Raw genomic sequence first — 72,089 nt, 5'->3', positions numbered from 1 at the left:
CCAATCTTTGGGATAGTGTGGAGACCATCCCCAGCTGCCCACTATGCAAGCCCCCCCCCCCAACCAGCAAATGTTTTTTATAGTCACTATCAGAAAAAAAAAGAAAAAAACAAAGACCCTTAAATATTGTCTCAAAAGTAGACTTAGGGATTACCCTCCCACCCGGCTCGTAAACCCAACTTTCACAAGCTTTCGTCCTGAACCAATAAACCAACAACTGGGGGGAAAGAAAGTTACTGCTTCCTGCAGGCAAACTGTTCAATCGAGGATAGTAAAAAAAGGGGGGATTGGAGAGGAACCATTTTCCTTGTCCCTGAGATTCACATGTGAACCTTCAGGACCGCACAAGTAATAGACATACGTTTTCAGCTTCTCCGTACCGAGAGGAAAAAAAACGAAAGTAACAGTAACAAGGATAACAGCTTCCATAGTCAGAAGAATATTCAGCATAGGAAATATAGTGCTAGCACACATAAAAGAAGGCATCAATAAAACATCACCAGGTCGCTTCAGGATCTGCCCAACGAATCCAGCCACTGGTCGGCTTTTGGCAGGCTAGCAAAGAATTGCACTCTGCCTTTATACACCACCCACACCCTAGCCGGGTACAGCATACTATATGGAAGATGCCTCTCCCACATACGCTTTTTGGTCACTCCATTTAAAGGAGGGTTATATGAAAAAAAAAAAAACAGACCACGCTAATTGGTTCAGAATAATACATTTGGTGAAGGCACAGTTCTAATACTATTAGAGCTAAATTTCTGTGACTTTTCAAGCGCTACAGTGATAAACTACACATGATCATGAAAACATCGAATTTATTAGTACATAAGTCTAAAAAAAAAAATCATACAAAACATCCATAAAACAAAAGAGTGCTTGGAACTTACTGCAGCAGGGAGCACCTTATCACTGCTACTACACATACAGTATATTATTCACAGATTATACTGCATAGGCATATAATACAATATATATATTCATTTACTATTTGTATAATATACATATATATATTTGTTTTAAGTTGTGTTTCTAATTGGGTAAGGTTTCCAAGCCCAGCCTTCAGTCTGGGGTGAAGGGTAATAAGGGATTTAAGATCAGAGGTCCAAGGCCAGCAGAGTTATTCAGCCCTTTCAATAAATCTGGCAACATTTCAGTTGTCAGGGATGTCCAGTAAATTACCAGATTCCATCCAGTTCAAGACATCTGGTTAAAATATTCTACTTCCCATTTATAACAGAATATATAATGTCAAAGGCAGAAATCAGACCAGGATAGACAGTGACATGGAGGGACCATGAAGGTTATTATGTAGCTTCCAGCCTAATGTACTTAATTCTTCTATACAGTATAAGCTGTGACAGTGGTGACTAGTGGGATATTGAGGGAACTATGTGTGATAGTAGCAATAGTTTAAAGTGGGGTTCCTATTTTAAAAAAATAAATAAATAAAAGTCAGCAGCTACAAATACTGCAGCTGCTGACTTTTAATCCAACACTTACCTGTCCCAGGGTCCAGCGATGCGGGGGTTCGAAGCCCCGCTCGTCCCCCCCTCCGCTCGGCGGTGCTGGCATTTTAATTGTGGGTGCCCGGCTGTGGCTTCACAGCTGGGCACCCACTGTGCATGCGCGAGCCGCGTGCCGTCACTGGCCCCGCAATCATCTGGGACCGGTCATGTGTCCCAGATGATTGACAAGAGGGAGGGTGGAGAGGCGATCTCCCTTCCTGCGCCGAGGGAAGTGACATCAGGAGCCCAGGCACCGAAGGAGGCAGACTACGAGGGACCCCCTAGTAACAGACATTTAGAGGTGAGTAAAAAAAAAAAAAAATTTCTCCAAATGTTTTTTTTTTTTTTTTTACACATTACTAATTTTTTTTTTTTGGGGTGGAACTCCACTTTAAGTGCTTAACCTTGTTCTATTGTATTTGCAACACATTCCAAGCCCTCTTGTGTATTATGGAGATATTGTAAGAATTTGATCATGTGTCAGATGACATTCAGGGTAGTGTACAGAGAGTGATGGTCTGTTAGTTTCAAGGAATGCAGGTAATGACCTATGTCAACAATAAAAATTTACGTAGCAAGGTTTCAGAGAATGCATGAAACAATACAAGTGTGGCATATGGATAATTGGAAAACCATTCAACAAAAATCTTCCCTTAAGATTATATGTGCATTTAATGTATTTTAGGCATGCTATTTACATGTATATATTCGCCAGGACACCAGGAATCTTCTGTTATCGTCCAAAGGTTTTTATTGCAGATAGATCACATCACAAAGACGCCTTGTGTCATTCTAGCAGGATGTAATGTTAGCAGACTCAGAGCTGTCACTCATGTGACAATCTATACTAATCTTCTTCGCTCCTCCTGTGGCAGTTACATACAAGTTTATGTAGCGAAGTCAGAGGAATAAAGAGGAGCTAGGCCAGAATAGAAAGTAACTAGACACTTGCAAGCAAGGGGAGGGCTATGATGTGCAAGAAGGAAGGGGCTATTCTAGGAAACTGCCTAGTATTTTTTTTTTTTTTTTTGATAGTCTGTTCTGTGCTTTTACCTGCATTTTTTAAGTTGGTGAAAGGGTCTCTTTAAAAATACTTAGTCTAGTATGTAAAAAAGCATAGGTTCACTTAATAAGGCCTTTTGATTTTTGGTCCACCAAATTAGGTCCAAAAAATATCTGTAGTACAGTCATCATTCAATAGTGTATTCATGTATTCTGGTGCCCATTCAAGCTACTAGAATGCTGTTTGTAGTATAACCATTGAGCGACTGAGCAAATTGCAGGGAGGGAAAGTGTAGCGTGACATGCAGTTTGATTTGCACCAACTCTATCCTCTATTTAAAGATGTAACAGAGTCAGAATACCCCAGTATGCTCTTGGGTACATTAAAGAGGTTCCTTAAACCAATGTTTTATTTTGTAATTTGTATTTAGGGTGGAGTTTTTTTTTTTTGTCAAAGCTTAATTGAGCAAGCTGAAGCTAGAAGTTGACTGGCTACCATGCACACCTACACTAGATGTTTCACTCTCCAGCTTCAGTAAATCAACTCCTATGTGTTTGTCTATTCCAAGACCCCTTTATCAATAGTCCATTGGCCCATTCAATGTTTTTGGTTTAAATGTGCACATCTGAGGTTGATTTTGTCACAGTGAGGATTAAGAACAGCCAGTGAAGCATCCAGTTTGCTGATGTAAAATAGATGAAGTATTGGCCCCAGACAGGAACTCCAATGAAGTAAGTTTATTCAACTAGCTAGGAACAAGCAATTCAGGCACGTTCAAAGACTATTGACTTGCAGGCCCTGTTTATAATAATTTGAGCAATAGAACCATATGGTTACTTCAAATCATCCCCAAAAGTGAGATAGTAATGCCACATTGTAACTATATTAGATTTGACTACAGTAGATCTTTCTTCTTTTCTTGATAAGAGTCCCTCACATTAAAGTTAGAAGACAATAGTCGTAGCATTAAACCTATTGCACCTCATGTGCATTTCTGAGGTTGAGCTTGTCACCAGGCATACCGAGGTTTAAAAACCAGCCAGCGAAGCATTCAGTCTGCTGATGTAGAATAGACAAAGGATTGGCACCAACAAGAACTCCAATAAATTAGGTTTATTTGGCTGGCTAGGAAAAAGTAAATCAGGCACGTTCAACTCATATAGGCTTGCAGAACCATTGCTCAAATTATTATTATTAATAATAATTTGAGTAATAGAACCATATGCGTTAACATGAATTATCTCCTCAAGTGAGATAGTCATACCACCATGTACCTGTATTAGATTTGGCAACAGTAGATCTTTCTTCTTGTCTTGATAAGACTACTTCCCATTGAAGTTAGAAGACATCTATCTTAGCATTAAGCCTATTTTACCCCATTCCAAGGTCAGAAAAGGTGTTTATGACTCTTTATCGTTGAACTGTTGTTACATCCCCCTACAAAGCTTAATGCCCTACATGCTACTCATTCATAAAACTCATTTTATATGCATGATCTGCGTTCCCACTATAAGGCCTCATACACACGGACGTTTTAAAAAAGAGCTGTAAAGCTAGTACCGACACCAGGAAAAAAGCAGTGTTAAAAACACGCTAGCTTTCAGCCGCATTTCTCTGTCTCTATTCAAAATCAATGGTTCCCTATGGGAGCCCATTGATTTGAATAGAAGTCTCACCAGAAGTCGGATCAAGATGATCCGACTTGCTCTGTACCCCCCCCCCCCCACCCCAAAGCATCTTGTCCCCATGTTGATGAGGACAAGGGCCTCTTCCCGACAACCCTTGCCATTGATTGTTGGGGTCTGCGGGCAGGGGCTTATCGTAATCTGGTAGCCCCCTTTAACAAGGGGGCCCACAGATCCCAGCCCCCCCACCCTAGGTGAAAGAGAATGGCATCACAAGGGGCGTGGCATCCAAATTACGTCATCGGGTGGCCCCGCCTCATACCAATATAAGTCATTGCACACGGCAGACCCAGCATTACACCGGGAGATCGTGTCGAGTCAACACCGGAAGAAGAGCAGTGGGAGAAGACCCGGCAAAAGAGCGAGAAGACAGCGGAGAGAGGAGACAGCGCAGAGGGGAGAAGAACCGGAGAGGGGAGAAGGACCGACAGAGGGAGAAGACATCGCCAGAAGAGGGAGAAGAGCTGGAGCTGCCTTAATAAAATACTTTAAAAACCTATGTAGTGTGTTTATTTTTTTTTTAGGTGAATGGGTAGGGGTACAATGTACCCCATACTCATTCACCTAGGGTGAGGGGCCGGGAGCGCTACAGTGATAAACTACACATGATCATGAAAACATCAAATTTATTAGTACATAAGACTAAAAAAAAAATCATACAAAACATCCATAAAACACAAGAGTGCTTGGAACTTACTGCAGCAGGGAGCACCTTATCACTTACACTATTGCTACTACACATACAGTATATTATTCACAGATTACACTGCATAGGCATATAATACAATAATAATATTATATATATATATATATATATTTATTATTTGAATAATATACATATATATATTTGTTTTAAGTTGTGTTTCTAATTGGGTAAGGTATCCAAGCCCAGCCTTCAGTCTGGGGTGAAGGGTAATAAGGGATTTAAGATCAGAGGTCCAAGGCCAGCAGAGTTATTCAGCCCTTTCAATAAATCTGGCAACATTTCAGTTGTCAGGAATGTCCAGTAAATTACCAGGATCCATCCAGTTCAAGACATCTGGCTAAAATATTCTACATCCCATTTATAACAGAATATATAATGTCAAAGGCAGAAATCAGTCCAGGGTAGACAGTGAAATGGAGGGACCATGAAGGTTATTATGTAGCTTCCAGCCTAATGTACTTAATTCTTCTATACAGTATAAGCTGTGACAGTGGTGACTGGTGGGATATTGAGGGAACTATGTGTGATAGTAGCCATAGTTTAAAGCGGGGTTCCCACAAAAAAAAAAAAAAAAAAAAAGTCAGCAGCTACAAATACTGCAGCTGCTGACTTTTAATCGGACACTTACCTGTCCCAGGGTCCAGCGATGCGGGAGATCGAAGCCCTGCTCATCCCACCCTCCGCTCGGCGGCGCCAGCATTTTAACTATGGGCGCCGACTGTGGCTTCACAGCCGGGCACCCACTGAGCATGCGCGAGCCGTCACTGGCCCCGCAATCATCTGGGACCGGTCACGTGTCTCAGATGATTGACAAGAGGGAGGGTGGAGAGGCAATATCCCTTCCTGCGCTGAGGGAAGTGATAGCCCAGGCACCGAAGGAGGCAGACTACAAGAGACCTCCTAGCAACAGGCATTTAGAGGTGTATAAAAAAAATTTTATCCAAATGTTTTTTTTTTTATTTTTTTAACACATTACTAATTTTTTTTTTTTTTTGGGGAGTGGAACTCCACTTTAAGTGCTTAACCTTTTTCTATTGTATTTGGAACACATTCCAAGCCCTCTTGTGTTTTATGAAGATTTTGTAAGAATTTGATCATGTGTCAGATGACATTCAGGGTGGTGTACAGAGAGTGATGGTCTGTTAGTTTCAAGGAATGCAGGTATGTCAACAATAAAAATTTACGTAGCAAAGTTTCAGAGAATGCATGAAACAATACAACTGTGGCATGTGGATAATTAGTAAATCATTCAACAAAAATCTTCCCTTAAGATTATATGTGCATTTAATGTATTTTAGGCATGTTATTTACTTGTATATATTTGCCAGTACACCAGGAATCTTCTGTTATCGTCCAAAGGTTTTTATTGCAGATAGATCACATCACAAAGACGCCTTTTTTTTTTTCCTCACTCTCTAGCCAGAGAGATCTGGGATAACAGCGCTCCTCCATACAGCAGATAACACAGGATCCTCTTAGATCAGACAGTACACGGCATGATTACCTGTCCCCTACTTCCTCCAAGGACTGCCCCACTCCCAGAAATTTTGGTAGGGGGCAGGTAATCAACTGTGCGATCTAAGAGCATTTTGGGGAATCCACTGACAGGAGCGGGGAGAGCACAGAAAGCCCACACCTCCCAGCTCTCTTCTTGTTGATAATTCTCTTGTCTGGACTTGCAGCGGATGTGGGTACAATGTTCCAGGGGGGGCAAAACTGAAATCAGCACCCCCCAATCCGGCCATGTACAAACAGCCGTCCCCCTAGGAAGGGCGCCTGTAGAAACATGCCTAGAGTGACTAATGATAATTTTGGCCCTAGACACAAAGGTGTTGCGTGGCACTTTTTATTTGTAATTATAATCCTAGTATCTCACTATATAAAAATGTGCATTTTTAATATTTAAACTGCACTTGCATATTATTATTATATATTATGTATTTTTATAGAGGAAACAGTTCTTTATTGGTTTTCATTATTCTACACAGAGAACACAAGCTTCATATACACTACATTACTCTTACTTGGCTACATAGTTTTGCATATTCAATAACTATAGTTATACTGTATATTGTATATCTTTATTATGCAGACTTCAGCCTCATACACAAGGACGTTTTTACAGCTGCGTTTTTTAGCTTTTTTTGCAGCTTAATAACGCCACCCCATGTTATTCTATGGCCTCATGCACACCATGGCGTTTTTGAGCTGTAACAGGCATTGACATTTTTAAGCTCCAAAAAAAAAAACCCAGGACCAGTGCGTTCTGAGGCTCCAGCGCTAGAGCTATAAAAACGCCAGACACCGGTAAAAGGTGTTAAACGCGGTTTAACGCTGTATACACATCGTTAAGCCTCGTCCGCGTTTCTCTCCCTCTATTCAAAATCAATGGTTCTCTACGGGAGCCCATTGATTTGAATAGAAGTCACACCAGAAGTGAGAAGTGCAACTCATGTGCTGGGAATCTTAAAGGGGAACCCCGCCAAAATGCAAAGAAAAATTTGCGTGAGGTTCCCCCAAGACAATACCGGACCCTTCTTGGGGTCCCCCCCCAAGATCCATACCAGACCCTGATGAGCGAGCGCCCCCCCCCCCCCCGAACCATACCAGGCCACATGCCCTCTCCTGTCCATACTTGCAGCCGGAGTGAGTACAATGTTCATGGAAGCCTGGGGGGGGGGGCACATCCTCACAACTCCTGTAAGTATGGAGGAGGGGGGCTGTTTGTGCTGGGAAGAGAAGGGTAATGGCGGGGGATTTGATTTGTGCTATGAGGTGGAATTGGGGGGCAACGTATGTATTAGGGGGCAAAGTTGGGGAAGATTTGTACTAGAAGGGGAGAATAGGGGGCGCAGCAGGGCTTTGTGCTGGGAAGGTTGTGGAGGGGGTTGTGCTAAGAGGATGGATTTGAGGGGGATTTGTGCTAAGAGCGGGGATTGGGGGGAGAGCATTTGTACTAGGTGTAGGGATTTGGGGGGAGGATTTATGCTAGGAGTGGGTATTTGGGGGGGGGGGTGCGCTAGCAGTGGGGATCTGTTAAAGAGGATTTGTGCTAGGATTGGGGATTTGGGGGGAGGGTTTAAGCTAGGAGGGGGAGATTTGTGTGAGGAGTGGGAATTTGGGGGGAGAATTTATGCTAGGAGGGGTGATTTGTGGGGAAATGGGGGGGGGAGGTAATTTCAGCTGAAAGGTGGGATGGAGGGGGGGGGGGGGGGAGATATGTGCCAGGGGGGATTTGGACTGTGAGGATTTATGCTTAGAAGTAAGGGTGTCGATTAGTGTTTTTTTTTTTTTTTTTTTTTTAAGGTGGGCTCCTCAGAATTCTCTGCTTATAGGCTCCTGAGATGTACAGTAAATCTAGCCCTGACTGTGTCTGTATTTTTACCATATGTTATATAGCCTCTATCCTCTGTGTACAGTATTATTACCTGTGAATCTTTGTTGCAGAGACTATGCGCAAGGTCAGTTGTTGCGCATATGTGCGTTTAGGGAAGGTTTTTATGTGCCACATCGCACTAAGCGCATAGAGCAGAACATTAATTGAAATGCTGACCTATGCATGACAATTGCTGCAAAGTAGCTCATGCACCTTTTTGAGTTTCATGCTTCACACATTTTATAACTGAGCCTTTTGATATGCTTGCCACAGGTTTTTTTTTTCCACGTGAAAAAAAAAAAAAAAAAAAAAAAAAGCATGTGCCTACTTGTCGCATTTGTTGTGCTGGTAACACCGTGGGTTGCCCTGCTGGCACCCTCCTATCCAACATCCTGATTGAAAAATCAAAGGAGCAGGGCAGAAAATTGTTGGCTGAACAGTACCTGCATCCAATCAGAAGCAAGCACTGTTCAGGTATTTTGACAGCCAGTGCCGCCAGCTGTCAGAGCAGAATAGCTGATGCAGGAGATTCATCCATCTGCACTGTTTAGAATGGATAGAAGAAACTTTTTTTTTTTCTTTTCGTGTTTGGCGCACCTAAATTTGGCCTCTCCGAAATATTACACTTCTACATGAATACATTCCTGCCATGTCAACATATTAAGCAAACACTATGATTGTTTCAAGAAAAATTGGTCATTAAAAGGAAAATTAAATCCTCCTGTCAGCTGAGGACGACGCCATCTTGACTTGACTTTAGATCTGCAACTGCCGTGGTGCTGCACATGTGATTATCTATGACACCAACCATTTGAGGGCTTGAAAGTTTGGTTGAGAGTTGACACATTGGTAATTGTGATAGTTATCACCAGAGGCATGCCCCTTTAATGTAGCATACACTGCACAATGCTAGAACAGTGGTCTCCAAACTGAGGCCGTGGGCCGAATGTGGCCATTTGCTTGCCTTTACCTGGCCCTTAGGGTGCTGTTTCTCCCACTGACACAAGGACATTGTACTTTATATACATTTTCCTGATTTGTTTGCTGTTGTATCACCAGATAATACAACTTTGTTCTAGATCAGCCCTTGAAGAAGGAATTGGCTATCTACCCATATATTACGAAACATGTTGGGACTTCTGTGTACATGCACTTCGTTTGGCCTCCCACAATGAGATCAATCGTGTGTTTCAGAACTTAGCTGTAATATACCATCCTATAGTATGACTATCAACTTTGGTTTTTAGGTTAATTCATTTTTGTGTATATTTATTCACATGTTCTTTTGCATAAATTATTTTACATACATCTGTTATTCCTTTATCTGGTTTTCATCCTCTGCCCATAAAATCCCAGAGGCAACCCCTCTGCTTTTCTCTTGTATTTTTGGGATGTGGCTTAGGTTTCCAGTCTATAATCTACAGGTGGCTCCCTACAATTTTTTCTTACCTGGGCCTTAGGGCACTGTTTCTCCCACTGATACAAGGACCATTCCTTCCACTGATGACAGTGGGGCACTATTCAGACCACTGACACCAACAATGGGGCACTATTCAGACCACTGACACCAACCATTGGGCACTATTCAGACCACTGACACCAACAATTGGGCACTATTCAGACCACTGACACCAACAATTGGGCACTATTCAGACCACTGACACCAACAATTGGGCACTATTCAGACCACTGACACCAACAATTGGGCACTATTCAGTCCACTGACAGTAAAGACGGGGCATAATTCTTCCCCTGATAAACAACTAGGCATTAATACTCCCACTAATACCAATTATGGGCATCTATTCCTACTGACCACAGGTGCCATTTTATTTTTTTACTCCCACTAACCACCAAGCCTGAGACATTGTCTATTTATAGTCCCCCTGGCCACAGTTTGGCCCCCTTAAAGTATGAAGGGCAGCAAACTGGCCCTTTGTTTAAAAAGTTTGGAGACCCCTGTGCTAGAAGGTAGAATGTAAATAAAAACACTGCATAAAACACTGGCATATTTGATTAAGCATTAACTTTATTGAACATTTCTAACAAGCTTTCTTTAGGGAAACAGTTAAATCCTTGGGTTTCTTTCAGCTTTAAGGTCCAGTCAAGTGACTTTGCCTAGGCTAAGATGCTGCCATCCCTCTGCTGCAGGCAGGAGTAAGCACTTCCTCACTCTTCTACAGTGAGCAGGTTGCAACAGTATAACTCTGCAGGGAGCTACAAGTGAAAGGTTGCAGCAGGGGCTGGTCTGTGTCAGACATTTGTGAATACAATCAAGAACACAACAGGAACCAGGATTTACATGATGGGTCATCTCTGAGCCAGCATTAGCGGTCCAGGATGCTGGCTAAAGCAATCTCAGCAGAATCGCACCAAGTTTGGGGTGCTTTTAAGAATAATGGCACCCAAATGTACATTGAAAGTTTTTGCCGCAATTCCAAATCATCTAACGTGAACAACAACTGTTAGGCGATATACACATTACTTTGCAAGCACGCGTTTACAGCGGAACTAAACCCTGCCATCATTTTGGTCAAGGAAGCTGCCATCTTGTCTTCTGTTTGACCTGCAGTTGCCATGGTGCTGCACATGTGATCAGTTATGACACCAGCCATTTGATGGTTTGACAGTTTGGTTGAGAACACAAGCACATGTGACAGCATTCCCAGAACTGTTAAATTGATGGTTTTAGTTCCACTTTACCATGAAAACATATCTGATGCTTGGTTTACATTTACAGCTCTTTTTATATTCTTATGGCTCTACTCCTGCTCTAGCGAGTAATTCCATGATTATCCCTCCTCTATACAGAGATCTATAACCTGTACATTGTTATCTTTCTTCTGTGTTTCAGTTTAAACTGGAAAAAGGCACAAAAACAATATGAAATGCACATAAAAACATATGACAATTTACCAATAATATATATTTACATGCCTTATTGCAATATGACTGTTAATCAAACACAGACTAACAGGAATAACTATTACATAGGAAAGACACCTTGTTGAATCTTGTAACAGAAAACTATTGTATAAGTGGGAATATAGGTGGGAATTTTTAAGACAAGATTATATGACAGTTCTAAAGATGTCCAAGAGGATTTTGAGATTCTTTTCTCTATATGCTTATCAGTACAGTTGTGAGGGAGGAGGAGGCCCATCCTCCTAGGACACTAGCAAAAAAAAAAAATGAGGCATGTTGGTGATATCCAGGGCTGGCCTTCAGTTTTTCTGTCATTATCCAGTCCTCCCGTAGGTGACAGTATAACGCACAGGTTTAGACTTCCCGAGTCCATCAATGGATGAGAAAAAAAAGGAGACAGTGCAGTTTCAATACAAGAGGTTTAGGAGGGCCCTGTTCGTGAAAGCTTACCATCTAAAGGGAAGGGCAAGAGATACAAAAAGGTAGTAACTGTGTGAAAAAACAATTGTTTAAGAATTAAAATTTCAGTTGTTAGGTGGAGGTGGGACAGACTTCCTTAAAGAGATGAGTTTTCAGGAATTGCCTAAAGTCAGGCAGAGTAAAAGATAAACAGGTTGGTGGTAATGGGGATTCCACGCTGACTTTTTTGGGGCGTAACCATTTTTTACATACATGATTAGGAGATAGCCATACAGGTTGAGGTAGAGAGTTCCAGAGGATGGGAGAGGCTCTGCAGATGTCCTGAATGTAAGCATAAGATAGGGAGACAAGGAAGCTAGAGAGCAAAAGATCTTCTTGTTTAAGAAATTTTAATTCCGTTGTAAGCCAAGGACAGGTTTCACCAGAAGAGAGGAGAGTCTTTAAGAATTGCCTAAAGGCAATCACCTCAAAAAAGTGGGGGTAACAAATGACAATGACAGGAAAAAGAGTTATGAAAATATCCTCTCCATTATACCACCTTGGTTTTACATGGTCACCTTTTGCATATTCAGGGGGAAGTAAGGGTGCCTTTGTAATGGGCCTCCTTGAACCCCTGATGCCCACTCTTCCAGGTATTTGTATAGTTATATGGAGAAAGAACCTAGATAACCCACCTCATCCAAAGTAGTATAACAATATCAAAATCTCAAGAAACCCGTGGTAATCACAGAAGATAATTTTAAAGGTGAGTGGGCCCTCAGGAAAAGGTCACTATAAAATCAAATATTTTAATTCCATAGAAATCTTAAAACAAATAGGGGATATACCTTCCCCTGTACCTAAAAATAAGACATACATTGAAGCATAATTCCATATAAGACATCAACCCATCAATATAAGGTAATATGTTAATTAACATTGCAACACGTTTTGCCTGAAAAAGGCTTTTTGTTCTGTAGAGTGAAGACAAATACTATATAAATTATATAACAGGGTGTGGGATAGAGAAAAAACACAGAAAGATTTAACCCTATTATATAATTTACATAGTATTTGCTTTGACTCTATTAGAACCAAAAAACCCTATCCCCGGAAGAAGCCCTCTTTGGGCGAGACACGTTACATTGTTGATTTAAATATTTCCTTATATTGATGGGTTGATGTCTTGTATGGAATTATGCTCTAATGTATGTCTTGTTTTTAAAGTACAGGGGGAGTTATATCTATACATTTTAAGATTTCTATGGAATATAAAGGATTGATTTAAGTTGTTTGTGACCTTTTTCTGACCACCCACCCGTGAATATCACAGGCTTCCTGAGACTTTAATGTTGGTCTTTTACATATCTCCTGCCTCCATTCCAGCAGATGGCAATATCCGGAGCTTCTGAGTATGGGGGAGCATTTGACCTCTTCCTATTGACTGTGTTCTAGTCTAGGAGCCAATAACTAGGCCTGAGTACTGTCACATGACCAGGGCAGTAACACCACCACTCCCCTTAGCAACCAACACAAACCAACAGTAGGAATTTTAGTGCTGGCTGCAACAGAGGCAGGAAAAGCAAGGATGCGCTGGAAGGTGAGTATCAAGGGTCAAGGGGGGGCCCTTTTACAAAGAAATTGCCATTTTGCTCTGCATGGGCATGATGGCAGTGTGTCTTTAAAGGAGAAGTCCGGCCTGAACATTTTAGGCTGGGCTTCTCCTATGGGTCTCGGGAGTGCAATTCTTTTTATACTCCTGTGACCCGTTTTCAACGGAGAGCGGTCTGAAGTCTGCTCTCCAATGACGTCACTGCAATCAGTCGAGGCAGCGAGTCATTCCGACTTAGGAAGTCTGGATCCACCAGCTGCCTGGACCGATGACAGTCTCAGAGTCTCAGCGAGAGAGGCTGAGACGGCCGCTCCCCACCACTCCACAGCTCAGCGCTCTAATGAGCATGGAGGAGCAGAGCAGGAGAGAAGCTGATTGACAGTCAGCAGCTCTCCGCTCGGGGAGGTGAGAGAACCGAGCCATCGGCGATGTTCGGTGGCTCGGTTCTCAGTGCAAAGGCGGCGGGGACAGATGTAGCATTGGCCCAATGCTGCATCCACCTAGGCAAGTATGAATCTAAAAAAAAAAAAACATACTTCTCTTTTAAACCTCTATTCTTCTAAAGCCCCCCCCACCCCCCAAAAAAATTGACTTGAATATTATTAAAGCCTCTTTATGTATAGTCAACTATAAAGCCTGTGTGTATTTATGGAGCAGTCAAAGGCCAGGAAACTGCACTAAACTTTGCAGATCATGGAAATAGGACACATCTCAAGGTTGTTGAGTACAGATATAAGATGGTGCACGCACTACAGAGCAACTGAAGCATGTGAATAAATATCTAGTGTTTGCCATCTGGATACTAGAGGGTCCACTAATATCAGTTTATCCAACGTCATCTAGTGCATGCGGTACGCTCAACCACAAATCCATAGTTGTACTGCAAGACAAAAGCAACAGATTGGATGTTAGAACTTCACTCGGTTATAAGGTATGTATGGATCATTTTGCAAACTTGGTTTTACAGGAGCATCAAAACACTGAATACATATCTAGTGTATTTGTACTGACTAGCTGTTGGCCTGGTCATTCCCAATTTGATTTGGTTATAAACAAACAGCATTAAAGTGGAACTAAATTCCAATGTCACAAACATTGAGCAGGCAGCCTTTTTATTGCAGAAGGGACATGCAATGATAAAATACACCTACCTGTGTGCCGGGATGACTGAACATGAGCAGGAGTGATATCTTACTGTGCTGGCCAATGAATTCAGCTGAAGATACTAATAAGGCACAAGTACTATTGAAGTAAAGGTAAGTTTAGCTCCGCTGGAGCAGTTTAGTGTGTGAGCAGTAGTACATTTTAGGCTGCAGTGACATTCAGCAGGGGGCGGTGTGTTGTGCGTTTTACAGCATCATACAGCTTACTTTTTTTTTCGGGAACCTTATTTGACATGTACAAAGTGACTCGGGGGAGATTTTATTGGGCGGCTGGGTGCCGCACATGATCACCTAGTTATAGGGTAAGCTAATCCCTTATTTACTTTTTTGGTCATTTTTTCTTTTTTTTTTCTTTCTTACATGCTGTATTATGATCATTATATTCATTATGCTTGTATTGTATTATCTGTCTCATAGATTGGTCCTCCTGAGGAAGCGGTAATACCGTGAAACTAGTCGAGAACCAGACCATTCTATACCTTGTAATAACAGATATGCCTTGGGGAATCCTGAGCCTCTGTTTTGCAATTTTAATAAGTATACTATGTATTGTCTTTGTTGTAATAAACCCTTTTATATAATTTGTTTATTATTGTTGTCTATCTGTACCGATATAGTCCAGCCACTTTTAGGGTGGGAAAGTTATGGGGCCAACATCAGCCACTGTCCCCTTGTTCCCACTCTCCTTTGTTTCTGTATATTAATTTGGATGATGGTACGTTTTAAGACTTGTTATCTTTGACTACATGAGGCTATACTCAAAACCTTTGCACTCTTCATACATGTCATCGCACAGCACATTACACTTGCTGTGCGGTGACATGTGGTGCCATTCAGTAAGATGCAAAATTAAGTATGTCCGCATTTTATCACCCCTCACTGCATTACACCTCCGGGCTGTGTTGTAGTGAGAACAGGACAAAAAAAAAAAAAAAACACAATTGTTTTCCATGTGCTCTAGCTGATCTAGTATGAACAGGCCCTAATTGGACATTTCCAAGGAATATAATGTGAATGGAAGGAGGGGAATGTGCTTAAGAACTGACTCTTCCTGGAGCAGTCAGTTCAAAAGGTACATTACAAGTGGATAAAATAATAATTAACGGAAAGAAAAAAACGCTCCAAAGCATTTCAAAAAGTCTAAATGTTTCTGCTTGTTTTCTGCTATGGATGGACAGTGCACAGGATGGCGCTAATATTTAGGATACTTTGAGCACAAGGACGAATCACTGTAATGCAGACTACCTAAATAAAAACATAAAAATGCACTCACATTAACTCCAGTTAAAATCAGCATTGAAAATCCACTTGGGAAAGTTTCCAACCTGACGCTGGCCCCGACGATGTCTTTCTTATGACAAAACTCGTAAAGTGGAGGCTGGCATGTGAGGTCATCGCGGCACAAGAACGAAGCGGAGTGCAGCCATCTTTAAGGTTGGAAACTTTCCAGAGTGGATTTTCAATGCTGATTTTAACCGGAGTTAATGTGAGTGGCTTTTTATACTTTAAATTGTGCTATAAAACTTATTACACTATGAGGAAGCCTTATTTGTTTTATTGAGAGATATAAATTGCAGACCTCGGGTGCTTGTTGGAGAGACATCTCTGCCGTGACCATTAGGATCTGGAAGGAACCATACTTGACGGGGTAGCAGAGGAAGGGGATCGTTTCTCAAGCTGCCTGGGGATCACGTGTGTGTTTGACTCTCAGTAATAGGGTGGTCAACATGTATTCGGTAAGAGGCTGTGTGTGCTGATGGTGGAGATTTCTAATCGGGATCTCTGTTTCTGCTCACCTTATCAAGCTGTGGCTTCTCCTAAGAGAAATGGACTTTATGTGCACTTTAGTTTATTAATGAAAGCGCTGCATTTGTTTTTATATTGTTGTATTGTTTGTGGCTAGCAGCTTTTGGGACTTATTAGCCAGCCTGAGCGCAGATATTCTTGCTTTTTACTTTCATTGCAGACTACCTGAATTCTGGGCATTTATCCCTGGGTACATACAACCCTAAACATTAGTACCACTCGGTGTACTGTCCAGTCCTGCACAGCTGCAGCAGGTTTCATAGAGTTCTTCAAGCTGCTGGCAGATGGGCTGGATGGTACATCTATGCCTTCTACCCAAACCTAAACACCTGGCTATCATACATCGTGCATGAGACCTAAGCAGTTTAAAAGAAAATAAAAAATCTCTCAGGTAACCGAGCCCTAATGCAAATTTTTAACTTATCTTACCTCATTTTCAATGTCAGCCAAGGTTTTGATTCGAAGGTCATGCAAGCTTGGTGAGATTATCTAGTATGGGAAGCAATAAGAACACATCCGTTAAACAGATACACTTTGAATATAATTTAAAGTGAATATCACATATCATATAGGTTTCCTACTTTTCAAAACTATAACTTTGAAAATCCAAAAGAAAGTGTTTAAAGTGGATATCACTCCCGCCTAGCAGCACTGGGGTCATCAGTTCAAATCCCAAACCACGGCACTACCTGCACAGAGTTTGCATGTTCTCCCTGTACCTGTGTGGGTTTCCTCCAGGTACTCCGATTTCCTCTCACACTCCGAAGAAATGCTGGTAGGTTAATTGGCCCCTTTCTAAATGGTCTTTGTATGTGTTTGCATGAATGTGAGTTAGGGAACTTAGATTGTAAGCTTCTTGAGGGCAGGGATGTTCCCAGCTGGATGTTATTGGTAGATGGTGGGCCTGAAAATTTTTTCCCACATTGGTGGAATTCCACTTGAATGTGACCACAACTATTTGCAAGATTTGGGATCCTCAGCTTTTCCATCATCCTGCGATGAGGAGTAACATGAATCTCAATTGATGATGTGACCAAGTCAGGATCTGAAGTAACTATATTTGCTTTCTATTGGAATACTAAATACCCGGGGAGGGGGTTGTAGAACCTCAATTTTGTCTTTAAAAACACCTTCTTGCTCCCAATTTAGGGCTGGCTTTAGAATTCTACATAAACCTGTTCATCCAATACTGGTTAAAAAGCAATGCCACCTGAGAAAGTAAGATTAGAAGATAGATCTAATGATTTGTGTCATTACAGTGCGAAAATCAATAGGCAATGCTCCCATTTTAATTAACATGCAGCTTTTTTGGATCAAATATTTCTGATTTCATCCACTGCATGTAATAAAAAAAAAACTTTAAATTTTAAGCTCTAGTGACCAGGAACATCACAACTTTTCTTACCCTTATTTTCTGTATTATTAAGGTCTAATGCTGCGTACACACGATCGGACTTCTCGTCGGAAAAAGATATGATACGAAAAAAAAAAAAAATATATCATAGATTTAAATGAATATGAATTTAATGTCACCCATTATCGGCACCTTTAGCGCATGAAAGCTCAAGAAAAATGCATCCCTTTAAATTCTATGTATGTCTTCACACTGGTCCCTTGCGCTTCAGTTGTAGTGTTAAAAAATCTTGCTTGCTGCATTCAGTAAAAAAAAAAAAAAAAAAAAAAAACGCACTGAAAGCACTTCTCCTTTGTAATGCATTGAAAATTCAGCAAGAATGTATCAATGATGCACCCATATTTTTAATTCAGTTTTTGAGTCAGTTGACGTATGAAAAAAAAAAAAAAAACACCGTAAGCACAGTAAAATTGTGGTCATTTTTTGGCCATTATTGTCACTTTTCTCTCTATCGGCAAAATGCCGAAAACACAATTTTCGCCGCCAAAAAATTACCACATGAAAAAAGTAAAAACTGCCCAAAGAATAATGGTGCACTGTTGAATCTGATTATTTGGAATTGAAGGGAAGATATGAAATAGTTAGTGGGGTATTTTACAGTGATTTACATAATACTCACAGAATGCGCTGCAATTCTGCTTTCAAACATTGGGTGAATTGTGAATGGAATTCCATCAACAGCTGGAAAAGAGCATTGTGATTAAAAAAAATAATAACCACTATATTCATAGTATTGTTTTTCCATGACCATAAAATAATATTTAATATGTATTTTTTGCCCTAGGCATTAAAGCGGGATTCCGTCCTAAAAAAAATTTAAAATCAGCAGCTACTAACACTGTAGCTGCTGACTTTAAATAAGTACTTACCTGTCATGGGTGCACGCGATGTCGGCCGCCCAAGGCTGACCCGTCCCTCGGCTGTCGGGTCCCGGCACCGCCATCCTAGGAAAGGGAAACAGGCAGTGGAGCCTTGCGGCTTCACTGCCAGTTTCCTACTGCGCATGCACGAGTGGCGCTCCGTTCTGTGAATGGCCCCGTGGTGTTCTGGGAACACACACAGTTCCCAGAAGACAACGGGGCCGCTCACCGAGGAGAAGAACTTACCGCGGAATAGGAAGAGGCAGATTAGGAAGACTGCCTAGCAACAAGGGTTTAGGTAAGTTTAATTTTTTTTTTTTCTAGGATTTTTGGTGATTTTTTTTTTTCAGGGTGGCCCTCCACTTTAATGACCTATAGCCACAAAAGAATTCAGACATAAGACTTTAACTGACCATACACTAGTGGAATTTCGTTGGAAATTTTTTGTGTTAGGAACATTCGTTCGATGTTCTAATCGTTAATAGGGTCAGACTGGTTTTCAACAGTAGTGATGAGGAAATTTTAGTGGGGGAAAAAAATGTATCTCATTTGAATTGCTAAAAGTGGGGGTTGATTTACAAAGACTAGAGAGTGCAAAATCTGGTTCAGCTGTGCATGAAAACTAATCAGCTTCTAGTTTTTTTTTGGCAAAAAAGCTGATTGGCTACCATGCACAGCTGCACCAGTTTTTGTAAATCAACCCCAAAGTATGTGGGTTTTGTTCGTTACATTCATTCCAAAATGGAATGTTAAAAGCAAACAAAATTTTGAAGTACTTTCAAACAACAATTCGTCCAGTCATCGAATTTTCTTAGGAAGGTTTGCCTGCGTATAGCCAGCTTAACAACCAATTCTCATCCCAACTATTTAACCCTTTATACTACACCGTATTTATGTTTGTATCTTCTCTTTCCTCTTAGGAAAAAAAATTTCATTTCCCAAACAATAAAGGCATTACATGTGACCCCCAGCTATTGGATGGAGGCTACTGTTTTACACCACCTATATTGACAACTCACCACTTATTCCATAGACATTGGACTCATATATAGGATGTTCAGTGATGGAAGATCCTCGACTCAGTTTTGGAGCAGGAACTTCATTTTTGCTGTGGTTGGAAAAAAAGACAATTTGCAAACAGTAATGTTAAAGTAAATCAATGGTCTTTTTTTTTTAAATACACTATATTACCAAAAGTACTGGGACGCCTGCCTTTACACACACATAAACTTTAAAGCGGAGGTTCACACAAAAATTGAACCTCCGCTTTTCGGAACCCTCCTCCCCTCCGGTGTCACATTTGGCACCTTTCAGGGGGGAGGGGGGTGCAGATACCTGTCTAAGATGGGAGTCTATGCCTCTTCCCGTCCCCATCGCGCTGTCTGCTGGGACACACACGGATCCCAGAGACAGCGGGGACCAGTTAGGAAGCGCAGCGCGACTCACACATGCGCAGTAGGGAACCGGGAAGTGAAGCCGCAGTGCTTCACTTCCTGATTCCCTTACAGAGAATGGTGGCGGCAGCACCCGAGGACCGAGGAACGATTCGGTCTCGGGTACCAACATTGCTGGACCCTGGGACAGGTAAGTGTCCTTATTTTAAAATTCAGCAGCTGCAGTATTTGTAGCTGCTGACTTTTAAATTATTTTTTTTTCGCGGGACTCCCTCTTTAATGGCATCTCAGCTTTAGTCCACAGGGTTCAATAATGAGTTGGCCCATGCTTTGCAGCTATAATTGCTTCAACTCTTCTGGAAAAGCTGATTGGCTACCATGCACAGCTGCACCAGATTTTGTACTCTTCGGTTTTAATAAATACACCCCATTGTCTTAGGGAGAGAGAGAAATCCCAAATTTTACAAGCAAATCTTCCAATGAAGATCCTCTGCTACCGCTCTAATCACAACTATGGAAGCTCAGCTCAGCAGACCCAGAAACTCTTGGAGCTTCTCCTAATGGTGCTCAGATCAGCAGAGGTACCGAACACAGGTCCCCTAGTGCATTCTATCGAGATTCTAACAACATCTACTGCTCACGTCCAGAGGAGGGGGAGGCTTTTTTCCGCTGAAACGCGTTGCTGTATTTGACATTAACCAAGTTTGTATAAGTGATACAAACATTTGTACTAGGCACCCCCCTCAGTACACATCCAAGAGTTTATAGCACACTGTTTTAATGACAAGTTTAGTTTAAAACAGGAGTTAAAAAGGAAGCTGAATGGAGACACAGGCAGAGCATTGGGGGGGTGGGGGACAGGGGTCTTACCAAGTCCAGGACACTTACACTGGCTGAGCTGGACTGTTGGAGTCTAGAGAAAGTCCTCTGACACCCGTCGTAATATTTCGAGGCTTTGGTGTCGGTTTGGGGGAAGTTACTGGAACCTTCTTGCACCATAAAGCCAGGCCGCTCATATCACTGTGGGTAGAAAACACAGAAAATAGAGTTGATATAACACTGAAAAAGATACCCATATAAAATGGTAAGTATCTATGATGTCCATTCTTTAGATTCTCCAATTTCTTTTCTAACCAGCACTAGTGAGAATAAAACTATTGGTGTCACCCATTCTATTTTCCAATTTTGGAACTGGGTTTAAAGGCCTAAAGAAAATAGGTACTTCTGGGGGAATCTGGAAACATTTTTATTAAAAGTGACTTTTCTGTCATATCACTGGTCTACAGGAATTAATTCCTAATGTGTCGGAATATACAGTAACAAAATAATCTTTTAGAAAAGCTCCACCTTATTAAAAAAACATTTCATGAGCTCCAATCAGCAAATTTGGCTAGGCTGAGAGGATGTCATCAGTTTGCTGCCAGAAGCAGGAATATTTCCTCAGTCCCCCCTTTCCTTAGGTGATCAGCCTGCAACATCGTTACATGTGGCGAATCAAAGGTGAGAGGCTGGAGCAAGAAATTCTCTGCACAGGCGGCAGGATTTACGGGATTGTGTCATCTCTGTGCTGGAACTTCAGTGCAGGGAGTAGATTTTGACCCTGGGTGAGGACTAAACATAGATGCATAGCTCCCAACTGTCCCTGATTTCGAGGCACTGTCCCCCATTTGGAGCAATGTCCCTCTGTCCCTCATTCCTCCTCATTTTGGGCTGATTTATATAGATGTACCATATATAAAATGCACTTTTTATCAAAAAGTGTTTTCCAGCACTAAACCTTTTATCCAATTTCTAAACTGCTGCATTTGTAAATTCCAAAAGCCAATATCAAGGAATAGCAGTGGTAAAAAAAGGACTTGTGGGTTTAACCAATCTTGTTTTTTTGTACAATTCTCCTTTAAGGGGGCGTGGCAAGGGGTGTGCCGATGCCTGCATACTTTTGCTGATAGATGTCCCTCATTCCCATCTCAAAAAGTTGCGGGGTATGTTGACGGCCATAAATATTTTAACCACTTCAGTACTTAATGCAGTTTAAAAACTTCCTACATTTGCCTTAGTTTGTCTCTGCATCTTTGAAGGCTGCCATTGCTGACCTTTCCTTTAAAAATTCAGAATTTTACTTAGAATGCAAGTCAGAAGGCAGGATGATCAGATTTTCCAAAAGAAGATTAGTCATGGGGACTCTTATATTTCTTCGTAGGGAATTCCTTTAAACAGGATTCAGTTTCAATGGCAATCACTGGGATTGTGTGCCGCATTTTACAGCAACGTAGCGGTTTCATTAAACATTATGATCTCTTGTGTTCCCATAATAAAAATGTATGTCCGGGGGAAAAAAAAAAAAAAAAAAAACACATATTCAGCACATCTCTGAGTCACATGTACATTTCCTCATGTTTTGCCTCTTTAACCACTTGCCTACTGGGCACTGTTATCCCCTACCCGCCCAGACAATTTTCAGCACTGTCACACTGAATGACAATGGCGCGGTCATGCAACACTGTAACCATATGACATTTTTATAATTCTTGAGACAGATATTGCTTTCTTTTGCTGGTATTTAATCACCACTGGGTTTTTTTATTTTTTGTTAACAAATGAAAAAATACAGAAAATAAAATGTAAAAATTATTTTTTCGTAGTTTGTTATAAAATGTTGCAAACAGGTAATTTTTCTCCTTCACTGATGTGCGCTGAGGCTGCACTGATAGGCACTGATGCTCTTTGATAGGTGTCACTGATGAGGAGGCACTGACTTGGCAGTACTGGTGGGCACTGTTGGGACTGCACTGAAAATCAGGAAACTGATAATCAGTGCCGATGTCCCTTTGATGCAACCCAGTTATCGGCTCTCTTCTTCTCGCCTCACACTGTCATCATGAGGAAAGAAAAGCTGATAACCGGCTTATGTTTACATCTGAGATCAGTTGTCATTGGGCACAGCTGATCACGTGGTAAAGGGCTGCTGTGATTGGCCCTTTACCCTGATCTGTGATCAGTCCAAAGGACTCAACGATCACAGAGGGTGGTGTGCATGCAACGAAACCATGGCAAGACGTCCATGTATGCCCTCATGGCAAAGTAAGCTTGTGCTGTAGCGGTCTTTCGACTATAGCGTGGGCGGGAAGTGGTAAAATTGCAGCAATACCAAAAAAATATTGTTGATTTGCCAAAAATCCAGTGAGCTCTGCCGCACTAAAATATCAAAATGTGATATTAGCCCTACCTGAATTTACCCCATTCTGGACTATAGAAAATATTCCCTCTCCTAATCTCTAGAACTATATATATATAAGGGCAGTAATCAGGAAGAAGAGTTGGGCATAGTGGTGTGTTGTCAGCTCAAACAAGTCAGAAGCTCCTGAATTCCTGGCAGATGAAAAGGTATTTTGTATTTGTAATATTTTTAAAGAGTAGCTAAAAAGTCCCACAGTTAAAAACCGCCAAGGTTTTTTTTAACAGAATAATTGTGCAAAGCCAAAATAAATAAAGAAAAAAGAAAAAAAATTAAATATTTTAATGTTAATCATCAGTGGCTGCTCTATGGCCATAAGAGAGTATCACGAGATCGAGAAGAAGTAGGGAGGAAGATGGCCAAGGCAACATGACAAGAGCCCCAACCCCCTTCCCAGCCAACCAGATTAAGTTGCTTAAAAGTGGTTCTAAAGACTGAAGATTTTTTAACTTCATGCATTCATTGTATAAAGGTGAAAAGCCGTCATTATGCAGCTCCCCCGGCAGCCCCCCCCCCCCCCCAATACTTACCCGAGCCCAATCACAAGCCAGTGATGTGATGAGAGCGGCTGCTCTCCCAGGTCTCTGCTTCCTCACTGGCAAAGAAACACAGCTGATGGCGGGGGAGGGAGGGAGGAAGCGGTGTGGTGGGGTTAAGTATGACTTTTTTTTTTTTTTAATTTATAACCTTTAATAAATACCTTTAATATTTAAAATTTAAGGAATAAAACATTGACAAACCTTAATTTACTGCAGAGCACTGTACACGTTAATATCAAGCCAGGGTAACTTTTCCTTTTTAACAAGACTTTCAGTGAAAGATGAGGAAATACTACAAAGTACATTTGGCCTGTCACATACCCAAGTCGTGTATATGGTGCACCAAGCGACTTATTCTTCACAGTCAGTTTAAGTTCAGCAACGGCAGATTCTGCAGTATGTATTGGAGTCAGTTTCATGCAAAGCCTTTTCTTCTTTGGCACAGTAATCTCTGAAGAGGCAGGAACAGTGAGTGTAAAAAAAACAAACCTAACCTAAAAAGACTTGGTAACATCTACAATGGTTGTTGGACCTGGTAACTCCTCATATAGTCTTTAAATCCAAACTAAATCCTTTAGGGCTCATTTACACTATATGCAGTGATCTGCATTTTCTGCACAAAACGCAATCTCTGCTAGGACACATAGAAAACAGTGGTGCCTCAATCACAATACAATGTTGCGTTGATATGCGGTAGAGAAAAATGCAAGTTGCTAGTAATGAAAACTGGCTAAATATAGCAAAAACAGTACTGCTTCAATGTATAACCACATCCATGGATTGCCAGATCCTTCATGTATAAACTTCAATAAAAAGGACAATATCTATCTGAATATGTGGCTCACATAATGGTTAACCAAGCTCCGTGGTGCAGGGAATGATATCAGATTAGGTTTACCATTTGGGCCTGGAAGCGGACTTCCCTCCAGGGATTAGCCACCCCAAAGAGCAGCATCATTACTCCTTTGTCGCCATTTCTCTTTTTTACATCATTAGGACCTGGCGGTCTCTCCTTGCTTCTTCAGCCATACCCATCTCACCCCCTGATGAGGAGTCGCAGACGTTGCACGTGCACATAGAGAGGTCTGGGGCGGAGACCATTTACACACAGTTCTATGAATAGACAATAGTATTGCCTCATTGGATATCAACAGCACATATCCTAGGGGGCATGACATGTTTCCTCGATTCACAGAACTGTACTATATGCAAACAGTCACATAGCTACATCTCTCCTTGTGCATGCACGAGGTCTGCGCCAGGCCTCTTTATGTTAATGGGAAGGATCATCCACCTGCAACACAGTCCCTAAGTGTGCCCACAGATTTTATATTATAATATATACATACATACACACACACACACACACACACACACACACACACATACATACATACATACATACATACATACATACATACATACATACATATATATATACACACACACACACAAACATATACATACACGCACACACATATGCAGTATTTCACAAAAGTGAGTACACCCCTCACATTTTTGTAAATATTTTATTATATCTTTTCATGTGGTATAACTGGTATAAGTTATAACACACTTGCTCCCATTCGTACCTGAGCTGCAGTGCTGCCAGCATTGCAGAGGTTGAAGGGGTGGGGGGTCAGCCTGTCAGTGCTCAGACCATACCCCACACACAGCATTAAATTGGTCTGCATGGCTGTCGTCCCAGAAGGAAGCCTCTTCTAAAGATGATGCACAAAAAACCCATAAACAGTTTGCTGAAGACAAGCAGACTAAGGACATGGATTACTGGAACCATGTCCTGTGGTCTGATGAGACCAAGATAAACTTATTTGGTTCAGATGGTGTCAAGCAGGTGTGTCAGCAACCAGGTGAGGAGTACAAAGACAAGTGTGTCTTGCCTACAGTCAAGCATGGTGGTGGGAGTATCATGGTCTGGGGCTGCATGAGTGCTGCCAGCACTGGGGAGCTACAGTTCATTGAGGGAACCATGAATGCCAACATGTACTGTGACATTCTGAAGCAGAGCATGATCCCCTCCCTTCGGAGACTGGGCCGCAGGGCAGTATCCCAACATGATAACGATACCAAACACACCTCCCAAGACGACCACTGCCTTGCTAAAGAAGCTGAGGGTAAATGTAATGGACTGGCCAAGCATGTCTCCAGACCTAAACCTTATTGAGCATCTGTGGGGCATCCTCAAATGGAAGGTGGAGAAGCGCAAGGTCTCTAACATCCACCAGCTCTGTGATGTTGTCATGGAGGAGTGGAAGAGGACTCCAGTGGAAACCTGTGAATCTCTGGTGAACTGCATGACCATGAGGGTTAAGGCAGTGCTGGAAAATAATGGTGGCCACAAAAAATATTGACACTTTGGGCCCAATTTGGACATTTTTACTTAGGGGTGTACTCACTTTTGTTGCCAGCGGTTTAAACATTAATGGCTGTGTGTTGAGTTATTTTGAGGGGACAGCAAATTTACACTGTCATACAAGCTGCACACTCACTACTTTACATTGTAGCAAAGTGTCATTTCTTCAGTGTTGTCACATGAAAAGATATAAGAAAATATTTACAAAAATGTGAGGGATGTACTCTTTTGTGAGACAATGTATATACTGTATGACACTATGTTTGCCAAGGTCTGTGTGGTCTTTGCAGAAAATATTCTCAGAGGGTTAAACACAGAAGGTCAGATGGTCCCAAGGAGTGATTAGTTGGAGGAGTACAATCCTTAGCTGATCAGTAAAGCACAATTGTCAAGCTCCTGCTAACAAATCGCTCCAGACACAATACAAACATCCGGTGTAAAATATAATTATGGGATAATGAGTCAGCTTGGCTAGGGTGATTCAAGCACTATGTAGTCTTGGGTTATAAATCAATAACAGGTTATTCAGGAATCACATGGTCTAGGCAAGTTATACCAGTATTATTAGTCAGATAAAACAGACACTATATGTTTGTATAAATGTAAGTGTGGTGTTATAACATATGTTCTATCCAAATACTTACTTGGATCTATGTATTCCCCGATAAAAGCATATCCAACCGGTAAAGGGGACTTTTCGTTTAACATAATAACATCTGTGATCACCTGTTCTATATTCTGGAAATAAAAAAAAATAAAATAAAAAAAACAAAACACACAATGTGAAGATCATTACTGTTTGTAGAGATTGCATTTTCTCTTAGCAATTCATTAATATACAACTGCAGGCACAAAAACAAAAAATAAACTTGCAGTGTACCCCACCAGTTACATTTTCACTAAAGAATCACTGAACGCAAAAAACTTTTTTTTTTTAAGTTTTAGGGAGAGGGATTAGAACACCTGTCATTTTTTTTCTTTTTTTTGCTGTCTGTGCCCCCATTGGGGAGATTTACTCTCTTTCTCTTTGTCCTGTTTACCATTATCATCAAAAGCAAAAAAAAAAAAAAAAAAAAGCACAAATTTTTGGTTAACATTAAAAACAGGAAGAGAGTGGAAATCTTCAAATGGGGTCACTAGTTCTGGTGACACACCCTGGATTCCTTCACTTCGGTGGAATTTCTTCTAGTTTTGGCTATGGGACAAGAACTGGGGGGAAATCACCCCAAGGGACACATGGCAAAAAAAAAGAAAAAAAAAAAAAGAAAAAAAAAAAACACGACCCTAACAAGGGTTATAACCCTTCCTTGTGCTATTAGAAAAAAGTTTTGCCTTTAGTTATACCTTAAGTCTAGGGGTAGAGGAATAATGTGTAATAAACAGTTCTGTCTTTCTGTGCGACTGTCCCCCCGCAGCCTCCTTTCCAAGGTGCTCCCAGCCACAGTCCCATTCTTACATCCCTGCATAAAAATGGAGGACTAATAGCCTTGCATTGTACATGATGACACTGAACCCATGGCCCGGAGCAGAAGAGGGAAAAGGAGAGCACTGAGGGGAGAAATGCTGTAAACACAGCATCCTGGACTGCCCCCCCAACATTATCAAGCATATAACCCTTGCAGTGCTGTGGGGCGCCACTGCTAGGGCTTTATTTTTATTTTTTTTGGGCTTTAATGTTTTATAAAGTTTCTTATCTAATTCTAATAACTTTAGTTAACCACTTACCTACTGGGCACCTAAACCTCATTCCTGCCCAGGCCAATTTTCAGCTTTCAGCGCTGTCGCACTTTAAATGACGATTGCGCGGTCATGCTACACTGTACCCAAATTCAATTTTTATACTTTTTTTTCACACAAATAGAGCTTTCTTTTGGTGGCATTTGATCACCACTGGGGTTTTTATTTGTTGCCAAACAAACAAAAAGATATCAAAAACTTTGAAAAAAAAAAAAGTTTTCATAGTTTGTTATAAAATTTTTCAAACAGGTAATTTGTCTTCTTCATTGATGTGCGCTGGTGAGGCTGCACCAATTGGCACTTATAAGGCGGCACTGATGGCTGGCACTGGTAGGTGACACTGATAGGCAGCACTGATGGGCGACACTGGTAGGTGACACTGACAGGCAGCATAGGTGGCACTGGAGGGCATTGATAGGTGGCACTAGAGGGCACAGATGAGGCGGTGGTGGCTCTCAGTGTTCGGACCAATGTCCCTTTGACAGAAGCCAGTGATTGACTTTTTTCTCTTCTCCTCGCGCTGTGAGCGTGAGAAAAAAAAACTGCAGATTACCGGCTTTGTTTACATCACGTGATCAGCTGTCATTGGCTGACAGCTGATCATGTGGCAACGTGTGTTCAGGACTGCCACGATTCTGCCCGCGATTCCAAATCGTGGCAAAACGCAGGATACATTTGCGATGCTATTACTTCTTAATGGCACTCCAATCATGGTGCGATTTTGGCACGATAAATTGCGCTGCAATTGTGGCAAAATTGCAACACGTGAAACTTGTCACTCAAAAAGGAGCGATTCCATCTGTGATTCAGATCGCCTAGGTGTGAATGGAGTTTTATTATATTGCAGCTTACTAATTGTTAGATGTGAAGACTGCATTGGTTTTCTTGGCTTTTTTTCTGATTTATTTTCATCAGATGATTCAGATGAAGCAGTTACAGGGTTGAAACAAATCACTTAACACTGGCCGGGGTGACTAAAATGATTAGCTTCTATTTATTCATGTAAAACCTTTATCCCAAAAGGAGAAAACAATCTGTAACTGCAGTGTGAGCTGGAGTTTGGCTTCAATTTGTTAGTGTATCTAAATCGGCTAATACATCCAACACTCCCCTCCCAAGTGGAGGCAGATTACAGGTAAAAAGAATGTGGGAAAAATAAAACTAATGCCACTATATCTAATGATTGGTAAAGTTGCAACATATTACAATTTTGGTTTGGGGTTTAACACCGCATTAAAGTTCATCTGAATTCTCCTGTCTGACAGTCTAAACCAGTGGTTCTAACTCTCAGTCCTCAAGTACCCCCAATGGGCCATATTTTCAGGTTTTTCTTTACTTTGCACAGCTGCTTTAAATCAAGATCAATTACATGGTATTGATAAGAACTATTTTATCTAAGGGAAGTACAACAAAACATGGCCGTTGGGGGTTCTTGAGGACTGAGGTTGAGAACCACTGATCTACACGACTCCTAAATGTAGTTACTTGATGCACAAAGCCTCATAAGGAAAGCAAAAAATTTCCTTTACTTCCCCTGTCTGAGCCAAATCCTCCTTCATTTGTGTCTCACGGACTCCCCCTCCCAGACACTGCAGCTCACATTTGGAGGGTTTCAGCGACAGAGGCAATATTGTCAATCCAGAAAGAAGTGGGCAAAACCAGTCCAGATGATGAGTGACAAACTACAATGATGTGTTCTGCAACGTCATCGACCTGTAGAACAAACAGGCACAGCCGCCATGAAGGTGGCAACTCTGCTCTGAAATCAGGAGCAGTGCAGCATCATTGACACACCATCACAGGAAGCTGCATTAGGTGGACTTCACTGGCAGGATCAACAGGTATTTGTGGGAATTTATGAGGGGACCAAGATACATTTTGGGGGGGGGGGGGGGGGGCATCCTTCTTTCTTCTCTTATGTTGACCTGTGATCATTGCTGTTAGGACCATAGAGGGTTTGTCACCCTGTAACCCCTTATACCCAGAAAACTTTATACTCACAGGTTAAAAAATGTTTTGACTTTTTTTAAAGCACTGAAAACCTGTTATTTTATCATACCCTGATATGATGGATGAAATTTCGCTAAATGTTTTAATAAACTGAAGAAATTTACAGAGATAATTGCTGAATGCTTAAAGGACAACTCCACTTTCGTAGGAAAAAAATAGCATATATATATATATATATATATATATATATCTATCTATATATATCTATAGATAGATATATATCTATATATATATATATATATTAGCCAATCCAGTTGCTACAAAAGCCATATTGTAGTTCATTGTTATTAAAAATTGCCTTTCCTTTTCTGCAACGCTGTCATTTTCTGTGAAATGCAATGAAATATGTCAACACAGAGGCATTCTGTACACAGTTGGTATATAGAAGCTCCCCATCCCCAGCCCCCCCAAAATGTAATTTCCTGCTTGTGTAATTGGCACACTGATTTTCCCGGAAGTCTGCAAAAAAAAACAAGTCAGAATTTGGGCATCCTTTGTAAGTAAAATGTCATTTTTAGTGAGATACTCCTCAAGGGATCCTGCCATTAGAGCCCTGCTAGAGGTAATTAATAATTATTAAGTCACATTAATTTTGTACAGGGACACAGAGAAATATTTTTTTTTTCAGAATAACCAAAAGGTAGGCATCTGCAACAAAATTTGTCAAATGACAGCAAATTTTGCCAAATGACAGCTACAGCGTGGGTTTCCGGTGATGGGAGGGCGTCATTAGTGGGTGGCGTGCTCTGTGACTGCCGAGTCCTTCCGACTTGGCTGATCACAGAACAAGATAAAGGGCTAATCACAGCGGGCCCTTTACCACTTGATCATCTGTCAGCCAATGACAGCACCGCTGATCACAGAAGTAAACAAGCTGGTTATGGGATTTTTTTCTCCTTACGATCAGCGTGAGGAGAGAAGCAGAAAGCCGGTTAGCAGCTTCTGTTACAGGGACATCATTCCCTTACTCCGTGCTTGCCAGTGCAGCCAATCGATGTTCACAAGTGCCACCTATCAGTGCCCACCAGTGTTGCCAATCAGTGCCTCACCATTAGTGTCACCTGTCAGTGCTGCCTATCAGTGCCGCCTTATCAGCGCACATCAGTGAAGGAGAGAAAATTACCTGTTTGCAAAATTTTAGAACAAACTACATTTTTTTTTTTTTTTAATTTTCGATATTTTTTTGTTTCTTTAGCAAAAAATAGAAAACCCAGTGGTGATTAAATACCACCAAAAGAAAGCTCTATTTGTGTGAACAAAATTATAAAAATGTTATATGGGTACAGTGTTGCATGACCGTGCAATTGTCATTCAAAATACAACAGCGCTGAAAGCTGAACATTGGCCAGGGCAGGAAGGGGGTATAAGTGCCCAGTAGGCAAGTGGTTAAAATCCCTGCAAGGTACACAGATCACCCAGAGAAGAATGTTTTTTCTCCACAATCATGGAATTACTATTTAACCACTTAAGCCCTGAAAAATTTGCCCCCTTAATGACCTGGCCATTTTTTGCGATACAGCACTGCATCGCTTTAGCTGACAGTTGCGCGGTCATGCGACGTTGTACCCAAACAAAACTGACATCCTTTTCCCCTAAAAATAGAGCTTTCTTTTGGTGGTATTTGATTACCTATGTGGTTTTTATTTTTTGCGCTATAAACAAAAAAAAAAAATGACAATTGTCAAAGAAAAAAACATTTTTTTACTTTTTGCTATAATAAATATCCCAAAAAATAAATAAAAGAAAACCACGTTCTTCGTCAGTTTAAGCCGATATGTATTCTACATATTTTTGGTAAAAATAAACAAACAAAAATCACAATAAGTGTATATTTATTGGTTTGCGCAAAAGTTATAGCGTCTACAAAACAGGGGATATAGTTATCGCATTTTTATTATATATATTTTTTTTTTTACTAGTAACTGCGGCAGTCTGCGATTTTTATCGGGACTGCGACATTGCAGCGGACAGATCCGGCACTTTTGACACTTTTTTGGGACCACTGACATTTATACAGCCATCAAGGCTAAAAAAAATGACCAGTTACTTACCGGTAACTGTGTTTCTGGGAAGTCTTCCAGGACGGCACCCTGAGAGATGACTGGTCCACCTGACAGGAAACACAATCAATCAAAGAGGTTAAAGCACCCGCCTCTCCCAGTGCTCCTCAGTTGTGACAAAGTATTGACCCACACCAGTGCACGAGAGTGAAGAAAAAAGACTAACACCACCACACTCTATATATTAGACATACCTAAACAGAACAGGTGGGAAGTAGGCCTGCCGTCCTGGAAGACTTCCCAGAAACACAGTTACCGGTAAGTAACTGGTCATTTTCTCAAGTCGTCTTCCAGGACGGCACCCTGAGAGAGGAGCAAGTAGCTCATGCCTACCTTAGGGCGGGACAACCGCTTGCAGGACTTTACTGGCAAAAAACAGATCTTGAGGAGACAGTAACTCCACCTGTAATGCTTCAGGAAGGTGTTCTGGCTTGTCCAAGTAGCGGCTTTACATATCTGCTCCGGCCCTTTCCGCCCAAGAGGTTGCCAGAGACCACGTGGAATGTGCCTTGAGGTTCCTAGGGGCTGCCTTACTGGACTACTCATAGGCCAAAGAAATAGTGTGCTTAATCCATCTAGCTATGGATGCTTTACTTGCTTGTTGGCCCTTCTTTTGGCCGGAAAAGTTAACTAAAAGATGGCTGGACCTTCTAAACTCCTTAACTTTATCTAAGTAGGAAAATAAACAACGTCTGACGTCCAGACAGTGTAAAGGAACTTCCCTTTCATTCTTGGGATTGTTGCAAAAGGAAGGCAGCACTACTTCCTGAGTTCTGTGGAACTTAGATGCTACCTTAGGGAGGTACAGGGGGTCCTGCTTAAGCATCACCTTGTCCTCTAATAAACGAAAAAATGGCTCCTTAATCGAGAAGGCCTGAATCTCACCTACTCTCCTGGCAGATGTGATTGCTAGTAGAAAAGTCAACTTAAAGGTGAGGAACCTAAGGGGAATTTGTTCTATACATTCAAAGGGAGCCTTAGTTAGACTTTCCAACACCAAGGTAAGATCCCAAGGTGGAAAGCTAGACATCTTGACAGGGGACAACCTCTCTCTGACCAAAAGGAATCTCTTGATCAGGGGGTCCAATGCCAAGCTTCTTTCCAAAAAACAGGATAGGGCTGCGACTTGTACTTTAAACGTCTTGGTTGCTAAACCCTGATCTTCTCCATCCTGGAGAAATTCCAGAATGGCGGGGATCTCTTGTTGTGAAGTTCCTCTCGCTTGACACCAGTGAGAGAAAACTCCCCAAGTCTTAACGTAAATACGCCTTGTGACCTGCTTCCTGCTAAGAAGAAAAGTATTCACTACTCTGTCCGACAGGCCCTTTTCCTGCAGGTTCCGCCCTTCAAGAGCCAGGCCGTCAGCCTGAAGGAGAAGGTCGCGCCGAACAGGAAGGTGAAGAGGCAGGGCTATGGACCAGCGCTGTAAGGTTGGAAACCAAGCTCTCTTGGGTCACCACGGGGCTATCAGAATTAGATTGCCCTCCGAGAGAAAACCTTAGTTAGACTTACCGGTGACGGTATTTCTACGAGCCTTTCAGGACAGCACCTTGGAGAGAGCGTAGCTCCACCTCTTAGACAGGAAACACTGCGTGACAACGCCCCTTTAAAAGCAGCTGCTTCCACCATGCCATCAGTTGTTACCGAGAAATCCTCCGACATGCTGGAAAATATAATCAGACAATTACCAGGTCCTATAATTATACTTTACATATGATAACCAAGGGAGGGAAGTAGGCTGCTGTCCTGAAAGGCTCGTAGAAATACCGTCACCGGTAAGTCTAACTAAGGTTTTCTCCCTTCGCCTTTCAGGACAGCACCTTGGAGAGGATAACCGAGAAACTTACTTCAGGGTGGGACTACTGCCTGCAAAACCTTCCTACCAAATGATTGGTCCGAGGCTGATAGTAGATCCAAGCGGTAGTGCCTTATGAAGGTCGAAAAACTGGACCATGTGGCAGCCTTGCAGATTTGCTCAGGAGATGCCCCAGCCCTTTCTGCCCATGATGCCGCCACTGCTCGAGTAGAATGAGGTAATACCCCTTCCGGAGGTTCCAGACCCAAAGATATGTATGTCTCTTTGATGGCCTGCTTTAACCATCTTCCAAGGGTGCTTTTGGAAGCTTTACCTCCTTTGTGAGTACCTTCCATTAAAACAAAGAGTGAGGATGACTTTCTGATTTCCTTTGTTCTTTCCAGATATTTAAGCAGGCACCTCCTGACATCAAGGGTATGGAAAGCTTCTTCTCCTGCTCCCGAAGGTAAAGGACAAAAAGTAGGGAGAATGATTTCCTGTGTACGGTGAAAAACTGAAGCCACCTTTGGTAGAAATGCTGGATCCGTCCTTAAGACTACCCTATCCTGTAGACATCTCATGAAGGGCTCTTTAATTGAAAGGGCTTGTAACTCACTAATTCTACGTGCGGAAGTTACTGCTACAAATAAAATAGTCTTTAACGTCAAGAAACGTAATGATGCTTCTTCTATGGGTTCAAACGGTGCCATAGTTAGACCCTGAAGAACTAAAGATAAATCCCATTTGGGAAAACTAACAACAGGTCTAGGCTTTACTTTTGCCATTGCCCTAAAAAATCTGATTATTAAAGGTTCCCCTGACAGGGTTCTTTCCAAAAAAACTGATAAAGCAGCTACCTGCGTCTTGAGCGTACTTGCTGCTAACCCCTTCTCCAATCCCTCTTGAAGAAATTCCAAAACTGAAAATGTGGTACGAAAATCAAAGTTTTTACTGGAACACCAAGAATTATAGATCTTCCAGACTTTAAAGTAAATGTCTCTCGTCACTTTTTTTCTACTTGCAAGAAGGGTAGAAATAAGCCTCTCTGATAAACCCTTTCGTCTTAAGATTTGTTCTTCAGAAACCAAGCTGTTAGTTTGAGGTAAGCTGGATCTGGATGGAGAATTCGGCCCTGACTCAACAGGTCTGTCCTGATTGGTAATCTCCAAGCAGGTTTCACTGAGAGGTTCATCAAGGTTGAAAACCAGGGTCTTTTTGGCCAATAAGGAGCTATTAATATTAGCTCCGTGGACTCCAATCTGAATTTGGCTAACACCTTTGGTATCAGTTGGAACGGGGGAAAAGCGTAGGACAGATGGAAGTCCCATTTGTGAGCTAACGCATCTACTCCGAGAGCTTGATCCTGTCTCTGAAGAGAGAAGAAGACTGGTATTTTTGCATTTTCCTCTTTTGCAAAGAGGTCCACTTGGGGATGACCCCAACTCTTGGAAATCTTTTCGAATAATTCCTGATTGAGAGACCACTCTGCTTCCCTTATTTCTTTCCTGCTGAGGAGATCTGCTAAGGTGTTTTCCGTCCCCTTTAGATGGACTGCTGATAGAGAGGCCACATTGTTCTCTGCCCATCTTAGGATCTGATGCGCTAGACCCATTAGGGTTTTGCTTTTTGTGCCCCCTTGCTTTGTTAAATATAATACTGTCGTCATATTGTCTGACAATATTTGGACATGTTGATTCACTAGAAATTCCTGGAGGGAGAGGAGGCTTAAGTGAACAGCCTTTAACTCTCTCCAATTTGAAGATCTTCTTGCTTCTGGTTTGGTCCAAACTCCCTGAACCGTTTTTTCTTCCAGGTGAGCTCCCCATCCCCAGGCGCTGGCATCTGTAGTCAGCCTTCTGGTTACCGGAAAGACCCAAGGAAGCCCTTTTGAAACGTTTCCTAGGTTCCTCCACCACCAGAGAGACCTTTTTGCTCTTGCCCCCAAGTTGAATTTCTTCTCCAGAGGTTCCTGGTATGACCAATTCATCAGGATATCCGATTGCAGAGGACGGGAATGCAATCTGGCCCACTGTACCGAAGGAATTGCTGCTGTCAACAGACCCAGAGCAGACATGGCTTGTCTTACAGAGATCTCTGCGTTGGATTGAAGTGTTATCAGGGTCAACTGCATCTTCTCTATTTTCTCCTGGGGTAGAAAAATTTTCTGTTCTATCGAGTCTATTTCGTACCCCAGAAACCTTACCCTTTGAGATGGAATTAAGTTTGACTTCTGAAGATTGAGAAGCCATCCCAAACCTCTTAAATGTGTTTGAACTGTCTGTAGGTTGACCTCTACTTGACCCCTTGAGTCTGCAAACAGTAGCAGATCGTCCAAATAGGGTACTATTGAAATCCCCTTCAGTCTCAGGGGCTCCAAAGATTCCGCCATCACTTTTGTGAATACCCTGGGAGAAGAGGAAAGACCGAAAGGCAGAGCCCGAAACTGCAGGTGCCAAATCTCCCCTCCCCCCAGATTGACTGCAAGACGCAGGAACCTTTGTGATGGGGGCGCTATTGGTATATGGAGATAGGCATCTCTCAAATCGATGGAAGCCATATGACATTTGGGGGTTAGCAAATTCCTTACTGAGAAAATCGTATCCATCCTGAATTTTTTGTATTTTATGGATCGATTTAGAACCTTTAAATTGAGAATCAGGCGGAACTTTCCTGATGGCTTTTTGACCATAAAAATGTGGGAGTAAAACCCCTTCCCCTCTTGATCTTTCGGAACCTGGGAAATGACCTTCTGTTGCATCAGTTCCTGTAACAGAGACTTCATGGCCAGAGCCTTTTCCCGATCCTTTGGCAGGTTTGTGATGTAAAACCGACTTGGGGGGCTTTGTGAGAATTCCAATTGATAACCCTTTTTGATTAACCCCAGAACAAAAGGACTCTTTGTTGTTTTTTCCCAGATTGGTAAGAAGTCCTGTAGTCTCCCCCCTACTAGATGGTCATTGTTTTTTAGGGGTTTGTTCTGGGGTTCTAAAGAGTACCCCACCTCTACCTCTTCCTCTCTGAGAAGACCAGGGTCTCTTCTGTGTGTGGTCCTTTTCCTTATCGGTTTGTCGAAAAGGACGAAAATTTTTCCTCTGCTGTACCGTTTTCTTCTTCTGTGGGAAAGCTTTCTTCTTGTCTGCTGTCCTGTCAAGGACAGTCTCTAGTTCTGGCCCAAACATCAGGTCTCCTGAAAAGGGAATTCCGCACAGTTTTACTTTAGAAGCTGAATCCCCTGACCAGGTCTTTAGCCAGAGTGCTCTTCTTGCTGAGTTAACAAGCGCAGAGGACCTGGCTGACATCCTGATAGATTCTGCAGAGGCATCTGCCATATATTTTACTGCCTTAAGCAGGGTAGGGAAGGACTCCAATAAGTCCTTTCTGGAGGTACCTGCCACAACATGATTTTTAAGTTGCTCTAACCAGCACTCCAGATTCCTAGCCACAACCGTAGCCGCCATTGCTGGCTTAAGATTAGCTAGAGATGAGTCCCAGGCTTTCTTCAGTAGCCCATCTGCCCTCTTATCCATAGCATCTTTGAGAATACCCATGTCCTCAAAAGCTAAATCAGTCTTCCTAGATACTTGAGAAAAGGCAGCGTCTATTTTTGTTTTTTTATTCCACAATAGTTCCTCATTCTCCTCAAAAGGAAACCTCCTTTTGAGGGTTTTAGAAAAAAACTGTCCTCTCTCTGGGTTCTTCCATTCCTTTTTAATAGTGTCTGTTAACACTTTATGCACAGGGAACACCCTGTGTTTAATTTCCTCCAGCCCCAGGTACATCTTATCATGCACAGACAGCTGAGCCTTTTCTTCCTGGATCTCCAGGGTAGTATAAATTGCCTTGAGTAATTCATCCACCTCCTCAAGTGACAGCTTATATCTAGATGATCTTGACTCTTCTTCCACCTCCTCCTCCTCAGAATCAATGGTTGAGGGTGGAATGCTTTCCCTTTCCTCCTCCGACTCACTTTCCACCTGTCTGGAAGTGGACTGAGGGAAACTGGAGTGAGAACTCTGCTCTTGGCTGGAACTCTGGCCGTGCTTTACAAGGGAACGCACTGTCCCTAGGGCCTCTGCTAACTCCTTCCTCACAGAAGATAAGAGCTCTTTGCACTCTTGTGAGGATTCTTCTTTTACTAAATCCACAATGCAGGATTTGCACAGTGGTTTGGGCCAAGAGTCCCTTAAAGGATTTTTGCATGAGGGGCACTTTCTCCCTGTTCTCTCTGATTTGGCAGTAGCTTTCTGAAACAGAGAAACAAGAAAAAACCCAGGTCCTTTAGAACTAAGGCTTCAGAGAAAAGTAGTACCTCCAGCCAACACCCTAAGTGCCCAGAGTCTCACTCCTTTGCTGAACTGCTAATGGAAACTGTTACCCCATAGCAGACAGCAGCAGGTTTTGAATAACCACATCAAAGATAAAACACCCAGTGATATAAAAGGAAAGAGGTGCCACCGCACCTCTCCTACCTGGGCCTGGCCGGGAACCTGGGCGCCTGCATCCGCCATTGCTGCTGACGATTCCGCTGTCTCCATAGTGCAATCCGCAGCTGCTGCACTGTGTACTAGGCTCCATGTGCCAAACAAAAGGAAGTCCCGGCCAGAGGACCCGCCCCTTCCTCCTGCGTTCCAGCAGCAGGAACCAATCGCTGCTACGCCCCGCCGGAAGTATCCGCCCACCGGAACTGACATCACCTGCTGTCCGGGATTCGGCGCCGCCATGCAGAGGCCTGGCATGGACGCTCTTACTGAGCACAACCGCGGCCCCCCGAACACCCCGGGTGGAAAACTTCCGGCAGACCATTACTCCTGTGAGCCGGAGAAGGAAGGGACACCGGAGCACCCTCCTCACGTAAGGGAAGGAGCTGGGTTGGTCTGAGTACCCAAACGTGGAGGTCCTGCCAAAACCCTCTCCTTGGAGAGAGCGCAGCCCCTCTGGTTCCCCAAGCAGTGCTTCCACCATGGCGGAGGAAACACTAAAACTGATGGCATGGTGGAAGCAGCTGCTTTTAAAGGGGCGTTGTCACGCAGTGTTTCCTGTCTAAGAGGTGGAGCTACGCTCTCTCCAAGGTGCTGTCCTGAAAGGCGAAGGGAGAAATACCTTTTGCAGAACTCTCGGGATAAGCCCCAGGGGGGGGAAAAGCATAAGCCAACCGGAACTTCCAAACCTGGGCCAATGCATCTATCCCCTCCGCGCCCATTTCTCGAGCAAGGGAAAAGAACCTCTTTACCCTTCTGTTCTCCCTGCAGGTGAAGAGATCTACCTCTGGAATGTCGAATTGCTGGCATACCAAGGAGAAAACCTCTGGATTCAACATCCATTCTCCGTGCAGAATCGGCTGGCGACTGAGATAATCGGCCTCTATATTCAGAGTTCCCTTTATGTGAACTGCAGAAATAGAGAGAATCCTGTGCTCTGCCCAACCCAAGATCTCTAGAGACAGAGCCAGGAGGGACGTGGATCTGGTGCCCCCTTGATGATTCAGAAAAGCCACAGCTGTGGCATTGTCTGAAAGGATTTGAACTTCTTGGTTCTTGATTCTCCCCTCAAACGCTTTTAACGCCTTTCCGACTGCAAAAAGCCCTCGAAAGTTTGAGGAGGATCCTCTCTGACTCGAGTCCCAGGACCCCTGAACTTTTAGATCCTCTAGGTGTGCCCCCCACCCCCAAGAACTTGCGTCTGTCGTTATTCTGAGAGGCTGAAGCTGACCCCAAAGGAGACCCCCCTGAAGCCTCTGAGGAAGACGCCACCAGTGAAGAGATTCTTTCACTTCGACCGGAATGACGACCTTTAGGTCTAGAGAGCTCCTTTTCTTGTCCCAGGAGGATAAGAGGAAATGCTGGAGGGTCCTGGAATGTAGTTGTGCCCAAGGGACTGCAGGTATAGACGCAGTCATTAGGCCCAAAACTCTCATAATACTCCTGTATGAGGCAGTTCTTGCTTCTAGCAGAGAAGTGGCGGCTGAAATTAGGGCCTCTACCTTCCTCTGAGGAAGAATTAACCTTTGTTCCGCTGAATCCACCAGGAATTCCAGGTACATCTCCACTTGGGCCGGAACCAGCAAAGATTTTTCCCTGCTGATGATCCATCCCAAAGATTCTAAGGTCTCCATCACCTTGCCTAGGTTTAGAAGCAGCTGATCCCAATTCTGATTGTAAATCAGAATGTCATCTAAATAGGGGATCAACGTTATTTCCTGGAGATGTAGAAAGGCCACTACCTCTGCCAGGACCTTTGTGAAGACCCTTGGACTGGATGCCAGTCCAAAGGGGAGGGCCGCAAACTGCCAATGCTGAATTCCCTGTGGGGAGGCAATTGCGAACCTCGGAAAAATCTGATGACCCTGAAAAATAGGGACATGGAGGTAAGCGTCTTTTAAATCGAAGGTTACCATGAACACATCCTTGAGGAGGTGTCTTCTAAGGGAGTACACACTCTCCATGCGGAACTTCTTGTACCGCAAAAAAACATTGAGGTTCCTTAGATTTATTATAAGACGATATTTTCCCGAGGGCTTGGGTACCACAAAAATGTGGGAGTAAAATCCCCGACCTGTTGGTCTACTGGGACCGGTACTATGACCTCCTGACTGGCCATCTCTTCTATGTTCCGTAGGATGCCTCCTGCCTTGCAGGGATCCTTGGTAAGGTGGGTCAAAAGAAACTTCTGGGGAGGAGGGGAGAGAAATTCTAACTTGTAACCCTCTCTTACTATCTGGAGAATGTGGGGGCTCTGCGTGACTCTTTCCCACTGAGGGATAAAGTGGGAAAGCCTTCCCCCTACTGGCAAGTCATTTGGCGGACTTGTCACCCGCCTTCTGGCTAAAAAAGAGAATACCTGATTTCTGCTTGTCCTTTCCAGCTCCCCAACGCCTATTAGGGGAGACTTTTTTATCTGAGAAGCGGTTCTTTGCTTGGGAGCCACGAAAAAACCTCTTCCTGTCTCTTCTTGGTTTAACAGGGAACTTTTTCCCTTTTTCTGTAGATCTAGCCAAACCAGTACCAAAAAAGAGTGAACCCTCAAAGGGGAGGCCACAAAGCCGGGTCTTTGATGAACTATCCCCATCCCAGATTTTAACCCAGTGGGCTCGCCTGGCTGAGTTCAATAAGGCACCAGATTTAGCGGTAGCACGCACTGTCTCAACCGCAGCATCCGCTAGGTATGTGACTGCACTACCTATGACTTCCAATGAATCTAAGACCTCCTTAGACTTCGTGGTTCGGGACACATGGTCCGTGAGTTTACATACCCACATGTCCGCATTTCTTGCAATGCAAGCTGAGGCCAATGCGGGGCTCGTAGCCGCAGCGTTAGCTTCCCAGGCCCTGCGTAAATTGGTTTCTGCCTTCCGATCCATCTGATCCTTTATGTTGCCCGTGTCCTCAAAGGAGAGATAGGACTGTATAGACACTTGAGCTAAGGAGACGTCTAATCTAGAGGTCTTAAAAAACTTCTCCTCATTTTCTTCCAAAAAGGGGCACCTACGCTTCCACTTTTTGTATTTCAAGAGCCTCTTCTCTGGTTCCTTCCATTCCCTCACGATAACATCTTTAAGGGCTGAATGTACCGGAAGAACCCAAGCTTGTGGCTTAATTAAGCCTCTGTACATCCTGTCCTGGGCAGAGACCTGCTCAGTGGGCTCCTGAATCTCCTCGGAAGCATAAATGGCCCTCAGAAGGCCCTCCATGTCGTCGGCTGAAAAAATATGCCTACTAGACCTGGAGTCCTCACCCTCCTCCTCCTCCTGGCTGTCTGCTACCCCCTCATTCGAAGATCTCTGCTCAAGAGATTCGGATTCTAGTTCCTCTTCCAATCCTGGGAAAAGAAGTACTTTGGTATATCCCTGACACGTTTAGATCCTCTAGAGGACGCGGAGCCCTCTGGGAGGAGGCGTCCTTACTGGTATGGGCCTCTGACTCCCTCGCCTTAAAGGAGGATTGAAACGCCTTTAGGGTGGAGAGCATCTCAGTTTGAACCGTGAGGAAATCCTTCATGATCTGGGATGTCTCCTGTTAGCTTCTGTATGCATTTAAAACAGAAAGGTTTAGGGCAACTTGGGGGTAACCTATCGTTACAATTCCCGCATCTTTTAGAACGGGTAGTCTTAACGGGACGGCTGGCAACCTCACAGGTAATGGCATCGTCCCCTGAAAAAAAAAATACACAGGCATAAATATAGCACTGTAATACTCAGAGGAGAAGAATTGGAGTATCCTCCCCCATCTAAACCTCAGGTGGCAGGTCAGACTCACCCCCCGTGGTCTCCTCTATAGCCGTGGACCCTGTAGGTCGCTCCTCATGTTCCATGCTGCACAAATAGCCTGGTCTGTAGGAGAAATGGGAGCCTGCTCCAGCTGGATTTATATCTCCTTGTTATGATGAGCAGCTGTGCCTTTTCCCCCTTTCACCATGCTGATGCCGCCGCCATCTTGCCGTAGACCGGAAGTGACACGGGCCACGCTGAGCTCACTTCCTGTGTAGTGGAGGAAGTGATGTAACACCACACCACTCCTCCCCTATCCTCAACAAAATGGTGCCGAGCGCCCACAGGACACTTATAAGTGCAGGCACCTTCCCCCTCTGCTGACACTCTGCACAGCTAGGGGGGATAAGAACCGCGCAAGCTCCGGGAGGGTGGGCAGGGAGAGCCAACGCCGTGGAGCATGAAGCCAGCCACCTTCCTCAAGGCAGCTGTCTGCCCACCCTGACCAGCACCTCTGCACTAGGGGAAAAGGTAAGACAAACTCACCGCCCAAGAAGGGAGGAGAACCAGGCTCCTTTTCTGCATGGCCACTGTGCAGGTAAGGAGAGGAGGCAGGAAGACAGGCCCCTGAAGTTCTGGGTACACCACTGTACCCAGGGGCCTTCAGCTCTCAGGGGGGTTTCTTCAGCTTGCATTGCCCCCCTGAGGAAAATATAGGGGAACCCCATCCAGGAAGGATAAAAAATATCCGGCCAGACCCAGAGGCCACCCAGGCATTGGTCCAGCTCCCAGGGGGGAGACCACCAGCCCCAGGCTCGGGTCTATAGATAAAATAACAAACGGTTTCGCTGTGGGGAAACACAATCAAAAACTGAGGAGCATGGGGAGAGGCGGGGCTTTAACCTCTTTGATTGTTTTTTCTGTCAGGTGGACCAGTCATCTCTCAGGGTGCCGTCCTGAAAGACGACGTGAGAAAAACACACTGATTACTGTATAAATGCCATTGGCAGAGAAGGAGTTAACAGTAGGGGGCGATCAAGAGGTTACATGTGTTACCTAGGGAGTTTTCCTAACTGTGGGGGGATGGGACTGCCTGGGGGAGGAGAACGATCGTTGTTCCTAAGCATTAAGGAACAACTGATCAGTCTCCTCACCCCTGACATAACGGAGATCTGTCTCCGACCCAGGGGAACCAACCTGCCGCAGTATAACCGCGGCAACTGGTTGGGAACCAGTTAAAGTGGATCTGAACTCAAAAAATGATGCCCATTGTGCCCAAGCAGTACCCTGAAAAATCTACTCTTTGTCTGAAAATTCTTCTGAAAACCTACAGTGCACTTCCTGGGATGTGAGGCTGCCTAGGCACTCCTGTGCCGTATAGGCTCATAGCTGTATATGTACTGATGACACTATTGTGCTGCTCACTGTTCTCCTTTCTGGAGGCTCTGACATCAGGAAGCAAAACCCTGCCTCTAAACAGAATGGCCACCTCCACACACAATACAGAGCAAAGTACAAGGGTTCTTTAAAAAGTTTCCACACATTTTTGTTTAACTCCATTAAATAAAAAAAGAGCGTAAACTTTTTGAAGTCCCGTCGTATAATACACCAGTAATGGGGAAAAAGATCAGCTGCAGGGATGTTTTGCTTAAAGAATTTAACAATACCTCTGATGTTGACTCGGTGCTGCAAGTCAGATACAGAGCAGATTTCTGATTAAATCCCTTCAGAAAATTGGCAGATGCTCCTTCCACGGTGGCTACAATCTGTGGGAATATCAAATCAAAGTAAGAAAGCAGAAATAAAAAGTACAAAATTGATATCAACACCGAGACAATCCCACTATTTGTAGCTTACTAGCTGTAGTAGAGTATTGGTGTTAGCCACTGCACTGACGAATGAAGAAAGTTTGGAGTTCAAATGTTACCCCTTATTGGCCGATTTAAAGCATCACTTAACTTACTAAAGGAAGTTCCACTGCATGTCCTCCTCTCCTCCCCAACAGTACTGAATTTATTTATTTCTGGGAGCGGATACCTACAGTACTTCCATTTGGATTGCCTAGGCAGTCCAAATGGAAAATCGTTCCTCTACCCCAACCCCCCCCTCACTTCTCCTAACCTCCTGGGACACATCACAGGTCCCAGGATGCTGCAGGCCATTCAGAAAGCGCAGCGGGGAGCTGGCTGCGAAGCTGCAAGGAGTCACAGCCAGCAAAAATAACACACGTTATTTTTATTTATTTTTTTACCTTTTTGGCATGTGTTCTTCTGGACTTCCGTCTCATGTCGCAGCGGCGGGTTACATCACTTCCGTGGTTTTATCTCGCCCGCCCCCCCCCCCCCCCCCGTTGCCTTCTGGGACTTGTGTGTGTCACAGAAGACGATGGGACCATTCAGGAAGTGTCACGCGACTGGTGCATGCACAGTACAAAACCGGCAGTGAAGCTTGAACTTGCAATGCCAGCACCTGCACTCAAAGCCGGTAGTTGGATCGGCTTGGGGTGCCGACATCGCAGGCTCCCTGGACAGGCAAGTGTCCTTATATTAAAAGTCAGTAGCTACAGTATTTGGCAGGACGGCAGGAACAGTCCACTGCTGGACATGGGGGAGCTCTGTTTTCTGGAGCATCGAAGGATCAGGTAAGTATAGTCTTTCTGTGCGCCCCTGGACAAAACAGTTAACCCATGCAATGCAGGCACAGGCCCACTGCATGGGGGAAAAAAAAATCCCGGAGTTCTGCTTTAACCTTTAATGCCTATTTAGTATTATCATAGACAATAGGAGTGAGGGGAGATGTGGTGGTGGGTTGTGGGGGAAGAGGGGATAATACCAGTATCTTCATTCCAATAAAGCGGTTATATTACATTTGAAAATCCACCCTTTGGAACATCGCTCTTCCACAAGGTGAATTTTATCAATACACAATGCCAACTCTACAACTTCACTCAGAGGCAATTTGGTGCTTTCCACCGTTCAGAGATTAGGTACTGCATTTAGTAAATAGGGAATAATGTTTTTTCCATACTTGGGAGATGCATCCTAGCCATATTGTGAACCCAAGGATCCCATGGGAGGGTCACAATGGTGACCCAGTAAGGTTGAGCATGACCACCAGATGTGCAATAATGTTCCTGGAACTAGTCCACACCTCCATCATAGAGTTTAGATCAAGATGTTCCATTAACTCAGGCCCACCAACAAGCCTCTGAGTTCTGATTTATTGCCCTGTAAACAATCTTAGCACTCAATCAAGAAGAGAACCCAACAGTGAAGACAGAATATGCATGTATTTGAATAAGCCCAGCTGTGATAAGTTTTCTTCAAAATGGCTGTAGATGGTAGGAGCAAATTACACCAAACAAAACAATAATATACATGCGTATCAGCTGTGCATTTAATTGTTTGAGCTAGAGTTGCCCTTATATAAAAAGGAAAAAAAAAAGAAAAAAAGAAAACTTACTATGTTGTGGCCTTTGGGGCACAGTGACTGGCCAGTAGTCCATGCAAGGCCTGTAAAAGGCTTGGAACGGCCCTCCATTTTATGGAATGGTCTATAAAGGCACTGCAATAAAATTATGGAATTATTAAAAATGTTTATCAAAACAAGCCTGACACATTTATCTGCCCATGTAGAGTATTCCATAACTGCACAGAAACTGTGTACTTTTTGCATTCAATCTGACTCAAGTAACCCTGGCCACCCCTAGAGCCTGACCATGAGTGACCCAGGCCATCAACAGGGCTTGAACATGATTGGCCCAAACTAATCCTAAAGCCTGACCACGAGTGACCCAGACCATCCCTAGAGCATGCCCACAAGTGACCCAGACCATCCCTAGAGCATGCCCACAAGTGACCCAGACCATCCTTAGAGCCTGCCCACGAGTGACCCTGACCATCCTGAGAACCTGCCCACGAGTGACCCTGACCATCCTTAGAACCTGCCCACGAGTGACCCTGACCATCCCTAGAGCATGCCCACGAGTGACCCTAACCATCCCTAGAGCATGCCCAGGAGTGACCCGGACCATCCCTAGAGCATGTCCACAAGTGACCCTGACCATCCCTAGAGTATGCATACAAGTTACCCCGACCATTCCTAGAGCCTGATCATGAGTGACCCAGAACATTCTTAGAGCCTGGCCAAGAATGACCCTGACCATCCCTAGAGCCAGACCCCGCACTATGTAAATTACATACAACTGACTCCTGCACTGTCCCTAGGCTCAAGTTTTAATCCCCTCCCACTATTACCTACATTTTGCCACACCCACTATTTGCTATTGTGTGCTGCTATTACTCCCACCAATCACCACGCCCCCATTCTCAGGAATTGAGTTTCTCTAACATCCCCAGGGGAATACATTTCCGGTGTCACCAGCTTCCTCCACATCTCACAGCCAGTATAGTGAGGAGCATTCCCTACAGATCGTCCTGCCGGTACAGTGATCAGTCCTGTATAGAGCACACTGCCAGTAAACTACACACTGTAGTAGACACTATGGCAATGTCATGTACATCCAGCCCTCTCAATGCCCGGATAATAACAATTCCCCATGTACCTTCTATAGGACGAAGTTCTGCACAAGTCCAACAAGTTCTCCTCTTCCTGGATGGGAGTCACCTAGGGACAGGTAGACACTCCCCCTACAGCACGGAGAGCCGTGCCGCGCATGCGCACAGCCCGGGATGATTGACAGCTGTGGGCGGGGCAGATCGTGGTAAAGTCTGAGCGAAGTTACGAGGAGAAGGCGGAGCCAAGCGGGGAATCTCCCCGAATCACTCTGATTCCTAATGTTCTGTGTAACCGGAGAGATGACGTCAGCTGACCACTCCCCGAGCCGTGTCTCCTCTCCTCATTGGACGGGAAGGAGAGTTCTCCAATAAAACGGTTCGCAGCTTTTCCAGCACCGCTGCCTTGGAAATCACAATAATAACCACTTGATTACCAGGACTTTTCTGGGACTTTTAGTTTAAATTTGTATTTTTTGCTAGAAAATTACTTATAACCCCAAAACATTATATATATATATATATATATATATATATATATATATATATATATATATATATATATATACCTAGAGAATAAAATGATGATTGTTGCAATATTTTACGTCATACTGTATTTTCACAGCAGTCTTTCAAGCGAAATTTTTTGAGAAAAAATTCACTTTTTTTAAATAAATAAAAAAAACGCAGATTAATAGAGACCTAACATGTCATGTTTTAAAATTGCCACACTTGTGGAATGGTGAGAAACTGTGGTAATTAAAAATCTCCAGTGGCGACGCTTTACAAATTGTTACAGATTACCTGTTTAGAGTTACAGAGGAGGTCTAGTGCTAGAATTATTGTTATTATTACTATATATAATTATTGTTCACGGTGATACCTCACATGTGTGGTTTGAACATTGTGTACATATGTGGGCTCGACTTAGGGATGGGGCGCTTTAAATATATATATATATTTTTTTAATTTATTTATTTTGCTTTTTTTTTTTTTTTTTTTTTTTTTTTTTTTTTTTTTTTTACACTGCCCATTTATTTATGTGTTTATTTATTTATTTATCACTTTTATTCCTATTACAAGAAATGTAAACTTCCCTTGTAATAGAAATAAGCATGACGGGTTCTCTTTATTGAGAGATCTGGTGTCAATAAGACCCCAAATCTCTCATTTACCTTTAAAAGCAAAAGAAAAATACATTTTGACTTTAGAAAAAAGAAATAACCCAGTTGATCTGCCAGAGAACCCGGAAAGGACGTCGGAGGTCGCTCCAGTCCTCCAAGGGTATAGAGCCGAGTGGGGGCCATCTTGCCCTCACTCAACATCCTGCCTAGTCATTGGCCACATTGAATCATTTTCCGGGTTTACCAACCGCTCCAGTAAGCTTGGAATTAACTGAGAAGCGGGGTGGGGGGTTCTGGGTTGGTGGCACCTCTCCTGCGGCATAAAAAAGTTGCGAATCCGCCACTGGGACCACTTTTATCTTGTAGAGAATTGCCCACGGTGGTTATGGCAGCCAGCTGCTGCAATAAAACTGGTATTTAACATCAGGCTAGGTTCATACTTCATAGTAGTGCTTTCATACTGATGCGGCCACGGGTGCTAGCAGGGGGTCCAGTGCATCCCCGTACACCGATGCAAATTTTTGTCTGAATTCACACATGAAACGGAACCAAAGACGCAATTTTCCAATGCGGCCCTTTGAGAGCCAGCCAGAGTCTCCTGTCATGTGAATTGAATCCGGAGAAAGCCACATCCAATTCACATCAATGTGAACTCGGCCTCAAAGTAATGATGTATATTTCCTGTGGGCGGTTGGCAAGTGGATAATATTAATTAAAACAATTAAAGACTTGTCCCCAGCAGATACAGTCCATACATATCAGTACATCCATTGCTTTCCATAGTCTGTTTCCACATACAGTTGTGTGAAAAAGTATTTGCCCACTTTCTGATTTTTTTATTTTTTGCATATTTGTCACACTTAACCGCTCACGCCGATATACGTCGGCAGAAGGGCACGTACAGGCAGATTAACGTACCTGTACTTTGCCTTTAAGAAGCGGTTTGTGGGCGCGCGTGCCCCCGCCCGCCGCGACCTCCGTGAGTGTGATCGTGGGTCCCGCTGACTCTATGTCCGTGGGGATACCCGCGATTGTCTGACGGAGAGGAAGAACGGGGAAATGCTGATCTAAACAAGCATTTCCCTGTTCTGCTTAGTGACACTGACACTGATCACCGCTCCCTGTAATCGAGAGCGGTGATCAATGTCGTGTCACACATAGCCCCTCCCCCCCCAGTTAGAATCACTCACTAGGACACACTTAACCCCTACAGCGCCACCTAGTGGTTAACCCCTTCACTGCCAGCCACATTTACACAGTAATCAATGCATTTTTAATTGCACTGATCGCTGTATAAATGTGAATGGTCCCAAAATCTCGCCAAAAGTGTCCGATGTGTCCGCCATAATGTCGTAGTCACTATAAAAGTCGCTGATCATCGCCATTACTAGTAAAAAAAAAAATTAATAATAAAAATGCCATAAAACTATCCCTTATTTTGTAGACGCTATAACGTTTGCGCAAACCAATCAATAAACGCTTATTGCGATTTTTTTTTTTACCAAAAATATGTAGAAGAATACGTATCGGTCTAAACTGAGGGAAAAAAAGTGTTTTTTTTATATAATTTTTGGGGAAATTTATTATAGCAAAAAGTAAAAAATAATGCGTTTTTATTCAAAATTGTCGCAATTTTTTTGTTTATAGCGCAAAAAATAAAAACCGCAGAGGTGATCAAATACCACCAAAAGAAAGCTCTGTGGGAAAAAAAGGACGTCAATTTTGTTTGGGAGCCACGTCGCACAACCGCGCAATTGTCAGTTAAAGCGACGCAGTGCCGAATCGCAAAAAGTCCTCTGGTCTTTGGGCAGCCAAATGGTCTGGGGCTTAAGTGGTTAAATGACTCAGATCATCAAACAAATTTTATTATTACACTAAGATAACCTGAGTAAATACAGAATGCAGTTTTGAAATAATGGTTTCATTTATTAACCACTTACACGCTGGAAGATTTGCCTGCCTAATGACCAAGCCATTTTTTGCAATACAGCACTGCGTCACTTTAACTGACAATTGCGTCCTTTTTTTCCCACAAATAGAGCTTTCTTTTGGTGTTATTTTTGGCGCTATAAACAAAAAAAGCGACAATTTAAAAAAAAATATATACTGTATATTACTTACATTTTGCTGTAATAAATATCCCCCAAAATGTTTTTAAAAATCAAATTTCTTCATAGTTTTGGCCAATATATATTCTCCTACATATTTGTTGTAAAAAAAATCGCAATAAGCATATATTGATTGGTTTGCACAAAAGTTATAGCGTCTACAAACTATGGTTTAGGATAGATTTATGGCATTTTCATTTTTTTTATTTTTTTAATAGTAATGGCGGTGATCAGCGATTTTTAGCAGTAATAATGGCGGTGATCAGCGATTTTTAGCAGTACTGCAATATTGTGGCAGACAGATCGGTCACTTTTGACACATTTTTGGAACCACTGACATTTATACAGCGATCAGTGCTATAAAAATGCACTGATTACTGTATAAATGTCACTGGCAGGAATGGGGTTAACACTAGGGGGCGATTAAGGGGTTAAATGTGTTCCCTCGTTTGTGTTTCTAATTGTGGGGGGATTGGAACTGACTAGAGGAGGAGACATATCATTGTTCCTAGCTAGTAGGAGCAGACGATCTGTGTCTCCTCTCCTCACAGAACAGGGATTTGTGTGTTTACACACACACGTCCCTGTTCTGGCTCTTGTGTCCGGCGGTCATCGCGACTGCCGGCCATGCGCATTGGCTCCCCCCACCGTGCAGCATGCACTTGCGCCTGCTATAGCCATTTAAAGGGCCGACGTACAGTTACGTCAGTTCCCGGGATCGTGCCGACCTGCCGCAGTATAATGACGGCGGCTGGTCGGCAAGTGGTTAGGGCAAAAGCTGCCCAAACCTGCCTGGCTTTATGTGAAAAAGTAATTGCCCCCTAAACCTAATAACTGGTTGTGCCACCCTTGGCAGCAACAACTGCAATCAAGCTTTTGCGATAACTGGCAATGAGTCTTTCACATTGCTGTGGAGCAATTTTAGCCCACTATTCTTTGCAGAATTGTTTTAATCCAGCTACATTGGAGAGTTTTCCAGCATGAATGGCTTGTGTAAGGTCATGATACAGCATCTCAATTGGATTTAAGTCTGGGCTTTGACTAGGCCACTCCAGAAACTAATTGTTGCTTTCTTTAAACCATTGGAGGTGGACTTGCTGTTGTGTTTCGGATCATTGTCCTGCTGCATAACCTAAGTGCACTTTAGCTTGAAGTCACAAACTGATGGCTGCACATTCTCCTTTAGGATTTTCTGGTAGAGCTCAGAATTCATGGATCCATCAATTAGGGTAATGCCGCGTACACACGAGCGGACTTTACGGCAGACTTTGTCCGGCGTACTTTTCGTCGGACTTTACGACGGACTTTCCAAATGAACGGACTTGCCTACACACAATCAATGACGTACGACCGGACTAAAACAAGGAAGTTCATAGCCAGTAGCTAATAGCTGCCCTAGCGTCGGTTTCAAATCTAAGTCCGTCAAACTTTTGAGAAAACAAAGTCCGCTGGAGCCCACACACGATCGAATTGTCAGACGAAATCCAGTACGCCGGACCAAGTATGCCGTAAAGTCTGATCGTGTGTACGCGGCATAAGTTGTCCAGGTCCTGAAGCTGTAAAGCAGCCCCAGACCATCACGCTACCACCACCATGTCTGACTGTTGGTATGATGTTCTTGTTATGAAATGCTGTATTAGTTTTATGCCAGATGTAACAGGAAGCACACCTTCCAAAAATTTAAATTTTTGTCTCATCAGTCCACAGAATATTTGCCTAAAAAGTCTTGGGGATAATCAAAATGTTTTTAGGTAAATGTAAGATTAGCCTTTGTGTTCTTTCTGGTCAGCAGTGGCTTTGGCCTTGGAACTCTCCTATGGATGCCATTTTTGCCCAGTCTCTATTTTATTGTAGAATGATGAACACTGATATTACCTGAGGCAAGCGAGGCCTGCAGTTCTTTAGAAGGAAAAAACAGGGAGGGGGAGGCGCCGACCTGAGTGTAGTATTAAAATGATGACTTTAATAGGATAAGATTAAAAACACTTACAAGATGATAGAAGATGCATGCTCGTCAAAGTAAAGTGCAGTCCTGGCATTCCACATGGCTCTGTGGGTCCCACCGCTGTTCCGGATAGCTGGAAAGAATTGAGCAGCTGGCTAGAATGGATCACAGTGTTTCTCCAGGAGCAAAGGAATCAAGCAGCTCCACACAGACGAGCATGGACCGTGGAACAGGAAGTGATGTCACCGGCGTCTTATGGGACCTAGGCAGGGCTGGAATCTTGTCAATCAGGGCTGCAGTGATGAAAGGCTACGTGCTCTGAGCTGACTGCTCCTTCTATTGGCCTGCTGCCTCTAGATGAGAACAGCTATATATACACAATGGAGAGCATGTGGGTGTGGCTGTGATACTGGAACTTCCAGCAGACCAATCAGTAAACAATAAATTATAGCAAGGGGCAAGTTGAAGCAGGGGTTAACAATCTCAGATTGACAAAAAATAAAAATATATATATGCAGTCAGGTCCATAAATATTGGGACATCAACACAATTCTAATCTAATAATTTGGCTCTATACACCACCACAATGGATTTGAAATGAAACAAGCAATATGTGCTTTACCTGTAGACTTTCAGCTTTAATTTGAGGGTTTTTACATCCAAATCAGGTGAACGGTGTAGGAATTACAGTTTGTATATGTGCCTCCCACTTTTGAAGGGACCAAAAGTAATGGGACAGATTAACAATCATCCATCAAACTTTCACTTTTTAATACTTGGTTGCAAATCCTTTGCAGTCAATTAGAGCCTGAAGTCTGGAACACATAAACATCACCAGACGCTGGGTTTCATCCCTGATGATGCTCTGCCAGGCCTCTACTGCAACTGTCTTCAGTTCCTGCTTGCTCTTGGGGCATTTTCCCTTCAGTTTTGTCTTCAGCAAGTGAAATGCATGCTCAATCGGATTCATGTAACGCCCGTAAAAATTTATGTTGGAAGCAAAGGGATTGTTGTGTGTGATGTGTTGGAGTTCCCAATAATCCATTGTTAGATTTGCGTAGCTTGGGGCGAAGTTTGCCCCCATGGCAGTGCCTTGGGTTTGCAGATAGAACTGATCTTCAAATTCAAAATAATTACGCTTGAGGCAAACAGTTGTTGCCTCAAGTATGAAGTGGGCTTGTTGTGGGTTGATAAGTGGGTCGGTGACTATACTGCAGTTCTTTAGATGTTGTTGTGGGTTCTTTTATGACCTCCTGGATGAGTCACCGTCATGCTCTTGGAGTAATTTTTGTAGGCCGGCCACTCCTGGGAAGGTTCACCACTGTTCCAAGTTATCTCCATTTGTGGATAATGGCTCTCCCTGTGGTTCACTGGAGTTCCAAAGCCTTAGAAATGGCTTTGAAACCCTTCCTAGACCGATACACGTACATTACTTTGTTTCCAATCTGTTCTTAAATTTTTTTTTAGATTGTGCCATGGTGTGTGGCTTTTTGTGATCTGTTAACGTGCTTCACTTTGTCAGACAGCTTCTATTTATGGGATTTCTTGATTCAACGGGTGTGGCAAGTGAAATTTACCTCAGCTTTCTAAAAATTGTGGTTAATCACAGTTCATTCATGATTCAGCACGGGAGGGGGCAATTACTTTTTCACATAGGGCCAGGCAGGTTTGAACAGCTTTTTTTCCTAATAAATTAAATAATCATTTTAAAACTGCTTCTTGGATTTACTTGGGTTATCTTTGTGTAATATTAAAATCTATTTGATGATCTGAATCATTTAAGTGTGAGAAATATGCAAAAATATAAAAAATCAGGAAGGGGGGCAAATACATTTTTACACAGCTGTATGTGTTGCTTTAGGACTCATGCACATGGGTGGACTTAAACGTATGCCTATGGGAGGGCCATGTTTGCATACACAGGTGTTCCATGCGTTCCTCTGCAGGCAGTCCCATTGACATAACACCTGGACACCCCTGTGCATGCAAACGCGGCCCTCATATGGGTGTACACTGTAGTACACCCTGTGTGATAGAGGCCTTACAATGTATTGATTATGAGTGTGCCAACCTGCAGTATGATTTTCAATTAAATTCTTTTAACAATGCAATACATGGAAAGTTGTGTTCACCCATGAGCCCCAATGCTCGTTTATACTACATGCAGCTATACAGGCGCTGTGGATCATTTTACAGAGGGTGTTCAACAGACAGTTAATGTGATTGTAAAGCTATGGATTTAAAAAAATTAAAATAACAAACATGCCACTCTTACCTGCTCTGTGTAATGATTTTGCACAGAGCAGCCCCGATCTGCCTCTTCTCGGGTCTTCCGCCAGGCGCTCCTGGCTCCTCCCTCCTGCTGAGTGCCCTCATAGCAAGCTGCTCCATATGACACACAGGGCAAAGATAGACCCGCCCCCTCCTCATTGCCTTTGGTTGACAGCACCAGGAGCCACTGCTGTGTCTGAGACAATGAGGAAGGAGAGAGCTGAAAGCATAATTCCCAACTGTCCCTGATTTGGAACAAAGTCTCTCTTTTCCCCCTTATTTGTCCCTCATTTTGGCCTTTATAAATGTATATAAAAAATGTTCTATTCTATATTTAATTTTTATCTATTAAAATGTGTTTCCCTGTGCTTAACCTTTCATCCAATTTCTAAATGGCTGCATTTGTAAACTCCAAAAGCCAAAATTGAGGAATAGTAGTTGTAAGAAAAGCACTTGTGGGTTTAACCAATCCTTTTTACAATTCTCCTTTAAGGGGGCATGTCCTATGCCTATATACTTTTGCTAATAGGTGTCCCTCATTCCCATCTCAGAAAGTTGGGAGATATGTGAAAGAGCTTTGGCTCTCATGCACATCACTGGATCGAGGTAAGTATAAGGGCCCTTTCACACGGGCTGTCCAATCAGGTCCGCCTGTCAGTTTTTCAGGCGGATCTGATTGGACCTTGCAGTCTCCCCTATGAAGCAGCAGATGTCAGCAGACACATATGTCCACTGACATCCGCCCCTATCCGATCCGATCCTGTCTGCAAAATCCAGACGATGGTCCTATTTTCCATCCATCTAGCGGATCGGATAGGTTTGGATGAAAATGGACAGGTGGTCTGTTTCTATCCGATTTCCCCACAGAGGAGAGTGGTACTGCACAGCAGAGTGGACAGGACCTGTCTTCCGCCTGCTCAGCAGGGATCAGTGGAGCGATCCCCCGCTAAGCAAGCAGATTCCGTTAGGCGGAGGTGCCCGTGTATATGATGTGACGGCCTTCCAGGCCCTCCAGGGGGCGCGCGCGCCCGCCGCATCACTTGGGTCCCCTTAGGAACAAAATTAACCCCTGCAGCGCCCCCTCCTGGTTAACCCCTTCATTGCCAGTCACATTTATACAGTAATCAATGCATTTTTATAGCAAGGATCGCTGTATAAATGTGAATGGTCCCATAAATGTGTCAAAAGTGTCCGATGTGTCTGCCGCAATATCGCAGTCACAATAAAAATCGCAGATCGCCGCCATTACTAGTAAAAAAAAAAAAAAAATGCTATAAATCTATCCCCTTTTTTTGTAAATGCTAAAACTTTTGCACAAACCAATAAATATACGCTTATTGCGATATTTTTTACCAAAAATATGTAGAAGAATACGTGAGTGCGACAGCGCTGAAAGCTGAAAATTGGCTTGGGCAGGAAGGGGGTGAAAATGCCCTGTATTGAAGTCGTTAAAAGGCATATGCTGACACCTGACTGCCTGCTTTAACCCCTTACTGCCACCACCCCGGGCCTTAAAGAGGATTTAAATGCCACGAGGTGGAGGCAGGCTTTCAGAGCATGTGACTATCACTGTAATTGTCTGTCATAGCAGAAATAAGATATACCCCTGATTAAATCTCAATAGCTTGCACATGTGCATAATCCATAAGGTACTAAAGGGGTGTGACCACATGTTAACACTAGAAATTCTGGAAGACCCCTCTGCACAATGCTATACACCCTTTCTAGCAAACAGGGATTTGTACTGTAGTTCACACATATTGCAAGGGGTCAGAAGTATGCACTGTACAGAGTGCAGCAGTCAGAAGTATGCACTGTACAGAGTGCAGGGGTCAGAAGTATGCACTGTACAGAGTGCAGGGGTCAGAAGTATGCACTGTACAGAGTGCAGGGGTCAGAAGTATGCACTGTACAGAGTGCAGGGGTCAGAAGTATGCACTGTACAGAGTGCAGGGGTCAGAAGTATGCACTGTACAGAGTGCAGGGGTCAGAAGTATACACTGTACAGAGTGCAGGGGGTCAGAAGTATGTACTGTGCAGCGGTCAGAAGTATGCACTGTACAGAGTGCAGCGGTCGGAAGTATGTACTGTACAGAGTGCAGGGGTCAGAAGTATGCACTGTACAGAGTGCAGGGGTCAGAAGTATGCACTGTACAGAGTGCAGGGGTCAGAAGTATGCACTGTACAGAGTGCAGGGGTCAGAAGCATGCACTGTACAGAGTGCAGGGGTCAGAAGCATGCACTGTACAGAGTGCAGGGGTCAGAAGCATGCACTGTACAGAGTGCAGGGGTCAGAAGCATGCACTGTACAGAGTGCAGGGGTCAGAAGCATGCACTGTACAGAGTGGAGGGGTCAGAAGTATGCACTGTACGGAGTGCAGGGGCCAGAAGTATGCACTGTACAGAGTGCAGGGGCCAGAAGTATGCACTGTACAGAGTGCAGGGGCCAGAAGTATGCACTGTACAGAGTGCAGGGGCCAGAAGTATGCACTGTACAGAGTGCAGGGGCCAGAAGTATGCACTGTACAGAGTGCAGGGGCCAGAAGTATGCACTGTACAGAGTGCAGCAGTCAGAAGTATGTACTGTACAGAGTGCAGGGGTCAGAAGTATGTACTGTACAGAGTGCAGGGGTCAGAAGTATGCACTGTACAGAGTGCAGGGGTCAGAAGTATGCACTGTACAGAGTGCAGGGGTCAGAAGTATGCACTGTACAGAGTGCAGGGGTCAGAAGTATGCACTGTACAGAGTGCAGGGGTCAGAAGTATGCACTGTACAGAGTGCAGGGGTCAGAAGTATGCACTGTACAGAGTGCAGGGGTCAGAAGTATGCACTGTACAGAGTGCAGGGGTCAGAAGTATGCACTGTACAGAGTGCAGGGGTCAGAAGTATGCACTGTACAGAGTGCAGGGGTCAGAAGTATGCACTGTACAGAGTGCAGGGGTCAGAAGTATGTACTTTACAGAGTGCAGGGGTCAGAAGTATGCACTGTACAGAGTGCAGGGGTCAGAAGTATGCACTGTACAGAGTGCAGGGGTCAGAAGTATGCACTGTACAGAGTGCAGGGGTCAGAAGTATGCACTGTACAGAGTGCTGTACTGTACAGAGTGTGGGGGGCATGCACATACTGTGCTTCAACCCAGACACACCGTTTCCTTGTTTAGGACGAAGTAACACACACATATGCAACAATAAACGCTGATGCAGGAGCCATCAGCATTTACCTGTGCATGGCCTCATACAGCCATTCACTTGCATTGGCAGCTGTACATTACACATGCAGCTCCCCAGGTTCCGAAAAGTAGATTTTACACCTCAGTACATATGAGCACTTATGGTTCAGTTACAGTGTAAGAATGGGAAGGGGATCTGTTACTGAATTGATGTAGACACAAATCAGGTTTCCTGCCCCACCAGACAGGGCTATCCTATGTGGCACAGCAGTGTAGATCTCTGGATTGGATTGACATAATTACAAATTCTTTGGCAGGGAAAACAGATTACTTACATGTATTTTATGTGTGAAATCAACTGTTTAACTGCAAATAAGTTTTAAGGTTTTCAGTAATTGTTTTAAATTATTATATTCTCCTAGTAGCACATGGTTACATTTAAATGGGGGGGGGGGGGGTTAAATTGTCGGTAAAAAAAACCCCAGTTGAGCAGTGCTTTTACTGTCCCCCAACTGCTCCTTCTTTAGCTGGGAGTGTACACCTTAACCCTAGTGAGGGGTTAAATGGGTTAAAGCAGGGGGTGAGGAGGTGCTACAATGCCTCCTCACTGCCTGTCAAATGCTCTCTGAAGAACAACCTGAACACAGGTAATTCCTTAGAGGCCAAAGTAAGTGTGAATAGGGCCCTTAGGGCCAATTTACACCTTTGCGTTGTTAATGCATGTTGCATTTTATTTTAATGAGCTTCTTAACACGACAAAAAATATGCATGCACTATATTTAACTATGCTGTGCAGGAACATGAGTTGTAGTGCAATGCAGGTGCATTGGGAAAGCTGCATTGGGGTGCCATGCAGCATCACCGCACATAACAAGTGTGCTGCACTTTGCCGCAGCACAAAGGTGTGATAAATATGTTTTGGCCAGAAGTCATATAAACATTATACCTCAAGCCTCCACTACACCATAAGCCTCCAGCGACCCTGTGCCGTACACCTCTCAATGCTCCAGTTCTTCATTATCTGCCACCCATCTTTCTCCGCTACTGGGAGTATCTGTTCCTGATGAATGACCTGGGGGTAGTCCAGCTAATCCCAAACTCCTGAGAAGGGATCCATGGTGGAACACCAACTATCTCTCAAAGAAGAATGAAGCCACACAGAGAATGAGGATTCTCATCCTGACCTGTCACAGTAGTATGTTTGTCTGTCTTGTCTCTTACCTCACATAGAAAGAGAAATACTCAAAAGAGATTTAGGCAGTTCTCTTCTGTGCAAAGGGCTAAAAAGAGATTGTAGACAGTCCACTTTGGGACTACACTACATAAGAATACAGTGTTTGCTGTACATCTCTTCTCTGCTATCCTGTCTGTGTGCGCATGCTCAGTTGCAATTGTTGGAAGAGAGCGTACCCAATTACAGAGGATAGACAGCAGGACCTGTTTGCCCAGAGTACGGTAGAATTGTCTGAAAAGAGAAAAGAGAGCAAACTGGGCAATAGACCCGTAAGAGCAAAGAACACATTGCAGTACACAACTACTTCTTGAAGAAGATGGAGTCACACAAAGAAGGAGGACCTGCATCTCACCCTGTCACGTTAGTATATGTTTGTGTGTCGTGTCTCTCACGTCACATAAAGAAATGCTCACAAAATGAGCTTCAGGCAGTTCTCTTTTGTGCAAAGGGCTAAAAAGAGATTGTAGACAGTCCACTTTGGGACTATACTACATGATAATACAGTGTTGCTGTATATCTCTTCTCTGCTGTCCTGTCTGTGTGTGCATGCTTGACTGTAAAGTGTGGGAAGAGGGTGTAACCCTTTACGGAGGATAGACAGCAGGACCTGTTCACCCAGCGTACGGTAAAATTGTCTGGAGACAAGAAGAGAGCAAACTGGACAATAGACCCATAAGAACAAAGAACACATTGCAGTACACAACTACTTCTCAAAGAAGATGAAGCCACACAGAGAAGGAAGATCGGCATCTTGCCCTGTCATGGTATTATATGTTTGTCTGTCTTGTCTTGTCTCTCACCCCACATAGAATGAGTAATGCTCAAAAAATTACCTTTAGGCCATTCTCTTCTGTGCAAAGGCCTAAAAAGAGATTGTAGACAGTCCACTTTGGGACTACATTGCATGAGAATACAATGTTTGCTGTTCATCTCTTCTCTGCTGTCCCATCTGTGTGCGCATGCTCGGCTGTAAAGTGTGGGAAGAGAGTGTACCCTTTTACAGAGGATGGACAGCAGGACTTGTTTGCCCAGAATATAGTGAATTGTCTGGAGACAAGAAGAGAGCAAACTGGGCAATAGAACCGTAAGAATAAAGAACACATTGCAGCACACCACTACCTCTCTAAGAAGATGAAGCCACACAGAGAAGGAGGATCTGCATCTCGATCTGTCACAGTAGTATATGTTTGTCTGTATTGTCTTGTCTCTCACCTCACATGGAAAGAGAAATGCTCAAAAAATGAGCTTTAGGCAATTCTCTTCTGTGCAAAGGGCTAAAAGAGATTGTAGACAGTCCACTTTGGGACTACACTAATGAGAATACAGTGTTTGTCCTGCTGTCCTGTCTGTGTGTGCAGTCTCGGCTGTAAAGTGTGGGAAGAGGAAATACCCCTTTACAGAGGATAGACAGCAGGACCTGTTCACCCAGAGGACGGTCAAATTGTCTGGAGATGAGAAGAGAGCACACTGGGCAACAGACCCATAAGAACAAAGAACACATTGCAGTACACAACTACTTCTCAAAGAAGATGAAGACGAGCATGCACACACAGACAGGACACCAGAGAAGAGATGTACAGAAAACACTATATTCTCATGTAATGTAGTGGACTCTCTACAATCTCTTTTTAGCCCTTTGCACAGAAGAGAACTGCTGAAAGCACATTTTTTGAGCATTTACCTTTCTATGTGAGGTGAGAAACAAGACCGACAAACATATACTACCGTGACAGGGCGAGATGCAGATCCTCCTTCTCTGTGTGCCTTCATCTTCTTTGAGAAATAATAGTGTACTGCAATGTGTTTTTTGTTCTTATGGGTCTATTACCCAATTTGCTCTCTTCTGTTTTCCAGACAATTCTATCACTCTGGGTGAACAGGACCTGCTGTCTATCCTCTGTAAAGAGGTACACCTTCTTCTCACACATTACTTCTGAGCATGCACACACAGACGGGACGGCAGAGAAGAGATGTACAGCAAACACTGTATTTTCATGTAGTGTACTGTCTACAATCTCTTTTTAGGCTTTTGCACAGAAGAGAACTACCTAAAGTTTATTTTTTGAGCATTTCTCTTTCTATGTGAGTACACATTGGCCCCTGTACCATGTGACCACTGTGACTAATCACAGAGATCACAAAAATACACAATTAGTGGCAAGGCTACAAATAAAAGCCAATGTGTACTATTGACATGTGATCGCTGTAATTGGTTGGTGATTGGTTTGTCAAGTGTCTGGTGGACACCGCAGGTAACAGATCACACTGGTGCACGTTCCCTAGAGAGCACGCAAGGCAGGAGAGTGGGAAGACATCATATGACGCCTTCCCAGGGCTAATAGTTCTCCTGTCCAGCTGTCATTTTAGAATGGGGCAGGAGGTGGTTAAGATATTTTTTGCTGGACAGTACACAATTTCACTCTGTGGGATTTATGATGATTGTATGATACACATTATTTTGACTGGATTATTGTTGTTTTCTACACCTTATTTTGGTTTGAGGGTAGCACTGCACTATATTTGATATAGTTCATCAATCTCAGGGGGTTCTTCTACCACTACCCTCATCCAAGGGGGTTCTTCTCCTACCAATCACCAATTTCAGGGGCAGCACCAGTAAAGGGGAACTTCAATGACCCCTAATGTAAGGGAGCACTTTTCTACTAAAACATTGTATGTATGCTGGAATCCATGTGCACTTACCTATGTGCATCATGGACACATAGTAAATATTTAGTCATATGGTCTGCTCGACTGGTCAATCAGATGTACTGTCACAGAACATAAATAGTGCTATGTTGGCATTTTCATTATGTGGGCAGCTTCTAAACATTTTCTTGCATATGCAGAACATTGAGATATAATTATTTTAATGAATATTTGAAAATTGTGGGAACTTTATTATTTACCTCTGCAGTTCAACTATTGACTAAACTTTCTTTACAATACCTATGTTATACCCATTATGAAATAAAACCTACGATCCATCAAATATACAACACCATTTTAATAATATTCATTGAAGAAAAGTTGAAAGGCTAAAAGAGTGGTTTATTGGTCTTATTCACCAGTCGCCAGAAGGCGAGTTTCACATCTTTGTTTTTCAAACTGTAGATTAGTGGGTTTAACATGGGCGTTAGTGCTGTATAGAACAGTGAAACTAATTTATCAGATTCCAGTGTGAATGCCGAGGTGGGTCTCATGTACAAACAGAAAAGTGTCACATAGAGCAAAGATACAACAGTGACATGAGAGGAACATGTGTAGAAAGCTTTCCACCTGCCGGTACTGGAGTGGATCCTAAGAATGGCACGGATGATGTAGATGTAAGACATAATGGTAAGAGAGAAGGGGAGGACCCCAACAAACAATGACATTATATATATTAGAAGTTCCATTTTATTGGCACTGTGGCAGAAAAGCTTCATAATAGCCAGAAGATCACAGAAAAAGTGGTTAACAATATTAGAGTTAAAGCAATAGATGTCATAAATGATAAAAATAGTAGGAAGCGCTTCCAGGAATCCCAGAATCCAACACATCGTTGCCATAAGTGTGCACACCTTCTTGTTCATAATCATAGTGTACTGTAGAGGGATACAAATGGCAACATAGCGATCGTAACTCATGGCAGTTAGCAGCAAAAACTCACAGCAGAGGAAAGTAACATAGAAATACATTTGAGCAATACAAGCTGAGAATGAGACCTTTTTATTCCCAGAGACATATGTATCCAGTGTCTTGTGCATAGTTACTGTACTGTAGAAAACATCCATGATTGATAAATGACATAGGAAGTGATACATTGGTGTGTGCAGTTGTGTATTCATGCATATTAGAAGTAAAATTATTAAATTTCCACCAAGAATTATGAGGTAGATGAGTAGAACTTGGAGGAAGATAGGGGCTTGCAGCTGTAATAAGTCAGTAATTCCACTTATGATGAAATAATTCTGCCAAGTAAGATTCTTCTCTTCCATCATGAGGAGTGTAGCAATAGTACCTAGAAATGTTAATTTCATATAGCCATAATATCCACTTATAATAGACACAATGGGTTTGTTTTACTGAAGAAGCAGAGGCTTTTCACTGGTAAATAAAGAGAAACCATGTTAACTTTGAATATCCAACAATATGGGGGAACAAAAGATTTCTTGATCATACATCACTGGACCCAGAGTATTCATTACATAGTGGGTTAGATAGGCACCATCGGTGATTGGACACTGGTTAACCCCAATTAAGGAGAATTCCTCCCCTATATAACCCCTCCCATACGGGGAGGACCTCAGTTTTTTCATCAGTGTCTAAGGTGGTTAGTCACGTAAAACATGTGCTGTGAAGAAAGCTCCAGTTTGGTCCCTGCGGGGGCTTAAAGGGCTATGCTGACTGGATCCATATCTCGGGCCGATATTTTGACTCCCAAGATGGTATGGTACCCGGGCCTCATCATCCGAAGAAGTGAGGTTTTGCCTGTAAGTCTCTCTTTAAAGGACTGGGCTCTGAGAAAACCAGGCTTGGTGTACTATTAAAACAGTGGCACGAAAGTTTCTGGCAGAGTCTTTTACAGGTCCAGGTAAGAGGTTTCTCTGAGTAGGAACCCAAAAAACCCTGAAGGTTGGCACAACGCTACCCGCCGTGATGGGTGAAGGCTGGAAACTGGAAAATATATATATATTTCTTACAAATGGATTTTCTTCAATGAGTAGTGCATGTCTTACCTGATTTCCACCACTAGAGGGAGTAAGGAGCAAACTTACTTGCTTTTCAGATACACACTCAGTGAAGCTGGTGTCCAATCGCTTACTTCCTCCACTGCAGGTGTGCAGACGCCAGGTGGCTAATTTAAAAGCCCAGAGCATTCAGAGCTCTGTAAAGAGATGGACACAGAGTGTGGGCAGTGAGCATCCTAAAGTGGTCGGATCCAGGCTAATCATAAGACACCTACTCGGCATCAGGTTGTGCAGTATTAAGCATATATGTATATTGTGAGACTTTTAGCACAACAGTGATTGCATATGTACTAGTACCTCTGCTTTGTAGCTTGGGACTGTCTCCTCGTAAGAGGGTCTCGGGAGGAGGTAACAAAGGCACAAGAAAGTCACCGCCTGTGTCTAGGGGTCCTAAAGATGCCTGCAGATTACCATTCCCCCCTGCAAGACTGGAGCCAGCCTCACAGGATGAGTCAGTGCCCCTGTCAGGTTTTGCAGCCTCTCCTAATGTTACAGCCCCAGCGTATGTCACAGAGGATTCCCTTAGGGCTACATTGGAGGGTTCTGAGGGAAGAATTATGAATTTTATTTCAGCTTCCTTAAAAGATAGCACAAAAAGGGGTAGATCCCCTCCCTCTGCTGCACTTTCTCTTTCAGATGATTCTTCTGACAATGAGGAGAGATCCCTATCCAGAGATAGGGATCAAGAGCAGTTTGAGGATTCAGAGGAAGAGGAGAGAGCTTTTTCCTCTCAGGCACTCAAGAAGCAGGTCCCGTATTATACTGAAATAGTGCGTTCCACATTTAAAATGCCCTCTGCTGAGGCTGCTACATCCTCTGTTTCTTCCCTGGGGGTCAGAAGGATCCCACAGACTGCCTTTTCCTTTCCAATTCATCCTTTAATGGATAAATTGTTGTATGAGGACTGGGGACATCCCAATAAACTGTTTACTCCTAAAAGGTTTTCTATGCTTTATCCTCTGGAGGAAAGCTTCACCAAGAAGTGGGAGGTCCCATCCGCGGATGCGGCTGTCTCTTGTGTGAATAAAAACCTGGCCTGTCCCTTGGACAATGCTCAGGTGTTTAAAGAGCCAACTGATAAAAAGCTGGAAACTTTATTAAAAGCCTCCTTCTCCATGGCTGGCGCTGTAGTCCAACCTACAGTCGCAACTGTGGGTTTGTGTCAATTCCTCAAGGAACAGGTTAAGCAGATGCTTGGCCTCCTTCCCAGTGAGGAAGTGGAGAACTATGCAGACCTTCCACAGGTGCTGTGTTTTATGATTGATGCCATTCTGGATTCTGCCCAGCAAGCATCTTGTTTGTCTCTCCTGTTGGTACACATGCGCAGGTCCCTTTGGCTTAAAAGTTGGGCAGCAGAGCTTTCATGCAAAAGATATTTAGCTGGCTTCCCATTCAAAGGGGAATGCCTATTTGGGGATGACCTAGATAATTTTATCCAAAAAAATTACAGGTGGTAAATCTACACTCCTACCAGTTAAGAGGAGTAAAGGTCCACCATTCAAACAGTCTCTTTCCCCTTCCTCTGGAACATCAGGCTCTAAGCAGTGGCGACGGCCTTCCCAATCTACTTTCAGAGGAAAGGCCCATGGTCACACCCAAGGGCAGAAAAAGGCTTGGGGACGAAAGCCTGCCAAGTAGAGCCCCAAAACATCCCTGTGAAGGGGCGCCCCCACTCGGCCGAGTGGGGGGAAGGCTCCTACAGTTTTAAGGAGCCTGGCGGGAAGAGGTTCAAGACAAGTGGGTGGTCTCTTCAGTATCTCTAGTTTACAAAATAGAGTTCCTAGAGCTTCCACCAGCTCGTTTCCTAAGGTCAAGAGTTCCCAAAGATCCAGTAAAGTGAGAACTGCTACTACTGGCCTTAGATCGCTTACTATCCCAGGGAGTGATAATAGAAATGAACCCAAAAGATCAGGGTTCAGGGTTCTACTCAAATCTCTTCACCGTTCCAAAGCCAAATGGAGATGTCAGACCCATCCTAGATCTAAAGGATCTGAATCAGTTTCTACACATTCGATCCTTCCGAATGCAGTCAATTCGTTCGGTGGTCTCCACCCTGCAGGATGCATATCTTCATGTGCCGATTTTTCCCGCTCACCAAAGATATCTAAGGTTCGCGGTAGACCAGCGCCATTTCTAGTTTGTGGCCCTTCCTTTCGGTCTCACTACAGCTCCTCGAATTTTTACAAAAATGCTAGACCCTCTCTTAGCAAATCTAAGAGCTTAGGGCATAAATGCGGTAGCTTATCTAGACGATTTGCTACTCATAGAGCAATTGGTGGCACACCGGAACCGCGCTGTCTTCAAGACAGCAAGACATTTGGAAAGACTAGGCTGGATAATCAACCTAGAAAAGTCTTCTTTGCAACCTTCAACAAGGTTGGAGTATCTAGGCATGATCATAGACACCGCTCAAGGCAGGGTGTTTCTACCAGAGCCAAAGATCATGGCCGTAAGAGCTCTAGTCCGCTTAGTATTAAGCAAAAAGAGTCCATCCATTCGGCTATGTATGAGACTGTTAGGAAAGATGGTTGCCACTTTCGAGGCTGTTCCATTTGCCCAGTTTCACTCAAGGCCCCTGCAGAGAAGCATTCTCGCAGCTTGGAACAAAAAGACTCATGCCTTGGATCTTCTGATGTGCCTATCCCCAAGGATGCGCAAAAGCCTCAATTGGTGGTTACGAAATTTTGAAAGGCAAGGCCTTTCTTCCACTACAATGGAAGATCGTAACCACAGATGCCAGTCTGACAGGCTGGGGAGCAGTTCTGGAAGAAACATGTAAGCAGGGAAGATGGTCTGAGAGACGCTTGCTCATCAATATTCTAGAAATTCGGGCAATTTACTTGGCCCTCATGGACTGGTCTTACAGGCAATTCGACAATGCCACGGCTGTGACTTACATCAATCACCAAGGAGGCACCAGAATTCTGGATGCCCAAAGGGAGGTGAATCGCATTCTTGCATGGGCAGAAAGCCATGTTCCCTGCCTGTCTGCGGTATTCATCCCAGGAGTGGAAAATTGGCAAGTGGATTTCTTAAGCCGCCGGAAATTATGCCCAGGAGAATGGTCCCTACCCCCCGACATATTCCAGACCATATGTCAAAGGTAGGGAACACCTTGGTATGCAGAGATCGTAAAGATGGCAGTAGGCAGGCCTTGGGTCCTTCCATTCTGGCCAGATCTGCTCACACAGGGTCCGATTTGCCACCCTGCTTTACGAAGTCTAAATTTGACGGCTTGGCTGCTGAAACCCACATTTTAAAAGACCGTGGGCTCTCTGAGTCAGTCCTTTCCACTCTGGTCAATGAAGGCTTATTTACTACAAAATCTGGAAGGCATATGTTTCCTGGTGTGAACCAGGGGATGGCATCCTAGAAGGTATATGATTAGCAGAATCTTGACCTTTCTTTAGTTAGGCCTAGAAATGAGATTGGCTTTGAGGACTATCAAAGTCCAAATTTCGGCTTTGTCTGTATTTTTTCAGAAGCCAATTGCTTCACATTCCCTTGTCCGGGCCTTTATTCAGGGGGCACTGCGGTTGAATCCACCAGTCAAACCTCCAGTATGCCCATGGGATTTGAATTTGGTGTTGTTGGCTTTACAGGGACAACCCTTTGAGCCACTCCACCTGGCTCCTTTAGCGCTTCTGACTAAAAAATTAATCTTCTTGATAGCCATATCCTCTGCTAGGAGAGTATCAGAATTGGCAGCTTTTTCTTGTAAAGAGCCATATTTAATTATTCACAAGGACAGCATTGTTATGCGTCCTAATCGTTCCTCCTTACCTAAGGTGGTTTCAGGATTCCATTTGAATCAAAATGTAATCCTACCATACTTTTTTCCAGATCCGCAGTCCGCGGAGGAAGAATCTTTGCACACTCTTGATGTGGTTAGAGCAGTCAGTGTCTACCTGCAGGCAACCGCTCAGATACGGAAAACTGATTGTTTGTTTTTTCTGCCAGATGGCCATAAGAAAGGCCAAGCAGCATCGAAATCCACTCTTTCTAGATGGATTAGACAGGTTATTTTTCAGGCTTGTGATATAAAGAGGAAGACTCCTCCTTTTCATGTGAAAGGGCACTCAACTAGGGCTGTTAGTGCTTCTTGGGCAGTGCATCACCAGGCCTCCATGGCTCAGATCTGTAAGGCTGCGACTTGGTCCTCAGTCCATACATTCACCGGATTCTATCAGGTGGATGTAAGAGGGCAAGAGGATACCGCCTTCGGGCGCAGTGTACTGCAGGCTGCAGTTTAGTTCCTCTGGTCCGTTTTGCGGTCTATATTTTCTGATCTGTGTCTCCCTCCCCTCAAATGAGCATTGCTTTGGTACTTCCCACTATGTAATGAATACTCTGTGTCCAATGATGTATGATCAAGAAAATAGGATTTTTAAATACAGCTTACCTGTAAAATCCTTTTCTTGAGAGTACATCACGGGACACAGAGCTCCTGCCCTTCTATGGGTTTTACGTGGTTACCTATTGCTTTGCTACAAAACTGAGGTCCTTCCCATATGGGAGGGGTTATATAGGGGACGAATTCTCCTTAATTGGGGTTAACCAGTGTCCAATCACCGATGGTGCCTATCTAACCCACTATGTAATGGATACTCTGTGTCCCGTGATGAACTCTCAAGAAAAGGATTTTACAGGTAAGCTGTATTTAAAAATCCTATTTTTAGCTTGCACATGATAGAATGATTGAAGTGAGCACAGCATCAACTTACCGTATATACTTGAGTATAAGCCGACTTTTTCAGCACATTCCTGCTTTGTCATGCAGTCTTAACTGTTCGGCGGCCGTCCACTGTAACAAAGCCCCGCCTTCTCCTCGTCGGTGATAGACGGAACACTGAACACTGATACAATGCTGGGAAACTGAATCAGTGTTCCGTCTATCACGGACAAGGAGGAGGCGGGGCTTTGTTACAGTGGACGGCCGCTGAACTAAGACTGCAGTTGCATGACACAGCGGGAGACACCAGCTGTTTGTAATCAAAGGTACAGGTGGGCACAGTGAGGCTTCAGATGGGCACAGCGAGGCTGCAAATGGGCACAGTGAGGCTGCAGATGGGCACAGCGAGGCTGCAAATGGGCACAGTGAGGCTGCAGATGGGCACAGTGAAGCTGCAAATGAGCACAGTGAGGCTGCAGATGGGCACAGTGAGGCTGCAAATGGGCGCAGTGAGGCTGCAGATGGGCACAGTGAGGCTGCAATTGGGTACAGTGAGGTTGCAATTGGGCACAGTGAGGCTGCAGATGGGCATTGTTTACCAGTAGCTGCTGCATTTCCCACCCTAGACTTATACTTGAGTCAATACATTTTCCCAGTTGTTTATGGTAAAATTAGGTGCCACGGCTTATATTTGGGTCGGCTTATACTCGATTATATACGGTATTCACTGAACTAAGCCAACCCTTACTTTGGGAAGTGACTATAATCTTTGCTAAGTATAAGAATAGTCTTTGCCTTTTTAGTAAATCAGTCCCCACTATCTAAAACGATCTTCTTTCATGCAAAATGTGAAAACAATATTTATAAAGTTATGACAAGTACTAATAGCTCAGGATTTGTTTGTCATGGTCAGTCAGTGTTATGGAGGTCAGTCTGTAGAGTTCATGGGCGGATCCAGAGTCTTGTCTCGGGAGGGGCACTGCCAGAAAATCAATTTATTGTTGTGGGCAATTTATCGGGGAAATGGCTGGTGTTGGCGCTTCAATCATCCCAGCACCATGGTTGTTACAGTGTTAGGATGATTGAAGCGCATTATTTCTATAATTACATTGTAATATAAAATGAAATAGTTCAACTCACCATAATGCAGAATCAGTGGGAGCCCTGAGTGTGTCACTTGCCACGTCACCTGCCACACGTTGCGGATTGTCACTTGCCACGTCACCTGCCACACGTTGTGGATTGTCACTTGCCACGTCACCTGCCACACGTTGCGGATTGTCACTTGCCACGTCACCTGCCACACGTTGCGGATTGTCACTTGCCACGTCGCCTGCCACACCTTGTGGATTGTCACTTGCCTGCCACCAGATGCAGATTGTCACTTGCCACATCACCTGCCACACCTTGTGAATTGTCACTTGCCACGTCACCTGCCACACCTTGCGGATTGCCACGTCACCTGCCACACCTTGTGAATTGTCACTTGCCACGTCACCTGCCATACCTTGTGGATTGCCACTTGCCACGTCACCTGCCACACATTGCGGATCGTCACTTGCCACGTCACCTGCCACACATTGCAGATTGTCACTTGCCACGTCACCTGCCACATCTTGTGGATTGTCACTCGCCTGTTGAGGTGTTTTGGTTGTCTCTTGCTGTGTCCCAGACTCCCAGACTGAGTCAGGCAGCAGAGAGATAATGTAATCTCTCTGCTGCCTGCCCACTGAGGGCGGAAGTTACTGCAGGGATGCAGGGCTGGCGGAGAGAGATGATCTCATCTGTCTGCTCCCCTGCCCCTGGCTAACTGATTGGCCAGCTGCCAACACACTGAGTCACCTGGCAGCCCGGCCTGCCCACAAATCGCGCCGCCCGCCCTCAAACTGCACCACTTGGTCCGCCCGCTATCGTAACCGCCGGCTTTGTCACCCGCCCTCGGAGCCGCCGGCTATGTCACCTGCCCGAGGAGCCGCCGGCTATGTCACGCGCCCACGGAGCCGCCGGCTATGTCACCTGCCCGAGGAGCCGCCGGCTATGTCACCCGAATTTCTCGGCGGTGGCAATTGCCCCCCCCCCTGGATCCGCCCCTGGTAGAGTTGCAGTCTAGTGTCAGTAACTTCTGCATTAGCCAAATGTTTTCTTGGTACAGTATTATCAAGCCAACCAGTGGGTATGGAGATTTAGGAACGTACAGTGCCTTGAAAAAGTATTCATACCCCTTGATATTTTACACATTTTGTCGTGTTACAACAAAAAAACGTAAATGTATTTTATTGGTATTTTATGTGATAGACCAACACAAAGTGGCATATAATTGTGAAGTAGAAGGAAAATGATAAATGGTTTTCACATTTTTTTTACAAAAAATACGTGAAAAGTGTGACGTGCATTTGTATTCAGCCCCCTTTACTCTGATACCCCCAACTAAAATCTAGTGCAACCATTTGCCTTCAGAAGTCACCTAATTAGTAAATAGAGTCCACCTGTGTGTAATTTAATCTCAGTATAAATACAGCTGTTCTGTGAAGCCCTCAGAGGTTTGTTAGATAACCTTAGTGAACAAACAGCATCACGAAGGCCAAGGAACACACCAGACAAGTCAGGGATAAAGTAGTGGAGAAGTTTAAAGCAGGGTTAGGTTATAAAAAATATCTCAAGCTTTAAACATCTCACAGAGCACTGTTCAATCCATCATCCGAAAATGGAAAGAGTATGGCACAACTGCAAACCTACCAAGATATGGCCGTCCACCTAAACTGACCGGGCAAGGAGAGCATTAATCAGAGAAGCAGCCAAGAGGCCCATGGTAACTCTGGAGGTGTTGCAGAGATCCACAGCTCAGGTGGAAGAATCTGTCTACAAGACTACTATTAGTCATGCACTCCACAAATATGGCCTTATGGAAGAGTGGCAAGAAGAAAGCCATTGTTGAACGAAAGCCATAAGAAGTCCCATTTGCAGTCTGCGAGAAGCCATGTGGGGGACACAGCAAACATGTGGAAGAAGGTGCTCTGGTCAGATGAGACCAAAATTGAACTTTTTGGCCTAAAAGCAAACCGCTATGTGTGGTGGAAAACTAACACTGCACATCATCCTGAGCACACCATCCCCACCATGAAACATGGTGGTGGCAGCATCATGTTGTGGGGATGCTTTTTTCAGCAGAGACAGGGAAGCTGCACAGAGTTGATAGGAAGATGGATGGAGCCAAATACAGGGCTATTTTAGAAGAAAACCTGTTAGAGTCTGCAAAAGACTTGAGACTAGGGCAGAGGTTCACCTTCCAGAAGGACAATGACGCTAAACATACAGCCAGAGCTACAATGGAATGGTTTAGATCAAAGCATATTCATTTGTTAGAATGGCCTAGTCAAAGTCCAGACCTAAATCCAATTGACAATCTGTGGCAAGACTTGAAAACTGCTGTTCACAGACACTCTCCATCTAATCTGACAGAGTTTGAGCTATTTTTCAAAGAAGGATGGGCAAAAATGTCACTCTCTAGATGCGCAAAGCTGGTAGAGACATCCCCAAAAAGACTTGCAGCTGTAATTGCAGTGAAAGATGGTTCTACAAAGTTCTGACTCAGGGGGGCTGAATACAAAATGCACACCACACTTTTCAGATATTTTGAAAACCATTTATCATTTTCCTTCCACTTCACAATTATGTGCCACTTTGTGTTGGTCTATCACATAAAATCCCAATGAAATACATTTACGTTTTTGGCTGTAACATGACAAAATGTGAAAATTTTAAGGCACTGTAACTGCACATATAAATAATGCATGTGTACTTGAAAGATGAACTCCTTGCAAACAGCTAAATACGGAGATGAAACGCCTGCGTGGAGACTTGTTTTTACCTTCCCAAGGTTTTTCATTTCTATCCAACCAGTTCTGGGATTTACAGCTCTGCCACATAGCATTTTTGTCTGCTGCAGTTAAGTTACAATTACAAGTCTTTTCCTTCCCCCAACACGTGCCTGGACAGTGAAAGGAGAAGCAGCAGACTGATGAGCTCATCTCTCTGTCACTGTGCCCCCCCCCCCTCATCGGTATGCACCTTGCTAGCTTCTCCTTCTCCTTTATGAGCTCTTTGTTGTACAGGGACTGCAAGAGGCTGATACCAGGTCATATTTATGTACTTACACTGCTTGTATTAAAAGACCAGACCTTTTCTGGAACTTTTTGTTCAAAAGTTTAAATAAGTATTAAATAAGCACAGTGGTCTTTCAAATGCAATGTTTTTGAAAAAAATACACTTTAATGAAATAAAATAAAACAAAACACCTTAGTTACCCCAATTGTTTTCTATAATGTGAAAGGTGATGTTACGCTAAATAGATACCTAACATGGAATGCTTTAAAATTTGAATGGTGACAAACGACTGTACTTAAAAATCTCCATAGGTGACCCTTTAAAAATGTTTTGATACCTCACATATGTGGTTTGAACACCATTTACATATGCTTGCGTGACTTACGTATGTGTTCGCTACTGCACG

At 43.6% G+C, this 72,089-nt stretch overlaps 2 protein-coding genes across 3 annotated transcripts; both read right to left on the bottom strand.

The window, feature by feature from the left end:
• Positions 1-13,589: 13,589 nt before the first annotated feature.
• Positions 13,590-46,506, bottom strand: MVB12A (multivesicular body subunit 12A). Of its 2 annotated transcripts, XR_012235969.1 has the most exons (11): positions 46,372-46,506; positions 45,270-45,371; positions 43,475-43,573; positions 26,647-26,740; positions 23,950-24,079; positions 20,743-20,874; positions 19,480-19,568; positions 18,220-18,281; positions 16,616-16,675; positions 13,940-14,097; positions 13,590-13,890 (listed from the first exon to the last, which is right to left on the bottom strand). XR_012235969.1 is itself a non-coding variant. In XM_073598817.1 (10 exons), exons 2-10 carry the CDS (start codon positions 45,345-45,347, stop codon positions 14,053-14,055), a joined length of 789 nt encoding a protein of 262 aa, XP_073454918.1. In that variant the 5' UTR covers positions 45,348-45,371; positions 46,372-46,506; the 3' UTR covers positions 13,590-14,052. The 2 variants fall into 2 exon arrangements, 1 of the variants encoding a protein (XP_073454918.1); XM_073598817.1 differs by having other exon boundaries at positions 13,590-14,097.
• Positions 46,507-61,212: 14,706 nt separating this feature from the next.
• On the bottom strand, positions 61,213-62,196 carry LOC141108938 (olfactory receptor 5AR1-like). The gene has a single exon (XM_073600900.1). It carries the CDS (start codon positions 62,194-62,196, stop codon positions 61,213-61,215), a length of 984 nt encoding a protein of 327 aa, XP_073457001.1.
• Between the last annotated feature and the right edge of the window lie 9,893 nt (positions 62,197-72,089).

Source organism: Aquarana catesbeiana, linkage group LG09 (assembly GCF_042186555.1).
Source record: "Aquarana catesbeiana isolate 2022-GZ linkage group LG09, ASM4218655v1, whole genome shotgun sequence".
Taxonomy (NCBI): domain Eukaryota; kingdom Metazoa; phylum Chordata; class Amphibia; order Anura; family Ranidae; genus Aquarana; species Aquarana catesbeiana.
Note: the sequence above shows the minus strand (reverse complement) of the source record. Positions and strands in the feature narration are given on the sequence as shown.

What these genes read in the sequence shown, in the direction of transcription:
- MVB12A (XM_073598817.1), bottom strand. Translation starts at nt 45,347, where the DNA reads ATGGAGGGCCGTTCCAAGCCTTTTACAGGCCTTGCATGGACTACTGGC. An exon ending in CGGGGAATACATAGATCCAA is followed by an intron (nt 24,080 to 26,646) that starts GTAAGTATTTGG and finishes CTGCCTCTTCAG; the next exon opens with AGATTACTGTGCCAAAGAAG. An exon ending in TGGCTGACATTGAAAATGAG is followed by an intron (nt 14,098 to 16,615) that starts GTAAGATAAGTT and finishes TTTGTCTTGCAG; the next exon opens with TACAACTATGGATTTGTGGT.
- LOC141108938 (XM_073600900.1), bottom strand. Translation starts at nt 62,196, where the DNA reads ATGAAATTAACATTTCTAGGTACTATTGCTACACTCCTCATGATGGAA.